Source organism: Xyrauchen texanus, chromosome 25 (genome assembly GCF_025860055.1).
Source record: "Xyrauchen texanus isolate HMW12.3.18 chromosome 25, RBS_HiC_50CHRs, whole genome shotgun sequence".
NCBI lineage: Eukaryota > Metazoa > Chordata > Actinopteri > Cypriniformes > Catostomidae > Xyrauchen > Xyrauchen texanus.
Window position 1 is genome coordinate 22,809,002 of NC_068300.1, and position 72,089 is coordinate 22,881,090.

The following is a 72,089-nucleotide window of genomic DNA, read 5'->3' on the forward strand; positions in this document are numbered from 1 at the left end:
TCTCACGGATCCACGAAAACGATTAAAAATGATGTATTATGCATGCCAGTCCAGTAGTTGGTGATGTCACTTTGTAAAGAAACACTGCGCACATAAGCATCCTTCAACAGATCGATGAATAGAAACAATGAAGTTGATGGAAGAATTGAGCAATTTTGTCTGGACGGACAATGAGGTTGCTTTATTACTACAATTACTTTGATATCAACTCAAAATGTTGAGCAGCACAAACACAGGTTTTTTTTTTTTTTTTTTGTTTAATTTTTTCATGCCAAACGTCTTACATGAAATTGTGTCAAAAATTACAGAACAAGAACAGTAAAAAAAAATATATATATATATATATATATATATATATATATATATATATATATATATATATATATATATATATATATATATATATATATATAACAATTATCAAATAAAAAAACAAAAGCCAGAGGGAGAAAAAAAAAAATCTATATAAGGTTAAACAATGAAAGCATTTTTTGACTTTTCAATGATTGTTTGTTTTTTATGCCCATCAAATACATAGTAGGCCTATAGAAGTTATAGTCAACCAGAAAAAGTGCAATAGCGGATTCTTACCCAAAAATTAGCATTTGTGTATAAAACATTTACCAAGTAGGCTATATAATAAAGAGATTAACAATGTACTTGATACGTGAATTTGCATTGTTATAAAGAAAAATAATATTATACAGGTGAAACTCGAAAAATTCGAATATCGTGCAAAAGTTCATTAATTTCAGTAATTCAACTTAAAAGGTGAAACTAATATATTATATAGACTCATTACAAGCAAAGTAAGATATTTCAATCCTTTATTTGATATAATTTTGATGATTATGGCTTACAGCTTATGAAAACCCCAAATTCAGAATCTCAGAAAATTAGAATATTACATGAAATCAATAAAAAAAAAAGGATTTTAAATGCAGAAATGTCAGCCCTCTGAAAAGTATAATCATGCATATGTACTCAGTACTTGGTTTGGGCCCCTTTTGCATTAATTACTGCCTCAATGCGGCGTGGCATGGATGCTATCAGCCTGTGGCACTGCTGAGGTGTTATGGAAGACCAAGATGCTTCAATAGCGGCCTTCAGCTCTTCTGGACTGTTTGGTCTCATGTCTCATCTTTCTCTTGGCAATGCCCCATAGATTCTCTATGGGGTTCAGGTCAGGCGAGTTTGCTGGCCAATCAAGCACAGTAATACCATGGTCATTGAACCAGGTTTTGGTACTTTTGGCAGTGTGGGCAGGTGCCAAGTCCTGCTGGAAAATGAAGTCAGCATCTCCATAAAGCTTGTCTGCTGAAGGAAGCATGAAGTGCTCTAAAATGTCCCGGTAGACGGCTGCGTTGACTCTGGACTTAATAAAGCACAGTGGACCAACACCAGCCGATGACATGGCTCCCCAAACCAACACAGACTGTGGAAACTTCACACTGGACTTCAAGCATCTTGGATTGTGTGCCTCTCCATTCTTCCTCCAGACTCTGGGACCTTGGTTTCCAAATGAGATGCAAAATTTGCTCTCATCAGAAAAGAGGACTTTGGACCACTGAGCAACAGACCAGTTCTTTTTTCTTTAGCCCAGGTAAGACGTTTGACATTTGAAGCCCATGTCCAGGACCCGTCTGTGTGTGGTGGCTCTTGATGCCGTAACTCCAGCCTCAGTCCACTCCTTGTGAAGCTCCCCACACATTTGAATGGCCTTTTCCTGACAATCCTCTCCAGGCTACGGTCATCCCTGCTGCTTGTGCACCTTTTTCTTCCACACTTTTCCATTCCACTTAACTTTCTATTAATGTGCTTTGATACAGCACTTTGAGAACATCCAACTTCTTTTGCAATTACCTTTTGAGGCTTTCCCTCCTTGTGGAGGGTGTCAATGATGGTTTTCTGCACAACTGTCAGGTCAGCAGTCTTCCCCATGATTGTGAATTCAACTGAACCAGACTGAGAGACCATTTAAAGGCTCAGGAACCCTTTGCAGGTGTTTAGCTGATTAGAGTGTGACACTTTGAGCCTACAATACTGAACCTTTTCACAATATTCAAATTTTTTGAGATTCTGAATTTGGGGTTTTCATAAGCTGTAAGCCATAATCATCAAAATTATATCAAATAAAGGCTTGAAATATCTTACTTTGCTTGTAATAAGTCTATATAATATATTAGTTTCACCTTTTAAGTTGAATTACTGAAATTAATGAACTTTTGCACTATATTCTAATTTTTCGAGTTTCACCTGTAAGTGTTTATACATATATTGAAATTAGTTTTTTCTGAGAGATAGCTCGTTACAAAAGGATTTAACACAAATACATTCACTTAGAAGAGATGATAGTTCATCTTCTATGTCACAAAGTGCATTTCTTCTTAATATTTTGAATATTAATATTTTGAATATACTTATGGAGTCTGCTATTACACAGATAGCAATAAGTCGGCGGGGTGCTCCAGCGGCAGAATGGCGATATCGCAAACACGTTTGACGGCGCACTGCCGGCGGCAGCCGCTTTTTAAAAGCGGCAGCCGCCTTCGTTCCGCGGCCGGCCCGCTGGCCATCGATCTGCCGCTGCTTATTGTATGTATGCGTGTGTGTGTGTGTGTGTGTGTATATATATATATATATATATATATATATATATATATATATATATATATATATATATATATATATATTTTTTTTTTTGTATATATATTTATAGCATGCAGTTTATCAAGAATAATGATTGATCAAACCAGACAAATTTCCATTTCAAAGTACAGTAACTGTCATTGAAACAAGATGTCAGATCACTGAAATATAAATAACAGAAAAATACAAACATTATATATATACACACACACACACACACTAAAGAACATGCAGGTTTCCAATAAAAAACATTTAAAAAAAAAAAAAAAAAACACTATTGTAACACTTACAATAATTGTTAATAATATAAAGAGGTCAGCTCTGGGATGAAAAGAATTACCAGTAAACATAAGCAATGAGGATATCTGGTACCAAAGAAAGTGCAGGATACCAAATAAATTGAGGTATAACAAGTCATTTCTAACAATAGGTTAAGTGGTAATAATTCAGAGTAAAGCTCTGGAGTAGAATATACCATTATAACTGCAATGCTGACCTGTGGCACAAGGATTTATAAGCTATATTTAACAATAGAATAACGGTTAAGCACTGTGACGGATTGGGTGAGTGTAGTCTGACACTTTTAGCAGGCTTTTTTAGGGGTCTTGATGTTACTGACTGCAGGATAAAGAAAGGGTTCCAGTTGTCAGTGATGCTGTCGGCTGTGGGTCCCTCTCAGCTGTGCGGCACCTTTTTCCACCTTCATGTTCAGGTGCTCCTTTCAGGCAACGCGTAACGTTAACCTGGATCGCCTCATCAGTGGCATCCTGGGTTGCCGGGTTCTTCCGGATGGCTCCTGTAGAAAATAAAGTTCTGTCATTCCATTTGATGGAAAGGTGATTAGAGAAGCTACTCTGAAGCATTCGCCACACAGTTGTCTTTAGGTCCCTCCCACATTTGATTGCCAAAAACCGAAGCTGAAAATACAAAAAAAACATGTTACAAATTACATTTCTCTGAAGCTTCTTATAAATTTTAAATGTGACAGGCTGTGGATTCAGACTGTAGAATATGCAGTGTACGATCTTAATTTTACTTTTTAGATTACCCTATGGCGTTATAAACGAAATCGGCACACTTACAAATCGTTGCTGGAGCTCTTTATCCTGCCTCAAACTGTTGTCAAGCAATGCCAAATCTTCCTGGGTGTCTAGGTGGGAGTAACAGATCCCCTGGCAGGGATAACTCTCCAACAGACACATTGGCACTGAAATGTTGCAGCATAGCATTTTGTTGTCCATGCTACGCACAACATCGCCAAACTCCAAGACGTCGCAGCATTAGGGTTTGATCTGCACCTACAGGGGTTCCCAGAATAAAAGAATAAAGTAGTCAGTCCTGGTCCTTCAAATACTAAACTATGACATTTATATCTAGGTCTACTACATGTACAGGTGGCAACCACAGGTGTTGTTTGCAAGTTGTACCTGATTGCCCAGTGCGAGCAAATGTCTTCAACATTGTCCCAACTTGCTTCACTTGCTCTTGAAGTGAGGCGCTGTCACTTGGGAAGTAACAATATATTGATTAGCAATACACTAAATATAATAGTAATATAACCACAATTATCATACCAGTAACTTTCCCTGTAATTTCTATCCACAGTATGTTATGCATGGCATACAAGTTCATAATGAAGAACCCTTATGATAACATCAATTTCTTTTTTTTTTCTTTGAAGCAGAATATTTGTTTGTAAAAGGGGAGGAAAAAGAAAATGAAATATTGGTATACAGATTTTGGTTGATATATCATACTGTACAGTGAAATTTGCTATAGTTATATCATTCCCTACTCACCTGAAGGACGGATAGATCAGGCAAATCTCCAGTCAGGCCTTTGTAGAGTGTGTGCTCCTTTAAATAACACTTTCATGAGTGGGAAGTGGCATATCCACAGGTATTTTAAATCAAACATGCAACATATTGTAATAAATCTACAATATTCAGCCTTTACCTTACACCCTCGGTTGTTGCTCTAAACTTTTATTATATTAAATACTTATTTATATAGCTTGCTCACTGTATAATCATGATAGCCTAATACTTATAACACAAGATTGCATCTTAAACGAATGACTGAGTTGAAAACTTGAATAAGAACGCATTTTACACAGAGGGGACCAGCTAGGAAACTTACCTGCCTACAATAACTGTTTTCATTTGATTTGAGTTACATTAAACATGAATAACCTTAGCCGAGTCCCCAGGAACATCGGGCTATTAAAGTAACAAGCCTATAACTGCGGTCTTATCAATTCTAGCTTCACCATACACTCAAACTGTGAGGTTTATCTGCTTTCCTCGTGGACCTGTAGCACAATGCCCTGACAGTGACTTCACCTGTGCCCTGATCTTTATTAGAAACTGAGAGGAGAGCAAGTTAATATAATTTATATTACAATTATCACAAAAATTAACAAACAGTCTGCTTTAAAACTAAGAAAAAACAAGCTTCTATACTAACCTTACATAAAAAATGAACACGTGGCGAACTAGCTTAGCCGCTATCTGCCGGCACACCACATTAAATTAAAATACTTACCCTTGTAGTTGCGCAGATAACTCGATATGTAGAGTTTAAAGCCCTTGTCCCTTGCTTGTCGGAGCAGGTAAACCGGAAACAGATATGGCGACAGCGGAACTTCACAGTTCAGTCTTTGTCATGTGTTTTAGCAATACATTTTTAACATTTATAATGCGTTTAGATTTTTTTTTATTGCCTTTACAGGGACTTTAACACTTTCTTAAACATTTGTACAGGTCATAATTGCAAAACCTGTAAAAGGTAAAATAACAAAAAAAAAATCGAGGTTGGAAAAAATGTGGACATAAACGAAATTTCTGCGCAACTGTGAAACCAGAGGATAATTTTGCTTTTTCATTGAGTTTATCCTTCACGTCAAAACAGGGATTTTTATGTTTATTATAGATATCACCATGGTTGCAAATTAATAAAAAAAAATAAAGTATACCCGAGATTTTGGCCATGTTGCAGATGTCTTTCACTGTTCACTGATAGTCAGGCATTCGTGAAAATTCTAACTTCATCAATTTATTCTGCTAAATTGTTCATACCACACTCTCAGAAAATAAAGTACATAATTGTACCTTTAGGGGTACAATGGCTTGTCACTGGGGCTGTACCCTCAAGGGTACAGCTTTTGTACCCTTGGCATAGGGTACATATTTGTACCCCTGTGTTTTGTACCTTAAGAGACCAGTCTTGTACCTGTGGTGACAATTTTGTACCTTTACAGTACAAAATGGACCCTTCAAAAAGGGTACAAAATTGGCTTTGACGGTACAATCGTTGACTATAATTTTATATATATATATATATATAAAAATGTACACACACTGAATTAAAATCAGAATTTATTAAATCTTAAAATTCTTAAAATGATTAAATTCATTTTAAACACAATGTCTAACTGTGACATATAAATGATCATCAACTGAGTAAGTGTCATTTGCCTGAAAGTCCATTTCATCTCCTGGTTTCAGTAAAGTCCATTCTTTATCAACCTTGACACTGCATGCATGAAAGTGACGGTCATAGGACAGAGGAATCAACATTTTTCCATAAAGGATCCACATGGTGTCTATGTTAAAGATGTACTTGATTTGCCAAAACAATGGAATATGCTCAGAATGCAGTACATCTATGACAAATACATCTCTGACAGCATACTTCACATTGTTGACTGTTACTTCAGACACACGTTGGATAGCTTTCTCTGTTAAATCTACATCACTGAGGTTGTGATTGACCATCAGGGCTCTCTGCAGCTCCACAGGTAAAGATAAAAAATGAGTGGTCACACTTTTTGCCGGCACTTTCTCAAATTCACCCAGCATACTCCCACAAAACTCCCAGCACTGTCTGAGCTGGTGTCAGTTGCTCAGTGTTGTAGCTATGTTTACAAAATTTCTGCAGTTATGGGCAACCATTTTAAAATATTGGTGCTTGGCCTCAAATCTCATGCACCATAACAAATGCAGCGGCCCATACATTTGTATCAGTCTTGAATAATGAATTAAGTAATGACACTTTGGAGTAATAACACCCCCAAACACATCTTTCATTTCTGTCAGGAACTCTTGAACAACTACATTTAACAAAAAAAGGTTCTCTCTCTTCACCTTCGTAGCCATAACGATCTCAGTAATCTCTCGACACAACAAAAAAACATAACAATATTTACAATCAGGTGGCACACGGTGTGCCATTACAAAAGGCAAAAGCCTGAAAAGGCACCACTTTGGTGAAGAAGATCCAGTAATACCAACATGCTGCAGTCTTTCTGATAACTGTACTGGTTTGTTTACCTTGTCATTTTAACCAATGGACAGTTTTTGTAGTTCTTCATTTATTTCTCTTATAGTTATATGTTTTTCTGTATGAGCTTTACCAATAACTAGCTTCATAACAAGTGGAATTACACCCTCTAACAAATCGTGCATTATGTCCGGTGGTAAAGCTTTTGTCACATCAAAATATTGCAACTCTTCAAAAGGTGAAGGACCATTCACACCATAAGTCACTTTGTCATCAGGATTTTGTTGAACGCGGGCAAGATGACACTGATGAACCTCAGATGTTCTTAAAACAAAGCTGTCTTCCTCAAACATGTGTTTTATATCTCCATAAGAAGCCATGCAATAACGACAAATTCTACCAGAGTTAAATGACATGGTAAATCCACCGATCATGTGAGCTGACAAGTTATCACCAGATAAAGTTGCAAGAGCAGCACGAAATGTGTGTTCAGTTTCATCAACAGTTACTGTAAAACCATCAGTTGCCAGTTTTTTAAGATCATTAAGCAAAGGTTTTAAGATGACATCCAAACCACACTGTTTAACATATGAATAACGCACCAACAACGCTAAATGAATATGTCTCTGCTGCGATCTATACTTGTAGTCCAAATTGCCTAAAGTATAATAGAATGCGCGCAGCTTGTGCTTGGTTCTTTTTGACCCCAATGGGTTAACTACTTCAAATTCGTCTTCATAGAAATGCAGCCGCAATGCAGTTGGGTGATCTTTAAAAAACATGTGTTGTTTGAAAATTTCTCCATCACAGTTGTCTGTTAAAAATTCGCTGTCTGTCTCTGGATTATTTTCATTCAGAATTTGATCCCAAATGTCCTCATGAGAACAGTAATTTTTCAGCACTTTATCAATGGGTACATATGAATAGGAGCCCACTGAGTGTCCTACAGAGTCCCTTAACTTAAAATGGACAGGTTCTGTCATGTTAAGCTTGGATTTACAATGGTCTTTTATCATATATGGCGATCGAATAGCTTTTGAGGCCTCATCAAAAAAATCATTAGACTGTATAACCCTTTTCAGTTCTGGACTTTGTGACATGTCAAAACCACTTTTCTGCAGGTGGTAAGCTATAAAAGAATCATAGTTCTCCTTAAAAAAAAACACAGCAAGAAATTAACATCATCAACCATTTCTTTTTGAACTGACAATGGTAGGCCATTTTTCTCTCTACATTTCAGAACGAACTTGAAAAGATTTTCTTTGAAATTCTTTAACAGCTCATCCATACATGGAGGATTTTCAGTGACAGTGTGTGTCCTAGGCTGATCAAAATCTTCATCGACTACCTCAGTATTTCCATCGTCGTCGTCATCATTGTCAGGATGTAAAACACAGTCTGTGTGTTTTCGATATACATGTCACCTAAAAGATTCATATTTTGTAAATGTTGACTGGCAGTCATTAAGTCCACATGTAATAGTGAAATTGGCTTCATGGGCATGAATGAGTCCTATGTGCTGAATTAGTTTCATCAAGGTGAATGTCCTCCTGGAGCATTTGGAGCACTGGTATGGACGAGGCATGGTCAGTAGAGGAGATTTATTTGCCTAGTGACAGTTATTGGCAGAGGCTGGTCACCATCCACAACTATTTTGGCAATGTACCTTTGGAGAAACATCAGTGTGTTCTTCAGATGTCTTGGATATGAAAGATTGAACACGAAGTATGTGCAGAACGCTGAGATGATTCCTTCATCGATTCCTGAGGTGCGACACACCTCGATGTGGTCCACTTTCAGAATGTTTGGAGCTCTCCTGGCAAAGGCCATTTTCCAGTCTTGGTCGGTCAACTGAATAGTTGGGTACGGGCTGTCAAGATCAGTCTATTCAAAGCCAAAAGGAAAAAAGCAAAATTAACCTGACAGTTTTACCATTTGGTGAAAAATATTAATACCTCACAAATTCTGGTAATGAACGAAAAGTTAATCCATTCTGACATATTGCACTTGCTCTTAAAGGAGGAATGTGAGGCTGTTGTGATGTTCATTGATAGGGTTGTTAAAATAGCAATAATTAGCATTGTGTTATTGGGTAGATACACTAGATTACTAAGCACATGCATCATCTACATTCTTTACACATTATATGCTCAAATAGTGGTTTATAATTAGAATGTGACTATTCTGATGTGGTGTGCAGGCTCAGCTAGTGAATTAGATTTTGTTTTGGGTGTTCATGCTACACAATTAAGAGTACAATTTTATTTTTTAGTCAATGTGCACAAATATTGTGCTTATGTACTCAAACTTCCGCCTTTTCCTTTCACACAAGAACAGATATGAATTGCTGTTAAAACTTGTTTGACTGAATTTAAGCAAGAATTGATGAATCTTAAGTAATTTAACAATGGTGGAAGACAAAAAGCAATAGGACCATCCAAGCAAGTCTTCAGCGTAGCAACCATGTTGAGGTGATCAGCCTCATTACCAGTTTACATACCACTTAAAAGTAATGAAATATTTAAAAGTGGATAAAGTATTCCATTAAGTGGAGATATGTGTGGGGTTAACAATGTGATTTACTTTCTATCAGTTTGTCAAGTGTATTTGGTGTTACGGAGGTGAACAAAAGAGATTTTAGCAAGCAAGACATACCTCTCCAAGTGTAATAAAGTGATCAATGTTCTCCTTGAAGATGTAAGGCAGAAAGATGAGGGCTGCCCTAAAGTCAATATCTGCAAGACATAAGATATATTTGATATTTAAACACCATTTTTCTAATTCAGAAGCAGTTCAGGTAAATATTAAGGTCATCACTATGCATTTGGTCCAGTGTAGATGTCAATTTCAGGTAAGCAATTTGAATATAAAAGATGACATCCCCACAGAACCTATGTTAATTAAGACCTTGCCAATTGAAGTACACTGTTTTATGACATAAGAATAATAACAAATCTAAAATAGAATTAAAGACATATTAAGGCCCACGACTTGGAAACACTGTGGTATAGGTATTAACATTTAATCAGTACCTGGAAGATCCTCAGTAAGAGCTTCTTCTTTTGTCTCCAGGTAAAACTGGAATAGTGGGGATTTCCTTTGAGCTAGGTGAAGCACCTTCAGTACAATACATTTGAAGCCTTCATTGAATCGCTGACACAAGTTCCCTGTTGCTGGATGGATACGTTCCAACTCATTAAACAACTACAGAAAAAAAAAAACATTAAGCTTTATTCCGTAACAGAGTTCATTCAGCTTGATACTAATCTAAGCAGCAGTGCTTAATGGCATATGGAAGATGTGTGACATTTGTGTGTAGATTACATGTTAGTTTTCATACTATAAAACCATTAAAATTTGCATCATTAATTTCCGCTGTCACATTTTTAATGATGATTAATAAACAAGCAAAAACCACTATGTAACTGAAATGTTATTAGAGTACAATACATTACCAAGTTTGACCCAATAACTCCTCCCCTGTAGTGAAAGCTTCACCAGGAATGTACTGCTCCAAAATAAATGAAGCACAGACTGGAAAACACAATTTTGAGTGGCAACACAAAGCTGAGAAATTATTTTGAAAGGTGCACACCACACCCTGGTTTTGGTTTCCTCCACAAACCAGCTGGCTAAAAAGTGTGCCCAAAATTAAACTAAATACAAACTTATTGTTGTGCATCCTTCATAACAATTTTCAGCTTAAAATCAAGTTATCCTCCTGTATGTACAGCATTTTGGAGCAGCACACTCCTGGTGAAGTTCTCATTTTCATGAAAGGGAATCAAACTTGGTGCATGTATTACACTCACACAGACCAGTAAATAAGACTAGATTAAAAAGTTTGAGTACAAACTTTAAGTTGGCTTGTGAAAGTTTGGACCAGAAAGTTTGAAGAAGTTTAAAGTAGTTTGAAGTTTAAATTAGTTTCAAGTAGTTTCTATTTTAAAGTAGTTTATAGTTTAAAGTAGTTTGAAGTTTATATTAGTTTAAATTAGTTTAAAGTAGCTTATAGTTTAAAGTAGTTTGAAGTTTAAAGTAGTTTATAGTTTAAATTAGTTTGAAGTTTAAATTAGTTTAAATTAGTTTGTAGTTTAAATTAAAGTAGTTTGAAGTTTATATTAGTTTAAATTAGTTTAAAGTAGCTTATAGTTTAAAGTAGTTAATTAGTTTGAAGTTTAAAGTAGTTTGAAGTTTATATTAGTTTAAATTAGTTTAAAGTAGTTTATAGTTTAAAGTAGTTTATAGTTTAAACTAGATTATAGTTTAAAGTAGTTTATAGTTTAAAGTAGTTTATAGTTTAAATTAGTTTAAAGTAGTTTGAAGTTTAAAGAAGTTTGAATTTTATATTAGTTTAAATTAGTTTAAAGTAGTTTATATTTTAAAGTAGTTTGAAGTTTAAAGTAGTTTATAGTTTAAATTAGTTTAGTTTAAATTAGTTTGTAGTTTAAAGTAGTTTCAAGTTTAACTTAGTTGCTAGATAGATAGATGGATAGACACGTTTTTAGCATGTTTTAGCACTTTGCTAGGCGATGCTAGCATGTGTTAGCATGATGCTTGCGCGTTTTTAGAATGTTTTAGCACTTTGCTAGGCAATGCAAGCATGTGTTAGCATGATGCTAGCACATTTTTAGCATGTTTTAGCACTTCGCTAGGCGATGCTAGCACTTTTTTAGCATGTTTTAGCACTTCGCTAGGCGATGCTAGCATGTTTTTAGCATTTTTTTAGCACTTCGCTAGGCGATGCTAGCACGTTTTAACATGTTTTAGCAGTTCGCTAGGCGATGCTAGCATGTGTTAGCATGATGCTAGCACGTTTTTAGCATGTTTTAGCACTTCGCTAGGCGATGCTAGCATGTGTTAGCATGATGCTAGCACGTTTTTAGCATGTTTTAGCACTTCGCTAGGCGATGCTAGCATATGTTAGCATGATGCTAGCACAGTGTAGTCTGATTACAACATTAATGACTCTAACCCAGATAGCAATAAGTCGGCGGTCCGCTGGCGGCAGTAGAAGCGGCAGAATGGCGATATCGCAAACACGTTTGACGGCGGTCCGCCGGCGGCAGCCGCCTTCGATACGCGGACGCTGGCCAGCCGCCGCCGTTATATCGAAGGCGGACCGTCGGAGGCAAACGCTTTTTTCGAGCGATCTGCCGCCGCTTATTGTGTGTATATATATATATATATTTATAGCATGCAGTTTATCAAGAATAATGATTGATCAAACCAGACAAATTTCCATTTGGCGTTTTAATTCCACATTTCAAAGTACAGTAACTGTCATTGAAACAAGATGTCAGATCACTGAAATATAAATAACAGAAAAATACAAACATATACACACACACACACACACACACACACACACACACACACACTAAAGAACATGCAGGTTTCCAATTTCTTTTTTTTAAAAAACACTATTGTAACACAATAATTGTTAATAATATAAAGAGATCAGCTCTGGGATGAAAAGAATTACCAGTAAACACAAGCAATGAGGATATTTGGTACCAAAGAAAGTGCAGGATACCAAATAAATTGAGGTATAACATCATATTTACAAGTCATTTCTAACAATAGGTTAAGTGGTAATAATTTAGAGTAAAGCTCTGGAGTAGAATATACCATTTTAACTGCAATGCTGACCTGTGGCACAAGGATTTACAAGCTATATGTAACAATAGAATAACAGTTAAGCACTGTGATGGAATGAAAGTATAATTTTTGGTACTAGTTAATGTGCAATATCAAGTATCAGAGGTATGAAATAGGATTTACAAACTATAATAGAATTGTTAAGCACTGACGGAATGAAATAAGCCAATACTAAAGTCACGGTAAGTAGAATATTTGATACCAGATAATGTGCAAATATCAAGTATTAGATGTATAATCTAGGATTTACAAGCTATATTTAAAAATAGAATAGTTAAGCACTGTAACAATGAAATAAGCAGCAAATTGTATATGAAATAATTGAGATCTTTGGTATCAAGGAATGTGCAGGATAACAGGTATAATATACATTTTGACATTCAACTTACACATGACAACAAGTGGGAATAACAGCATGGATGTTATTAACAGGATGAATTAACAGCATAAAATCTGGCTGTAGAGAACACAGCCAATCAGAATGTCTGGAGAGGCTGGGGACTGTGTGGCGTAGTGGGCTAAGAATCACCGGTTTTCCCCGACCTCCAGAATGAGGCAGTGCAAATTGGCATATCTTCAGTGAATCCTCGTGCGCCTGTATAAAAGGACAAACCATCCCATATTCATCCAAGGAGCAGCCCTCAAAGCAGGGTCACGAGAAAAAAAAAGAAAAAAAAAGAGCAATTTCCACAGTGAACAGCGTGGATTGGGTGAGTGTAGTCTGACACTTTTAGCAGGCTTTTTTAGGGGTCTTGATGTTACTGACTGCAGGATAAAGAAAGGGTTCCAGTTGTCAGTGATGCTGGGGTGTCAGTAGTCAGCCTAGGTTTAAGGGGTCGGCTGTGGGTCCCTCTCAGCTGTGCGGCGCCTTTTTCCACCTTCATGTTCAGATGCTCCTTTCAGGTAACGTTAACCTGGATCGCCTCATCAGTGGCATCCTGTGTTGCCGGGTTCTTCCGGATGGCTCCTGTAGAAAATAAAGATCTGTCATTCCATTTGAATGGCATAAGGTCATACACATCTACTTAAATATAAAAAAAAATATCCAACTTACTTTGAACAATGGTCTTCAGGAACATGTCTCTAAAACATGCTTTATCCCCTACACCAGTCCAGGTTGTATTGATGGAAAGGTGATTAGAGAAGATACTCTGAAGCATTCGCCACACGATTGTCTTTAGGTCCCTCCCACATTTGATTGCCAAAAACCGAAGCTGAAAATACAAAAAAAAACATGTTACAAATGACATTTCTCTGAAGCTTCTCAGAAATTTAAAATGTGACAGGCTGTGGATTCAGACTGTAGAATATGCAGTGTACGATCTTAATTTTACTTTTTAGATTACCCTATACCGTTATAAATGAAATCGGCACACTTACAAATCGTTGCTGGAGCTCTTTATCCTGCCTCAAACTGTTGTCAAGCAATGCCAAATCTTCCTGGGTGTCTAGGTGGGAGTAACAGATCTCCTGGCAGGGATAACTCTCCAACAGACACATTGGCACTGAAACGTTGCAGCATAGCATTTTGTCGTCCATGCTACGCACAACATCGCCAAATTCCAAGACGTCGCAGCATTAGGGTTTGATCTGCACCTACAGGGGTTCCCAGAATAAAAGAATAAAGTAGTCAGTCCTGGTCCTTCAACTACTAAACTATGACATTTATATCTAGGTCTACTACATGTACAGGTGGCCCCAGTGGGAATTAAACCAACAACCACAGGTGTTGTTTGCAAGTTGTACCTGATTGCCCAGTGCGAGCAAATGTCTTCAACATTGTCCCAACTTGCTTCACCTGCTCTTGAAGCGAGCAGCTGTCATCTGGGAAGTAACAATATATTGATTAGCAATACACTAAATATAATAGTAATATAATATAACCACAATTATCATACCAGTAACTTTCCCTGTAATTTCTATCCACAGTATGTTATGCATGGCATACAAGTTCATAATGAAGAACCCTTATGATAACATCAATTTCATTTTTTTTCTTTGAAGCAGAATATTTGTTTGTAAAAGGGGAGGAAAAAGAAAATGAAATATTGGTATACAGATTTTGGTTGATATATCATACTGTACAGTGAAATTTGCTATAGTTATATCATTCCCTACTCACCTGAAGGACGGATAGATCAGGCAAATCTCCAGTCAGGCCTTTGTAGAGTGTGTGCTCCTTTTGAATAAAACTTTCATTAGTGGGAAGTTGCATATCCACAGGTATTTTAATTCAAACATGCAACATATTGTAATAAATCTACAATATTCAGCCTTTACCTTACACCCTCGGTTGTTGCTCTACACTTTTATTATATTAAATACTTATTTATATAGCTTGCTCACTGTTTAATCATGATAGCCTAATACTTATAACACAAGATTGCATCTTAAACGAATGACTGAGTTGAAAACTTGAATAAGAACGCATTTTACACAGAGGGGACCAGCTAGGGAAACTTACCTGCCTACAATAACTGTTTTCATTTGATTTGAGTTACATTAAACATGAATAACCTTAGCCGAGTCCCCAGGAACATCGGGCTATTAAAGTAACAAGCCTATAACTGCGGTCTTATTCATTCTAGCTTCACCATACACTCAAACTGTGAGGTTTATCTGCTTTTACTTACATTGCTTTGCACATAATATACTGTTTTTTGTTCTTTATATACAGATTGTATTAGATTTGCACTACGTGTGTGTATGTGGGTATGTATGAAGGTGAGTGTATGTACGTATATGTATAATTATTTATTTTGTGTTCTTTTTTGTTTTTAATTACCTATGTCTTGCTGCTGTTTTTTGGTATTGTTTGTATTGTTGTTGACTGGTAGCTCCTGTCACCTAGACAAATTCCTTGTATGTGTAAGCATACTTGGCAATAAAGCTGATTCTGATTCTGATTTTCTCATGGACCTGTAACACAATGCCCTGACAGTGACTTCACCGGTGTCCTGATCTTTATTAGAAACTGAGAGGAGACCAAGTTAATATAATTGATATCACAATTATCACAAAAATTAACAAACAGTCTGCTTTAAAACTAAGAAAAAACAAGCTTCTATACTAACGTTACATTAAAAATGAACACGTGGCGAACTAGCTTAGCCGCTATCTGCCGGCACACCACATTAGATTAAAATACTTACCCTTGTAGTTGCGCAGATAACTTCGATATGTAGAGTTTAAAGCCCTTGTCCCTCTTGCTTGTCGGAGCAGGGGACCAGGCATCAACAATGCGATGAACATCGCTGACGCGTATTTTCGGAAGATTCTGGAGACATCGAGTAAAAAGACATTTTGGGCTGACGCGCAAGTAAACCGGAAACAGATATGGCGACAGCGGAACTTCACAGTTCAGTCTTTGTCATGTGTTTTAGCAATACATTTTTAACATTTATAATGCGTTTAGATTTTTTTTATTGCCTTTACAGGGACTTTAACACTTTCTTAAACATTTGTACAGGTCATAATTGCAAAACCTGTAAAAGGTAAAATAACAAAAAAAATCGAGGTTGGAAAAAATGTAGACATAAACGAAATTTCTGCGCAACTGTGAAACCAGAGGATAATTTTGCTTTTTCATTGAGTTTAACCTTCACGTCAAAACAGGGATTTTCATGTTTATGATAGATATCACCATGGTTGCAAATTAATACAAAATAATTAAAGTATACCCGATATTTTGGCCATGTTGCAGATGTCTTTCACTGTTCACTGATACAGGCATTGGTGAAAAGTCTAACTTCATCAATTTATTCCGCTAAATTGTTCATACCCTGTATTAAATATCTATTTTAAAACCTAATCAGAAAGATATTTATTGCCAAGTAAGTTTTACAAAAAGGAATTATTTTTGGTTTATTCCATGTCTCAATGTGCATCAATCAAAGAAATGTAAACAATTTTCACTGGTGCATAAATAATTCAATATATTTTACATATATTACTGTATAATCGCTTCAGAGTTTCAAAGTAATTTAAATGTCATTTCCTAAACCTTACCTTATCATGGAATCAGGAGTCAAGAATCTGTTATAAACCCTAATGGCTTTGGAGCAAAAAATAATAATAGCCAACATGGCTGGTCGATTTTGAGAGTCTAAGCTGTCCTTGTAGGCTATTTCAAAGCGGCTTGCCGCCGGCCGGCCGCGGTCGATTGCCGCGAGGCAACCGCCAGAGAAAATGAAGCGGGCGGCCCGCCGTCTGACCGCCGGCGGCATCTCGCAAGAAATGGGAGTGACGAATTCGGCGGCAAACGCTTCATCCCCGCCAGTGGGACGCACCTATAGCCGACAGCTTGGGGACGGCGGCAAAAAGAAGCCGTGCGGACATTTTTTGCTATCTGGGAATGAGCCAGTTCTTTTGAATCCACAGTGTGAAACATACAGTGTGACCAGTGTAATCTGTTTACAACATTAATGACTCTAATGAGCCGGTTCTTTTGAATCTACAGTGTGAAACATACAGTGTGACCAGTGTAGTCTGATTACAACATTAATGACTCTAATGAGCCAGTTCTTTTGAATCTACAGTGTGAAACATACAGTGTGACCAGTGTAGTCTGATTCCCAAATTAATGACTCTAATGAGCCAGTTCTTTTGAATCTACAGTGTGAAACATACAGTGTGACCAGTGTAATCTGATTACAACATTAATGACTCTAATGACCCGGTTCTTTTGAATCTACAGTGTGAAACATACAGTGTGACCAGTGTAATCTGATTACAACATTAATGACTCTAATGAGCCAGTTCTTTTGAATCTAAAATGTGAAACATACAGTGTGACCAGTGTAGTCTGATTCCCAAATTAATGACTCTAATGAGCCAGTTCTTTTGAATCTAAAATGTGAAACTTACAGTGTGACCAGTTTAGTCTGATTCCCAAATGAATGACTCTAATGAGCCAGTTCTACAGTGTAGTGTTAAAGTTTAACTTAGTTGCTAGATAGATAGATAGACACTCAGATAGATAGATATTTACCCTTAGACATATAGAGAGATAGATATTTACTGTCAGATAGATAGACAGAGAGAGAGAGATATTTTTTATATAATTATGGTCATAAATAAATCAACCCAGAAATCTGTACGATTTTCTGGTGCAGAAATATTTGATTTGTTACTCGGTTGCTAGGGTAAGCCCATGTGGTTGCTATGCAGTTACCAAGGTAATACAATACATGGCTCCTTTCCATCCTGAGTGAAATAAGTCAACCCAGAAATCTCTACTATTTTCTGGTGCAGAGATATGTGATTTGTTACTTGGTTGCTAGGGTAACCCCATCTGGTTGCTAGGCAGTTACCATAGTGATACTAATGAAGTCTCCTTGACATCCTGATTGAAATAAGTCAACCCAGAAATCTGTACTATTTTCTGGTGCAGAGATATGTGATTTGTTACTCGGTTGCTAGGGTAACCCCATCTGGTTGCTAGGCAGTTACCATAGTGATACTAATCAAGTGTCCTTGCCATCCTGAGTGAAACAAATCAACCCAGAAGTCTGTACTATTTTCTGGTGCAGAGATATGTGATTTGTTACTTGGTTGCTAGGGTAACCCCATCTGGTTGCTAGGCAGTTACCATAGTGATACTAATCAAGTGTCCTTGCCATCCTGAGTGAAATAAGTCAAACCGGAATTCTCTACTAATTTCTGGTGCAAAGATATGTGATTTGTTACTCGGTTGCTAGGGTAACCCAATCTGGTTGCTAGGCAGTTACCATAGTGATACTAATCAAGTGTCCTTGCCATCCTGAGTGAAATAAGTCAACCCAAAAGTCTCTACAATTTTCTGGTGCAGAGTTATGTGATTTGTAACTCGGTTGCTAGGGTAACCCCATCTGGTTGCTAGGCAGTTACCATAGTGATAGTAATGAAGTCTCCTTGCCATCCTGATTGAAATAAGTCAACCCGGAAGTCTCTACTATTTTCTGGTGCAGAGATATGTGATTGTTACTCGGTTGCTAGGGTAACTCCATCTGGTTGCTAGGCAGTTACCATAGTGATACTAATCAAGTCTCCTTGCCATCCTGATTGAAATAAGTCAACCCGGAAGTCTCTACTATTTTCTGGGGCAGAGATATGTGATTTGTTACTCGGTTGCTAGGGTAACCCCATCTGGTTGCTAGGCAGTTACCATAGTGATACTAATGAAGTCAACTTGCCATCCTGATTGAAATAAATCAACCCAGAAATCTCTTTGATTTTCTGGTGCAGAGATATGTGATTTGTTACTCGGTTGCTAGGGTAACCCCATGTGGTGAGCTAGGCAGTTACCATAGTGATACTTATCAAGTCTCCTTGCCATCCTGATTGAAATAAATGAACCCGGAAGTCTCTCTGATTTTCTGGTGCAGAGATATTGTTATTGCTAAACGGTTGCTAGGGTACTCTGTTTAGTTGCTAGGGAGTGGCTTGACAGCTGCCAATCATGAAACCCCAAAGGCTGCTTGTCAGTATGAATGATATAAACCAACTCCCATGCCTCTGTGACATTCAGAATGGAATTTTAGTACCATAATTTTTGTACCATATTGTTACTAATGAAGTGTCCTTGCCATCCTGGTTGAAATAAATCAACCCAGAAGTCTGTACTCTTTTCTGGGGCAGAGATATGTTATTTGTTGCTCGGTTGCTAGGGTAACCCCCATCTGGTTGCTAGGCAGTTACCATAGTGATACTTATCAAGTCTCCTTGCCATCCAGAGCAAAATCAGTCAACCAGGAAGTCTCTACGATGTTCTGATCCAGAGATATGTGATTTGTTACTTGGTTGCTAGGGTAACCCCATATGGTTGCTAGGCAGTTACCATAGTGATACTAATCAAGTGTCCTTGCCATCCTGAGTAAAATAAGTCAACCCGAAGTCTGTACTAATTTCTGGTGCAAAGATATGTGATTTGTTACTCGGTTGCTAGGGTAACCCAATCTGGTTGCTAGGCAGTTACCATAGTGATACTAATCAAGTGTCCTTGCCATCCTGAGTGAAATAAGTCAACCCAAAAGTCTCTACAATTTTCTGGTGCAGAGTTATGTGATTTGTAACTCGGTTGCTAGGGTAACCCCATCTGGTTGCTAGGCAGTTACCATAGTGATAGTAATGAAGTCTCCTTGCCATCCTGATTGAAATAAGTCAACCCGGAAGTCTCTACTATTTTCTGGTGCAGAGATATGTGATTTGTTACTCGGTTGCTAGGGTAACTCCATCTGGTTGCTAGGCAGTTACCATAGTGATACTAATCAAGTCTCCTTGCCATCCTGATTGAAATAAGTCAACCCGGAAGTCTCTACTATTTTCTGGGGCAGAGATATGTGATTTGTTACTCGGTTGCTAGGGTAACCCCATGTGGTGAGCTAGGCAGTTACCATAGTGATACTTATCAAGTCTCCTTGCCATCCTGATTGAAATAAATGAACCCGGAAGTCTCTCTGATTTTCTGGTGCAGAGATATTGTTATTGCTAAGCGGTTGCTAGGGTACTCTGTTTAGTTGCTAGGGAGTGGCTTGACAGCTGCCAATCATGAAACCCCAAAGGCTGCTTGTCAGTATGAATGATATAAACCAACTCCCATGCCTCTGTGACATTCAGAATGGAATTTTAGTACCATAATTTTTGTACCATATTGATACTAATGAAGTGTCCTTGCCATCCTGGTTGAAATAAATCAACCCGGAAGTCTGTACTCTTTTCTGGGGCAGAGATATGTTATTTGTTGCTCGGTTGCTAGGGTAACCCCCATCTGGTTGCTAGGCAGTTACCATAGTGATACTTATCAAGTCTCCTTGCCATCCAGAGCAAAATCAGTCAACCAGGAAGTCTCTATGATGTTCTGATCCAGAGATATGTGATTTGTTACTTGGTTGCTAGGGTAACCCCATATGGTTGCTAGGCAGTTACCATAGTGATACTAATCAAGTGTCCTTGCCATCCTGAGTAAAATAAGTCAACCCGGAAGTCTGTACTAATTTCTGGTGCAAAGATATGTGATTTGTTACTCGGTTGCTAGGGTAACCCAATCTGGTTGCTAGGCAGTTACCATAGTGATACTAATCAAGTGTCCTTGCCATCCTGAGTGAAATAAGTCAACCCAAAAGTCTCTACAATTTTCTGGTGCAGAGTTATGTGATTTGTAACTCGGTTGCTAGGGTAACCCCATCTGGTTGCTAGGCAGTTACCATAGTGATAGTAATGAAGTCTCCTTGCCATCCTGATTGAAATAAGTCAACCCGGAAGTCTCTACTATTTTCTGGTGCAGAGATATGTGATTTGTTACTCGGTTGCTAGGGTAACTCCATCTGGTTGCTAGGCAGTTACCATAGTGATACTAATCAAGTCTCCTTGCCATCCTGATTGAAATAAGTCAACCCGGAAGTCTCTACTATTTTCTGGGGCAGAGATATGTGATTTGTTACTCGGTTGCTAGGGTAACCCCATCTGGTTGCTAGGCAGTTACCATAGTGATACTAATGAAGTCAACTTGCCATCCTGATTGAAATAAATCAACCCAGAAATCTCTCTGATTTTCTGGTGCAGAGATATTGTTATTGCTAAACGGTTGCTAGGGTACTCTGTTTAGTTGCTAGGGAGTGGCTTGACAGCTGCCAATCATGAAACCCCAAAGGCTGCTTGTCAGTATGAATGATATAAACCAACTCCCATGCCTCTGTGACATTCAGAATGGAATTTTAGTACCATAATTTTTGTACCATATTGTTACTAATGAAGTGTCCTTGCCATCCTGGTTGAAATAAATCAACCCGGAAGTCTGTACTCTTTTCTGGGGCAGAGATATGTTATTTGTTGCTTTCGGTTGCTAGGGTAACCCCCATCTGGTTGCTAGGCAGTTACCATAGTGATACTTATCAAGTCTCCTTGCCATCCAGAGCAAAATCAGTCAACCAGGAAGTCTCTACGATGTTCTGATCCAGAGATATGTGATTTGTTACTTGGTTGCTAGGGTAACCCCATATGGTTGCTAGGCAGTTACCATAGTGATACTAATCAAGTGTCCTTGCCATCCTGAGTAAAATAAGTCAACCCGGAAGTCTGTACTAATTTCTGGTGCAAAGATATGTGATTTGTTACTCGGTTGCTAGGGTAACCCAATCTGGTTGCTAGGCAGTTACCATAGTGATACTAATCAAGTGTCCTTGCCATCCTGAGTGAAATAAGTCAACCCAAATGTCTCTACAATTTTCTGGTGCAGAGTTATGTGATTTGTAACTTCGGTTGCTAGGGTAACCCCATCTGGTTGCTAGGCAGTTACCATAGTGATAGTAATGAAGTCTCCTTGCCATCCTGATTGAAATAAGTCAACCCGGAAGTCTCTACTATTTTCTGGTGCAGAGATATGTGATTTGTTACTCGGTTGCTAGGGTAACTCCATCTGGTTGCTAGGCAGTTACCATAGTGATACTAATCAAGTCTCCTTGCCATCCTGATTGAAATAAGTCAACCCGGAAGTCTCTACTATTTTCTGGGGCAGAGATATGTGATTTGTTACTCGGTTGCTAGGGTAACCCCATGTGGTGAGCTAGGCAGTTACCATAGTGATACTTATCAAGTCTCCTTGCCATCCTGATTGAAATAAATGAACCCGGAAGTCTCTCTGATTTTCTGGTGCAGAGATATTGTTATTGCTAAACGGTTGCTAGGGTACTCTGTTTAGTTGCTAGGGAGTGGCTTGACAGCTGCCAATCATGAAACCCCAAAGGCTGCTTGTCAGTATGAATGATATAAACCAACTCCCATGCCTCTGTGACATTCAGAATGGAATTTTAGTACCATAATTTTTGTACCATATTGATACTAATGAAGTGTCCTTGCCATCCTGGTTGAAATAAATCAACCCGGAAGTCTGTACTCTTTTCTGGGGCAGAGATATGTTATTTGTTGCTCGGTTGCTAGGGTAACCCCCATCTGGTTGCTAGGCAGTTACCATAGTGATACTTATCAAGTCTCCTTGCCATCCAGAGCAAAATCAGTCAACCAGGAAGTCTCTATGATGTTCTGATCCAGAGATATGTGATTTGTTACTTGGTTGCTAGGGTAACCCCATATGGTTGCTAGGCAGTTACCATAGTGATACTAATCAAGTGTCCTTGCCATCCTGAGTAAAATAAGTCAACCCGGAAGTCTGTACTAATTTCTGGTGCAAAGATATGTGATTTGTTACTCGGTTGCTAGGGTAACCCCATCTGGTTGCTAGGCAGTTACCATAGTGATAGTAATGAAGTCTCCTTGCCATCCTGATTGAAATAAGTCAACCCGGAAGTCTCTACTATTTTCTGGTGCAGAGATATGTGATGTTACTCGGTTGCTAGGGTAACTCCATCTGGTTGCTAGGCAGTTACCATAGTGATACTAATCAAGTCTCCTTGCCATCCTGATTGAAATAAGTCAACCCGGAAGTCTCTACTATTTTCTGGGGCAGAGATATGTGATTTCTTACTCGGTTGCTAGGGTAACCCCATCTGGTTGCTAGGCAGTTACCATAGTGATACTAATGAAGTCAACTTGCCATCCTGATTGAAATAAATCAACCCAGAAATCTCTTTGATTTTCTGGTGCAGAGATATGTGATTTGTTACTCGGTTGCTAGGGTAACCCCATGTGGTGAGCTAGGCAGTTACCATAGTGATACTTATCAAGTCTCCTTGCCATCCTGATTGAAATAAATGAACCCGAAGTCTCTCTGATTTTCTGGTGCAGAGATATTGTTATTGCTAAACGGTTGCTAGGGTACTCTGTTTAGTTGCTAGGGAGTGGCTTGACAGCTGCCAATCATGAAACCCCAAAGGCTGCTTGTTAGTATGAATGATATAAACCAACTCCCATGCCTCTGTGACATTCAGAATGGAATTTTAGTACCATAATTTTTGTACCATATTGATACTAATGAAGTGTCCTTGCCATCCTGGTTGAAATAAATCAACCCGGAAGTCTGTACTCTTTTCTGGGGCAGAGATATGTTATTTGTTGCTCGGTTGCTAGGGTAACCCCCATCTGGTTGCTAGGCAGTTACCATAGTGATACTTATCAAGTCTCCTTGCCATCCAGAGCAAAATCAGTCAACCAGGAAGTCTCTATGATGTTCTGATCCAGAGATATGTGATTTGTTACTTGGTTGCTAGGGTAACCCCATATGGTTGCTAGGCAGTTACCATAGTGATACTAATGAAGTGTCCTTGCCATCCTGGTTGAAATAAATCAACCCGGAAGTCTGTACTCTTTTCTGGGGCAGAGATATGTTATTTGTTACTCAGTTGCTAGGGTAACCCCATCTGGTTGCTATGCAGTTACCAAGGTAATACAATACGCGGCTCCTTTCCATCCCGAGCGAAATAAGTCAACCCGGAAGTCTCTACGTTTTTCCGATGCAGAGATATGTGATTTGTTACTCTTGTTGCTAGGGTAACCCCATATGGTTGCTAGGCAGTTACCATAGTGATACTAATCAAGTGTCCTTGCCATCCTGAGTAAAATAAGTCAACCCGGAAGTCTGTACTAATTTCTGGTGCAAAGATATGTGATTTGTTACTCGGTTGCTAGGGTAACCCAATCTGGTTGCTAGGCAGTTACCATAGTGATACTAATCAAGTGTCCTTGCCATCCTGAGTGAAATAAGTCAACCCAAAAGTCTCTACAATTTTCTGGTGCAGAGTTATGTGATTTGTAACTCGGTTGCTAGGGTAACCCCATCTGGTTGCTAGGCAGTTACCATAGTGATAGTAATGAAGTCTCCTTGCCATCCTGATTGAAATAAGTCAACCCGGAAGTCTCTACTATTTTCTGGTGCAGAGATATGTGATTTGTTACTCGGTTGCTAGGGTAACTCCATCTGGTTGCTAGGCAGTTACCATAGTGATACTAATCAAGTCTCCTTGCCATCCTGATTGAAATAAGTCAACCCGGAAGTCTCTACTATTTTCTGGGGCAGAGATATGTGATTTGTTACTCGGTTGCTAGGGTAACCCCATGTGGTGAGCTAGGCAGTTACCATAGTGATACTTATCAAGTCTCCTTGCCATCCTGATTGAAATAAATGAACCCGAAGTCTCTCTGATTTTCTGGTGCAGAGATATTGTTATTGCTAAGCGGTTGCTAGGGTACTCTGTTTAGTTGCTAGGGAGTGGCTTGACAGCTGCCAATCATGAAACCCCAAAGGCTGCTTGTCAGTATGAATGATATAAACCAACTCCCATGCCTCTGTGACATTCAGAATGGAATTTTAGTACCATAATTTTTGTACCATATTGATACTAATGAAGTGTCCTTGCCATCCTGGTTGAAATAAATCAACCCGGAAGTCTGTACTCTTTTCTGGGGCAGAGATATGTTATTTGTTGCTCGGTTGCTAGGGTAACCCCCATCTGGTTGCTAGGCAGTTACCATAGTGATACTTATCAAGTCTCCTTGCCATCCAGAGCAAAATCAGTCAACCAGGAAGTCTCTATGATGTTCTGATCCAGAGATATGTGATTTGTTACTTGGTTGCTAGGGTAACCCCATATGGTTGCTAGGCAGTTACCATAGTGATACTAATCAAGTGTCCTTGCCATCCTGAGTAAAATAAGTCAACCCGAAGTCTGTACTAATTTCTGGTGCAAAGATATGTGATTTGTTACTCGGTTGCTAGGGTAACCCCATCTGGTTGCTAGGCAGTTACCATAGTGATAGTAATGAAGTCTCCTTGCCATCCTGATTGAAATAAGTCAACCCGGAAGTCTCTACTATTTTCTGGTGCAGAGATATGTGATGTTACTTCGGTTGCTAGGGTAACTCCATCTGGTTGCTAGGCAGTTACCATAGTGATACTAATCAAGTCTCCTTGCCATCCTGATTGAAATAAGTCAACCCGAAGTCTCTACTATTTTCTGGGGCAGAGATATGTGATTTGTTACTCGGTTGCTAGGGTAACCCCATCTGGTTGCTAGGCAGTTACCATAGTGATACTAATGAAGTCAACTTGCCATCCTGATTGAAATAAATCAACCCAGAAATCTCTTTGATTTTCTGGTGCAGAGATATGTGATTTGTTACTCGGTTGCTAGGGTAACCCCATGTGGTGAGCTAGGCAGTTACCATAGTGATACTTATCAAGTCTCCTTGCCATCCTGATTGAAATAAATGAACCCGGAAGTCTCTCTGATTTTCTGGTGCAGAGATATTGTTATTGCTAAGCGGTTGCTAGGGTACTCTGTTTAGTTGCTAGGGAGTGGCTTGACAGCTGCCAATCATGAAACCCCAAAGGCTGCTTGTTAGTATGAATGATATAAACCAACTCCCATGCCTCTGTGACATTCAGAATGGAATTTTAGTACCATAATTTTTGTACCATATTGATACTAATGAAGTGTCCTTGCCATCCTGGTTGAAATAAATCAACCCGAAGTCTGTACTCTTTTCTGGGGCAGAGATATGTTATTTGTTGCTCGGTTGCTAGGGTAACCCCCATCTGGTTGCTAGGCAGTTACCATAGTGATACTTATCAAGTCTCCTTGCCATCCAGAGCAAAATCAGTCAACCAGGAAGTCTCTATGATGTTCTGATCCAGAGATATGTGATTTGTTACTTGGTTGCTAGGGTAACCCCATATGGTTGCTAGGCAGTTACCATAGTGATACTAATGAAGTCTCCTTGCCATCCTGAGTAAAATAAGTCAACCCGGAAGTCTGTACTGTTTTGTGGGGCAGAGATATGTGATTTGTTACTCGGTTGCTAGAGTAACCCCATCTGGTTGCTAGGCAGTTACCATAGTGATACTAATGAAGTCTCCTTGCCATCCTGGTTGAAATAAATCCACCCGGAAGTCTGTACGCTTTTCTGGGGCAGAGATATGTGATTTGTTACTCTGTTGCTAGGGTAACCCCATCTGGTTGCTAAGTTGTTACCATAGTGATACTTATGAAGTCTCTTTGCCATCCTGATTGAAATAAATCAAGCCAGAAGTCTCTCTGATTTCCTGGTGCAGAGATATAGTTACTGCTAAACGGTTGCTAAGGTACTCTGTTTAGTTGCTAGGGAGTGGCTTGGCAGCTGCCAATCATGAAACTCCAAAGGCTGCTTGTCAGTATGAATGACATAAACCAACTCCCATGCCTCTGTGACATTCAGAATGGAAGATATCCCTCTATGGATTTTGGTTGTTAAGGTGCTCGACAGTGGTTGCTAGGGAGGGGCTAGGAAGTGTTGACATGATTCATGATTGGCTGTTTGCTGCCCCGAGTCAAACGAGACCACCCTTGTGTTTCTATGACACTTTTATCCGGAGATATCCCTTTGATCTGTTTCAATAGAAGTCTATGGGACTTGTTGCTAAGGTGCTCTAAATGGTTGCTAGGGCGTGGCTTGATAGCTTTGCAATGATCCTGAGAGACTGATTGGTCATCTGAGTAAAATGAGGCAGGCCCCTTGTCTCTATGACACTGTGATCCAGAGCTATGTTTAATAAAAAATCCCTATTTCATGGGCCGTCCTACACCATTGTAAGTCAATGGGGGCTACTTTGGGCAGCTCCTGCCCCCCAGGGGTGCAACTTTTACCCCATATTGAGGTATGCTCTTACAGAGCCTGCCAGCCTCTTCAAATGTGGCAAATCACACGTTTCTGCGAAATCCTCGCTCGGAGCTGTGACGCGTCAAAATTTGTCTCAATGTTAAGTTTATGGGATTTTACGGCCGCTTTTTGCCCCTGGGGCAAATACCGTACCCCCGATCACTTATAAAAGTCATAGCACATGTGTCCTCAATAGGCCGTTCGATTTGACACCTCATTCGTGGGTCTACGCCAAACGGTGCGGGACGAGTTAGGTGCCGAAGTTTTGTTAAGAGATATAAAAATAAAAACTAGATAGGTACATTTCCTGAAGAAAATGTGAGTGGTGCTTGCCGTGGCAAAACTTGTCAAACAGCATGTTGTAACTTGAAAAGAAGATAAATTATGGTCATAAATAAATCAACCCAGAAGTCTGTACGATTTTCTGGTGCAGAAATATGTGATTTGTTACTCGGTTGCTAGGGTAAGCCCATGTGGTTGCTATGCAGTTACCAAGGTAATACAGCACATGGCTCCTTTCCATCCTGAGTGAAATAAGTCAACCCGGAAGTCTGTACTGTTTTCTGGTGCAGAGATATGTGATTTGTTGCTCGGTTGCTAGGGTAACCCCATCTGGTTGCTAGGCAGTTACCATAGTGATACTAATGAAGTCTCTTTGCCATCCTGGTTGAAATAAATCAACCCAGAAGTCTGTACTATTTTCTGGTGCAGAAATATTTGATTTGTTACTCGGTTGCTAGGGTACTCTGTTAAGTTGGTAGGGTGTGGCTTGGCAGCTGCCAATCATGAATCTCCAAAGGCTGCTTGTCAGTATGAATGATATAAACCAACTCCCATGCCTCTGTGACATTCAGAATGGAAGATATCCCTCTATGGATTTTGGTTGCTAAGGTGCTCGACAATGGTTGCTAGGGAGGGGCTAGGAAGTGTTCAGGTGATTCATGATTGGCTGTTTGCTGCCCCGAGTCAAACGAGACCACCCTGGTGTTTCTATGACACTTCTATCCGGACATATCCCTTTGAAGTCTTTCATTAGAAGTCTATGGGACTTGTTGCTAAGGTGCTTTAAATTGTTGCTAGGGCGTGGCTTGATAGCTTCACAATGATCCTGAGAGACTGATTGGTCGTCTGAGTGAAATGAGCCTCCCCCTTGTCTCTATGACACTGTGATCCAGAGCTATGATCAATATAAAATCCCTATGAAATTTAATTTCATGGGCCGTCCTACACCATTGTAAGTCAATGGGGGCAAATTTGGGCAGCTCCTGCCCCCCAGGGGTGCAACATTTACCCAATATTGAGGTATGCTCTTACAGAGCCTGCCAGCCTCTTCAAATGTGGCAAATCACACGTTTCTGCGAAATCCTCACTCGGAGCTGTGACGCGTCATAGTTTGACGCAATGTTAAGTCTATGGGATTTTTCGGCCGTTTTTTGCCCCTGGGGCAAACACCGTACCCCCGATAGCTTATAAAAGTCATAGCACACGTGTCCTCAATAGGCCGTTCGATTTGACACCTCATTCGTGGGTCTACGCCAAACGGTGCGGGACGAGTTAGGTGCCGAAATTTTGTACGGAGATATAATAATAAGAAGAAAAATATGTGAGATTACAATAGTGATGCTTTGCAAGCACCACTAATAATAATAATAACTAGAATGTACATTTCCTGAAGAAAATGTGAGTGGTGCTTGCCGTGGCAAAACTAGTCAAATAGCATTTTATAACTGCTGATATGTTTTTTTTACTCGGTTGCTAGGGTACCCCATCTGGTTGCTAGGCAGTTACCATAGTGATATTTATCAAGTCTCCTTGCTATCCTGAGTAAAATCAGTCAACCAGGAAGTCTCTACGATGTTCTGATCCAGAGATATGTGATTTGTTATTTGGTTGCTAGGGTAACCCCTCCTTGTTGCTAGGCAGTTACCATAGTGATTATAATCAAGTGTCTTTGCCATCCTGATTGAAATAAACCAACCCAGAAGTCTGTACGATTTTCTGGTGCAGAAATATGTGATTTGTTACTCGGTTGCTAGGGTAACCCCATCTGGTTGCTAGGCAGTTACCATAGTGATACTAATGAAGTCTCCTTGCCATCCTGGTTGAAATAAATCAACCCAGAAGTCTGTACGATTTTCTGGTGCAGAAATATGTGATTTGTTACTCGGTTGCTAGGGTAAGCCCGTGTGGTTGCTATGCAGTTACCAAGGTAATACAATACGTGCTCCTTTCCATCCCGAGCTGAAATAAGTCAACCCGGAAGTCTCTACGTTTTCCGATGCAGAGATATGTGATTTGTTACTCTTGTTGCTAGGGTAACCCCATGTGGTTGATAGGCAGTTACCGTAGTGATACTTATGAAGTGTCCTTGCCATCCTGATTGGAATAAATCAACCCAGAAGTCTCTCTGATTTTCTGGTGCAGAGATATAGTTGTAGCTAAACGGTTGCTAGGGTACTCTGTTTAGTTGCTAGGGAGTGGCTTGGCAGCTGCCAATCATGAAACTTCAAAGGCTGCTTGTCAGTATGAGTGATATAAACCAACTCCCATGCCTCTGTGACATTCAGAATCGAAGATATGCCTGTATGGATTTTGGTTGCTAAGGTGCTCGACAATGGTTGCTAGGGAGGGGCTAGGAAGTGTTGAGGTGATTCATGATTGGCTGTTTGCTGCCCCGAGTCAAACGAGACCACCCTTGTGTTTCTATGACACTTCTATCCGGAGATATCCCTTTGATGTCTTTCATTAGAAGTCTATGGGACTTGTTGCTAAGGTGCTTTAAATTGTTGTTAGGGCGTGGCTTGATAGCTTCACAATGATCCTGAGAGACTGATTGGTCGTCTGAGTAAAATGAGCCCAGCCCCTTGTCTCTACGACACTGTGATCCAGAGCTATGTTCAATACAAAATCCCTATTTCATGGTCCGTCCTACACCATTGTAAGTCAATTGGGGCAACTTTGGGCTGCTCCTGCCCCCCAGGGGTGCAACTTTTACCCCATATTGAGGTATGCTCTTACAGAGCCTGCCAGCCTCTTCAAATGTTGCAAATCACACATTTCTGCGAAATTCTCGCTCGGAGCTGTGACTCGTCAAAGTTTCTCGCAATGTTAAGTCTATGGGATTTTGCGGCCACTTTTTTGCCCCTGGGGCAAATACCGTACTCCGATCAGCTTATAAAAGTCATAGCACACGTGTCCTCAATAGGCCGTTCGATTTGATACCTCATTCGTGGGTCTACGCCAAACGGTGCGGGACGAGTTAGGTGCCGAACTTTTGTACGGAGATATAAAAATAAAAACTAGATAGGTACATTTCCTGAAGAAAATGTGAGTGGTGCTTGTCGGTGGCAAAAGCTACGATCAAACAGCATGCTATAACTTGAAAAGAACAGAAAATTAGTGGTCATAAATAAATCAAACCAGAAGTCTGTACTGATTTTCTGGTGCAGAAATATGTGATTTGTTACTCGGTTGCTAGGGTAAGCCCAAGTGGTTGCTATGCAGTTACCAAGGTAATACAACACATGGCTCCTTTCCATCCTGAGTGAAATAAGTCAACCCGGAAGTCTGTAGTGTTTTCTGGTGCAGAGATATGTGATTTCTTACTCGGTTGCTAGGGTAACCCCATCTGGTTGCTAGGCAGTTACCATAGTGATACTAATCAAGTGTCCTTGCCATCCTGATTGAAATAAATCAACCCAGAAGTCTCTCTGATTTTCTGGTGCAGAGATATAGTTACTGCTAAGCGGTTGCTAGGGTACTCTGTTTAGTTGCTAGGGAGTGGCTTGGCAGCTGCCAATCATGAATCTCCAAAGGCTGCTTGTCAGTATGAATGATATAAACCAACTCCCATGCCTCTGTGACATTCAGAATGGAAGATATCCCTCTATGGATTTTGGTTGTTAAGGTGCTCGACAATGGTTGCTAGGGAGGGGCTAGGAAGTGTTGATTTGATGCATGATTGGCTGTTTGCTGTCCCGAGTCAAACGAGACCACCCTTGTGTTTCTATGACACTTCTATCCGGAGATATCCCTTTGATCTGTTTCAATAGAAGTCTATGGGACTTGTTGCTAAGGTGCTCTTAATGGTTGCTAGGGCGTGGCTTGATAGCTTCACAATGATCCTGAGAGACTGATTGGTCGTCTGAGTAAAATGAGCCCACCCCCTCGTCTCTATGACACTGTGATCCAGAGCTATGTTCAATACAAATCCCTATGCCTTTTCATTTCATGGGCCGTCCTACACCATTATAAGTCAATTGGGGCATTTTTGGGCAGCTCCTGCCCCCAGGGGTGCAACTTTTACCCCATATTGAGGTATGCTCTTACAGAGCCTGCCAGCCTCTTCAAATGTGGCAAATGACACGTTTCTACTGAAATCCTCGCTTGGAGCTGTGACGCGTCAAAGTTTGTCTCAATGTTAAGTCTATGGGATTTTTCGGCCGCTTTTTTGCCCCTGGGGCAAATACCGGACCCCGATCGCTTATAAAAGTCATAGCACACGTGTCCTCAATAGGCCGTTCGATTTGACACCTCATTCGTGGGTCTACGCCAAGCGGTGCGGGACGAGTTAGGTGCCGAAGTTTTGTTAAAAGATATAAAAATAAAAATAAAAATAAAAACTAGATAGGTACATTTCCTGAAGAAAATGTGAGTGGTGCTTGCCGTGGCAAAACTCGATCAAATAGCATGCTTGAAAAGAACAAAAATTATGGTCATAAATAAATCAACCCAGAAGTCTCTACGATTTTCTGATGCAGAGATATGTGATTTGTTACTCGGTTGCTAGGGTAAGCCCATCTGGTTGCTAGGCAGTTACCATAGTGATAGTAATGAAGTGTCCTTGCCATCCTTATTGAAATAAGTCAACCCGTAAGTCTCTACTATTTTCTGGTGCAGAGATATGTGATTTGTTACTCGGTTGCTAGGGTAACCCCATCTGGTTGCTAGGCAGTTTCCATAGTGATAGTAATCAAGTTTCCTTGCCATCCTGAGTGAAATAAATCAACCCAGAAGTCTGTACTATTTTCTGGTGTAGAGATATGTGATTTGTTACTCGGTTGCTAGGGTAACCCCATCTGGTTGCTAGGCAGTTAACATAGTGATACTTATCAAGTCTCCTTGCCATCCTGATTGAAATAAGTCAACCCGGAAGTCTCTATGTTTTTGTCATGCAGAGATATGTGATTTGTTACTCGGTTGCTAGGGTAAGCCCATCTGGTTGCTAGGCAGTTACCATAGTGATACTAATGAAGTGTCCTTGCCATCCTGATTGAAATAAGTCAACCCGGAAGTCTCTACGTTTTTCTGATGCAGAGATATGTGATTTGTTACTCGGTTGCTAGGGTAACCCCATCTGGTTGCTAGGCAGTTAACATAGTGATACTTATGAAGTGTCCTTGCCATCCTGATTGAAATAAATCAACCCAGAAGTCTCTCTGATTTTCTGGTGCAGAGATATAGTTACTGCTAAACGGTTGCTAGGGTACTCTGTGTAGTTGCTAGGGAGTGGCTTGGTAGCTGCCAATCATGAATCTCGAAAGGCTGCTTGTCAGTATGAATGATATAAAGCAACTCCCATGCCTCTGTGACATTCAGAATGGAAGATATCCCTCTATGGATTTTGGTTGTTAAGGTGCTCGACAATGGTTGCTAGGGAGGGGCTAGGAAGTGTTGAAGTGATGCATGATTGGCTGTTTGCTGTCCCGAGTGAAACGAGACCACCCTTGTGTTTCTATGACACTTCTATCCGGAGATATCCCTTTGATCTTTTTCAATAGAAGTCTATGGGACTTGTTGCTAAGGTGCTCTTAATGGTTGCTAGGGCGTGGCTTGATAGCTTCACAATGATCCAGAGAGACTGATTGGTTGTCTGAGTAAAATGAGCCCACCCCTCGTCTCTATGACACTGTGATCCAGAGGTATGTTCAATACAAATCCCTATGCCTTTTCATTTCATGGGCCGTCCTACACCATTATAAGTCAATTGGGGCATTTTGGGCAGCTCCTGCCCCCAGAGGTGCAACTTTTACCCCATATTGAGGTATGCTCTTACAGAGCCTGCCAGCCTCTTCAAATGTGGCAAATCACACGTTTCTACTGAAATCCTCGCTTGGAGCTGTGACGCGTCAAAGTTTGTCTCAATGTTAAGTCTATGGGATTTTTCGGCCGCTTTTTGCCCCTGGGGCAAATACCGTACCCCGATCGCTTATAAAAGTCATAGCACATGTGTCCTCAATAGGTCGTTCGATTTGACACCTCATTAGTGGGTCTACGCCAAACGGTGTGGGACGAGTTAGGTGCCGAAGTTTTGTTAAGAGATATAAAAATAAAAATAAAAATAAAAATAAAAAGTATTATAATAAGTATGTGAGATTACAATAGTGATGCTTTGCAAGCACCACTAATAATAAGTATGTGAGATTACAATAGTGATGCTTTGCAAGCACCACTAATAATAAGTATGTGAGATTACAATAGTGATGCTTTGCAAGCACCACTAATAATAAGTATGTGAGATTACAATAGTGATGCTTTGCAAGCACCACTAATAAGTATGTGAGATTACAATAGTGATGCTTTGCAAGCACCACTAATAAGTATGTGAGATTACAATAGTGATGCTTTGCAAGCACCACTAATAAGTATGTGAGATTACAATAGTGATGCTTTGCAAGCACCACTAATAAAAATAAAGATTACAATAGTGATGCTTTGCAAGCACCACTAATAAGTATGTGAGATTACAATAGTGATGCTTTGCAAGCACCACTAATAATAAGTATGTGAGATTACAATAGTTATGCTTTGCAAGCACCACTAAAAGGAAAAATAAGTATGTGAGATTACAATAGTGATGCTTTGCAAGCACCACTAATAAAAATAATAAGTATGTGAGATTACAATAGTGATGCTTTGCAAGCACCACTAATAATAAGTATGTGAGATTACAATAGTGATGCTTTGCAAGCACCACTAATAATAAGTATGTGAGATTACAATAGTGATGCTTTGCAAGCACCACTAAAAAGAAAAATAAGTATGTGAGATTACAATAGTGATGCTTTGCAAGCACCACTAATAAGTTTAAATAGGATTTCAGTAAGTTGGCTCTCACAAGCCAACTTAATAATAATAAGTTTAAATAGGATTTCAGTAAGTTGGCTTTCACAAGCCAACTTAATAAGTTTAAGTAGGATTTCAGTAAGTTGGCTCTCACAAGCCAACTTAAATATACCATCAAGAATTTGAACTATGACCGTAGGATATTTTTTTACTTACCCCGGTGGGTGTCCTTAAGAAAGGGTACTTCTTAACTGTGTCCTCTACAGTCATGCCATCAGCAATCTCCTTTTGCCACCATGCAAATGTCTGCTGCATTCGGTTCCGTACAATCCTGAAGTCAGGTTGCATCTTCTGGTACTGGCTATGCAAGACATTCACATGAGCCTCAATGGAGGATGGGTCCTCACCCAGAACACTTGATGCCTTTATGGGAATTAAGATAAAGAGAGATACACTTACAAACACATCTGACATAAAACTAAACACTAAATTGTCTTGTGTAGTTCCATTGAGTGAACCAATCTTCTATCAATCTGATTTAACTGACTTGACCAACCGTATAACTGATAACTACAAAACTGTGAAAAAGAAAATACGACAGAGACATTAACCAACTAACAGTGACTACAACTTAACTAAGCCTCATTTATTACCAATGCACCAAGCTGGGCATCACTGACCGTGGACACATTTCTTTGACTGGTCCTCACTGTTTCTACAAGTTGCTTTGATTTTTTGTGGCCAAACTTCTCCTTACTACCTCTCACTTCACTGTTGTCAACCAGAGGTGCACGCTCCCACTTGAATTTACGCCTCAGAGACATGTGCCATGTGTGCTAATTGAAACAGAAATATCGATTACCAAAGACAGCTCTATACCATAGTTGTTTGCGCTAAATAACAAACAGATCAAGTGTTATTCCTATTTAGATTGAAGATAATACTAAATGTTGCTTAGTTTCTTTTATGACAGACCTGCACATAACATTGGGAAGATGTAATACCTCATGTTAAAAATACTGTGTATAGTTATTTGCAAATGCACTTACATAACCATTTCCCTCGAGATCCTTCAGGAAAGGATATTTCGCAATCAGTATCTTTACAACTTGCACATATTCTGAAGTTGTGGGATACCTACAAGAGAAGAAATGTAAATCAATTGAAGGCCACCTATTTGAAATAATCATGCACCAGCACAAACACCATCCATTTATTTTTGTCAGCATGAATTTTGTTTCATGGGCCAAATATGCTCTACAAAGACTTAACTATTTCTGGTGGTTTCCTAGAATCAGATGAAATATTAAATGGAAGCATAGATTAGCCTTAGCTCAACTGCTCAATACACTTACGTACATTGTGTATAGTGCCACAGCCTCATAGAGAACCCGGATCATTATGTGTCTATCCTTTGGATTTCTCTGGCATGGTTCTTTGTTGTCCAGCTTCGTTTGTAGGTGTCTGGGGAATGCTGGAATGTCAAAACTAGCAGGCAGTCTCACATTAGTTCCATTCCTGTAATATAGCAATTTTTGTCTTTTAATTTTAGGTGTAAATCAATTTAACAAACAATTTACATTGCTAAGACCCTTCCAATTAATAGGTTACCAAACAATACATAAAGTGCAGGCCTGCAGTCTTTGATAACATATCTTAAATCCTTGCAACAGGTCAGGTAAAAGCAATGTCTGCCCAAAATATTTACTGCTTTGAGGACAATAATTACTAGAACAAAATTTATGGTACTAGTGTTCTTAAGCTTCAAGTTGGTCACTACAGCTAAGATGAAACTTAGAAGATGCTTTGAAAACATCATACATTCACTAACCTTGGTATAGCTGAACTAGATTGCTGGCATTCCTCTGGAGGAACAGGCTCTAATGTCAGAGTTACTACTGGCTCTTTCAGCTTGCATACAAACTGGTTGAATTTGGCCTGCTTCTTAAAAGATCCTTGAAACAGGTATGCAACCATAGTCTCTGTGAGGCCACAGTCAACTGTTTCACCATCCACATCATTATCTGAGAGAAAGTAAACAGAGGGATATGAAACAGCTGTGCACTTGACTAAAAAGTAATCCAAACAAACTGAAATAATCTGACCAGCATATAATAGCAACAACATTAGCTTTAGTGGCCAATGCCCAAGCTAGGGTCCCATAATATGTTAAACTAAAATGTGACATACAAAAAGCGAATTCATTTAATAATAATTTAGGTGCAGACACAGTAAGAGAAACAGAGAGAGAGAGAGAGAGAGAGAGACTGAGGACAGAAGCAGATAGTAGAGGCTAGCAGTAAAGTTAAGACCGTGAACACAGCGTATGGCGAGTGTATAGTGCCGTGGATAACCTACCGAAGGTGACAGTGGTGTACTTTTACGTGAGAGAAGGGGTACGTCGCACCACAGACGCGTGAAACTAATGTGTGACTCCAACGTCGTCGCACCACAGACGCGTGAAACTAACGTGTGACTCCAACGTCGTCGCACCACAGACGCGTGAAACTAACGTGTGACTCCAACGTCGTCGCACCACAGACGCGTGAAACTAACGTGTGACTCCAACGTCGCACCACAGACGCGTGAAACTAACGTGTGACTCCAACGTCGTCGCACCACCTGCAAAAGCAGAGTTGAAAAGCATTTGTTTGTGAATAGTAAAACATATCTGCAACATTTATCAAGTTCACGGATAATTGTGCGTGCATTTATTAATCATTATGATACTAAAATCATAATAATTATAGTAGCCTATTAGGCTATTATATACACACAAAAAAAATCAGATGAGCCCAGAATATGAACGTAACGTGTTTAATTAAACGTTTAGCATTTTCTTCCCATAGAAAACTATTATAAGGCTTTATGCATAGAATGTCTCCTTATTATGTCGAAATAACAATTATGTCGAAATAACGAGATATTGTGTAGAAATAACAGATAGTATGTCGATATAACGACTTATTATGCCGAAATAACAGATATGTCGTAATAAGTCGTCTATGGCCTATGATGCCACCAACTGGAGCATATGCACAAGCCTCGGTCATAGTTCAAAGTTCTGAAAAGTCCTCTGACTGCAATTCTAATATTTTATAATATTCATATTAAAAAACATGACCTGACCAGGAAAAATTCAGTAACATTCCACGTTTCATCCACTTTATAATCCTCTAACTTAAGTTAGCAGAGGACATATACAATTTGACGGGGGTGGCGGGAGGGGCAAACATTAGCCCGTTAACATTAGCTACCACAAACATTTGGTCAACTAAAATGGCATTTAAATACAAACTTACCTCTGAATCTCTGGGCTTCGACGTCGGTCACTTCTATGCCTGCTTCTGATATTTTTTGAAGGACCTCCTCGGTTGAAAGCCCTGTAAGAACCATGAGTAACCGTCCGTGCTATGATATCTCCACCGATGGCCGCCCAAAAGGAAAAAAGACCGCGAACTGGACGATTCGGTTCTTTGGGGGAAGGGCGCGCGCGCGATCAGTCTAGTGCTGTGGGGGAAGGGCGCGCGCGATCAGTCTCAGTGCTGTGGGGGAAGGGCGCGCGCGTGATCAGTCTCAGTGCTGTGGGGGAAGGGCGGCTGATGAGTCAGAATGACAGTCAGAGGCAGAGCTAGATTTAAGCAGCCAATCAGGGCTGGCTCTACATATTTGACACATCTTTCCATCAATCAAAAGTAGTGAGCTGATAGTCTCCGTTCCAGCTCTCCAGTAAATTAGGGATAATGTATTTAGGCTATGCAATGGAAAAAAAATTCTGATGAAATACACTATAACAGTGAGAATCTGCCATTTGTGTGTTTATGTGTAGTGTTTTGTATTATAATGATTTAATATCAGCAAATTGACTTACAAAACTTTTATTTCCTTTATTTCAAGGCTACTCAAATATAGTGATACGTTAAAATCTACCTTAATTAAGGTATCATTAAAACCTTTAAACAACAACTTTAAAAAAAAAAATTGGCTTAGCAGAGGCTGTCTCTTGATATTGTACCTTAACCTTTAAAAGAAACGGTACATATATGTACCTTTTAATGCTTGGGAACATATATGTACCTTTTTGACCCTCAAAAAGGTACATATATGTATCTTGAGGTCCAATAATAAGCCCTATGGGGTACGTTAGTGTAGATTGTACCTTGGGGGACAGAAATGGACTCCTACTGTACCCCTATTTCTGACAGTGCATGAATTAACTATCTATTTTAAAACCTAATCAGAATCATAAAGATATTCTTTTTGGTTTATTGGTGCATGTCTCAAATGCGCAGCAATCAAAGAAATGTAAACAATTTTCAAGTGCATAAAATAATTCAATATATTTTACAAATATTACTGTATAATCGCTTCAGAGTTTCAAAGTGATTTAAATGTAATTTCCTAAACCTTACCTTATCATGGAATCAAGAGTCAACCTCTGTTATAAACCCTAATGGCTTTGGAGCAAAAAATAATAATAGCCAACATGGCTGGTCGATTTTGAGAGTAGAAATCCTTATATTTCAAAGCGGCTTGCCGCCAGCCGCCCGCGGTCGATCAGCCCGAGGCAAACGCCAGAGAAATCTCGCAAGAAATGGGAGTGACGAATTCGGCGGCAAACGTTTCATCCCCGCCAGTGGGACGCACCTATAGCCGACAGCTTAGGGACGGCGGCAAAAAGAAGCCGTGCGGATATTTTTTGCTATCTGGGTATATGGCTTGGAATTATATTATACACAAGGGTGGCATGTAATATTTTAAACGTAACTTCTTTTATCTTATTTCTTAATAGATATGGGGAAGAGACCAGACCCAATTCCAATTAACACTGTATAGTTTTAAATGTCTCGCGCGTTGTTTTGAAATACACACGCGCATAATATAGACTGAACACTATGGCGTTAGAAGTTGGACAAAATAGCGCAAGCGCATAAACACACCGCGCAAGTGAATTTCAACAGTGTGAGCACCATGACACAGCTCGCACGTAAAATTTAAACTTGCAGAACTTGCAAATCACAAACTCGAGCACAAAAAATATGATTGTGCACACAAATTAACAAGTCCCACACAGGCGTGAGTTAACGTGTGCGCATGACGTCATCTTTTTTTTCACAAATTCGCGTTTTTGTGTGTTTACACGGAGACGATAATGGCATCCTTTTCAAAAACTTGCACTTTGAAACCCGTTTTCAAAGGTTTTCTTTTTCAGGCCAAAACGCATAAAAAGTTTTTAGTTAAAAACTTTGTCGTGTAGCCTAAACGGCCCCTAAGATGAAAAGAGCGATCAAGCATGCAGTTCTATGGCTAAAAATTGGTTAGCGTTTGAGAAGAAAAAAATTTCTGAGCCAAAAGCACTTTATTAGTGTATAAAAATGTGTTCTTGTTTTTCCGAAGCTTTTTTTTTTTTTTTTTTTAAGCTTTGTAATGCTTTTTAACGTAGCTACTGTATATAAAGTGCAATAACATATTTTTAGTTCGAAGAGAGCATGCAAATGACCACAGTTCTGACATTTGTGAGTATAATTTGTTTTGATCGAGATTCTGACCTCGTTCACTTTAAGCTGTCCTTTCAGATGACAAATTTAAAATTGTATTTTAACATGCGCCTAGCGTCAAAGACAACATGTATTGCTTGTTACATAATGGTAATAAAAGTAGGCTTATTCATAATAGAAAGAAAGTGAAGTCCCGTTATCAAAATGTAAGTAGCCTATGTAATTAATGGGTATAGAGATAGCACAAAATACAGTAGGAATACATTCTAATATTCGTGACTAATTTAAAGTCTGCAGGAGGATTTTAATCTGAAAACATCACTGTGGTAGGTCGGATCGGGACTGTCACATGTATATATTTCAGACCACTGTGCGTCGATTTAAGGAGTGCAGCTGTGTTAGAGGGAGCTGGAGCTCTGAACATCATTGCATCACTAAAGCTTCCAACGGCACACATGTTTTACACTATATCCAGGTCTCCATCGTTGACCATAGATTGTGTAGTTTAAGTGCGCATTGTAGTTTACTGTTACGAGGGTGCGCCCAACATCATGGACTTCACATCTTGAAGTGCGCAAGAATAAGGTGAGACGACAGCTTCTACACGGTGCTGAATTTTTCATTTTAGCTTTTGTATGATTTGGTGAAGTGAGAAATGGTGTGAGAGAAATAGGCATGCTTGTAGCGCGTACAATTAGAGCTTCTCGCCACACTTTATCTGTAATAAGATAAACGGACAAATTAAATTGCTCCGTTTTCTGACTGCTACATAATTTTGTTTGTTTTTTTATTATTCCGCAACCTTGCTGCCTGCCTATACAGTAGTCAATTGACGCGTAGTAATTAAAATGAGCGCCTACAATGCCAAAATTACGCACGCAAATAATGCCCAAAATGCTTTCTAGGTAGGTCAATATGTTTTCAGATCACTCATTTCAGAGCGCGCTTTTATTTGATGGACGCACTTTGTGGATGCCACTCGTGGAAGAGTTAGTCGAATAGGGATTCATGTTATTTATTGTCTCATTTTACTTTGTTGATATGACACAAACATTGGGTTTCAGATGGAGTTTGCAGATATGCTGCGACAAAGACTAACGCTTGAATGAGTCCACACAAAATAATGGACTGTAGTGTACACTGTAAAATGTCACGTGGCAGTATCTACATTTACTGGTTTTATTTTAGTCAAAACTATTACCTATTATGACTGCCTAGATTATTTTACAGATCAGTAGTTCTTTTTTTAACTGTGTAAGGAAATTCATTATCTCTCAGTCAACTGTTTACTGGGTGAAAGGACATGGCTAAAGGCATAAAATGTATGTTTATGTATATGTATACGTTTATAAGACTTTTATGGAGAGATTGAGTTCTTGGTGTTTGGCCATCTGTGAGCGACTCTGTTTGATATTCTTCTCATCTTAGCCATTACACACACATCAGAGCTGTCTCTTGCTTGCAAACTCAAATATCTTTCTTTTCCATTCTCAAAATCACCTCAGTAGAAAGAATGAGGGGAAATTATAGGGTTTTCCCCCTATCTGCATGTGTATCTGGACGTAAGTACACTGTGCAGAATTTAAATTGTTACTGGTTGTACAGCTGCTTTTCTTTCTAATCAGTTAAAGGGACCCCCCCCAAAATTAAAAATGTCTCATCATTTTCTCACTTTCGTACCATCCCAGATGTGTATGAATTTCTTTTCTTCTGCAGAACCCAAATATTTTCAGAAGAATATTTCAGCTCTGTAGGTTCATGCAATGCTAGTGAATAGAGACCAGAGCTTTCAAGCTCCAAAATCACATAAAAGCAGCATAAAAGTAATTCTTACAAGTTAAAAAGGATTTAAATATTGATCTGTTGCTCACTCACGCATATATCACATTTAAATAGATTTAACTGCTGGAGTCATATGGATTACATTTATGCTGCCTTTGTGATTTTTGGAGCTTCAAATGTGTGGTCACCATTCACCTGAAATATTTTTCAAAAATCTTTGTTTGTGGTCAGCAGAGGAAAATCATAAACATCTGGGTTGGCATGAGAGTAAGTCAATGATGAGAGAATTTTAATTTTTGGATGAACTGTCCCTTTAATGGCTTAACCGACAGTGTTTATTAATGAATGAAAGTCATAAGGAATTTTAAAATTTCTATTTTCATCCTTCCTAAATTAACAGCCTCCCAATGCAACATTTTCCAGTTTTTGGATGAAGCCGCTGTGTTAGGCTGCTCGAGGTACTCAAACAAACAAACAAACAAACAGCATATTGTAATAGTGCCACAGAGCCGCAGTGTTTATACTTTTTGGGGGAATCAAACTACAATTCGATTATTTATAGTTATCTCTCCATATTAAGCAAAAAAAAAAAAAAAAGTATCAGCACAAACAAAAATCACACAAATGACATGTAAGGATTGTGAGATAGAACACTGGCAAAAAACAAAAAAACAAAAAATGATACTGAGATATGTTGTTTTATGGCTTCTGGATCAGAAGAGTGCAATAGGAATCTTTGTAAATAATTTAAGACAAGGACATACACACACATCATGCACTTGTGTGTGTGTGTGTGTGGAGCAAAGGATGTTGAGGGCAAGAGTCATGCACTCTTGATGATTATAGCTGTAGCCTTGGGCTTTGCCGGTTTTCCATGGGCCACTCTTGTGTCTTTACCAGGGTCAAATGTACTTCTCCTGTGCTGAAGTCTCTGGCAAAGAGACTTAGTCCAGAGGAATTTGTTGTGTCGATGCAATGTCAGTTCTGTAGTTTTCAAAGTTAAATTACTTTTAACATTTGATTAGTCGCATTCACACACAGCCTTTTCCAGAAAATTACCTACAATTTCCAGTTTAGAGGTAATTTATGAACATGACCCTTTTGAAAATAATGGTAAATTTTGCTCTGGCAATTTTCCTTAAAGTACAGTTGTATCATCACCTATAAATGTCCTTATTGATGATATGTGTGAACAGCACATTTGGTACATTAACCAGTAAGTGCAACCCAATTATTTTCCCGTAATTTATCTGTTTGCATTTGTGAACATGTAATGTTTGTCATTTTGGGCCATTATTTTATATAATTTGTTATTCTTTGTAAGGGCATTTGGTTGGAAAGTGTTTGCCAAACAATTTATGAACTGTATGAGACTTTTGTAGACAAAGTGCCCTATTTTTTGCAATAAAGTTGTGCATGCTGATATCATCTGTATATTTTTGTCTTAGCAAGCATGATTTCACTGGACTCTTCTCTGGAGTCCCTTAGCATGTCTCCCAGTTTAGAATTAATCATGTATTTCATTTTGTAACTTTTGGAGAGTCTTTAATTAGCTCAATGAGTTCCACTGGGAAGAAAGGAATTTCACTCAGGGTCAGAGTAGATTATATTTCTACTGATCTCTTGAAAATAATGACACAAAAATATTGAAATGTGTTATGTATTCCTTGTCTTGTCTCACTGTTGCCCTTTGTTTGTCATTTTTGTCACTTGGAGTTCCTTAGTTTTCACTTTTGTCACCCTTGTAGCTCCATAGTCTCCTTGTTAGCTTTCGTGTTCCCTGCTCATTGTTTTCACCTGCCCTCGTTAGTTTGCCATTGGTTTCTGTTTATTGCCCTGTCATCTCGTTTGAGTTCTGTTTGTTCATTGGCTCCCATTTTCCCATGTCCATGTATTGTAACCCGGTTGTTTTCACTCCCCTCTGTCAATCATTGAATGTTGTTAAGCCTGGTATGTGTTCCCTGCCCGAGTTCTCAGTTTTGTTTTCATCGTGTTTAAGTTGCCTGTTTTCCCATTGTGGGTTTTTCCTTTGTGTTTATTTGTTTGTTTGTTTAATAAAGTTAAGCTGCATTTAGATCCACTCTCCTCGTCTGCCTTCGCTGCCTCCATTCGTAACAGAATGTTTGACCAACACACATGGATCTAGCAGCCTATTCGGCAAATTACCTGCTCCTTTTCCTCAAGCAGGAGGACCGCCCTTTGGAGGACCACGTCCAGGATTTTCTGGAGCTGGCACACCTCTCTGACTTCCCCGACCACGCCCTGGTGGCATTCTTCCGGGGTAACTTGAACGAGTCTCTGAGGGAGCAGTTGCCACCGGCGAGTCGTTGCTGGACGCTCCTCGGTTTCGTGGAGGAGACCCTGCGGGTCAGCGCATCGCCGCTCACTGTGGGCGTTCTGGAGGATGACGCTCCTCCCACGAAGACACTCCCCCTGTCCGCCACGATTTGTCTCTCCACGCCCGTCCTGACCTACACGCTGCCAACTTCGTCCGCTTCAGAGCCGGTGTGCCCCGCATCCGCGATCCTCGAGCCGGCGCGCTCAACTTCGTCTGCCCGGAGGAGGAGGAGAAGACGGCTTCCGTCTCCCGGCCCACGCCTGCCCCGGTCTGCGAGCCTGCGCCCACGCCTGTCCCTGTGAGCGAGCCTGAGCCCTCGTCAGCCACGGTCAGCGAGCTTGAGCCCTCGTCAGCCATGGTCAGCGAGCCTGAGCCCTCGTCAGCCACGGTCAGCGAGCCTGAGCCCTCGTCAGCCATGGTCAGCGAGCCTGAGCCCTCGTCAGCCACGGTCAGCGAGCCTGAACCCTCGTCAGCCACGGTCAACGAGCCTGAGCCCTCTTCAGTCCCGGTCAGCGAGCCAGAGCCCTCGTCAGTCCCGTCAGTGAGCCAGCGCCTGTAGCCTCGACCGTCCCTGAGCCAGCGCCTGTAGCCTCGACCGCCCCTGAGCCAGCACCTGTAGCCTCGACCGTCCCTGAGCCAGCACCTGTAGCCTCGACCGTCCCTGAGCCAGCGCCTGTAGCCTCAACTGTCCCTGAGCCAGCACCTGTAGCCTCGACTGTCCCTGAGCCAGCGCCTGTAGCCTCGACCATCCCTGAGCCAGCGCCAGTAGCCATGACCGTCCAAGAGCCTGCGCCAGTAGCCTCGACCGTCCAAGAGTCAGTGCCTCTCAAGCCTCCCCGGGCTCCACCTCCCGAGCGTAATTTTTGTCACTTGGAGTTCCTTAGTTTTCACTTTTGTCACCCTTGTAGCTCCATAGTCTCCTTGTTAGCTTTCGTGTTCCCTGCTCATTGTTTTCACCTGCCCTCGTTAGTTTGCCATTGGTTTCTGTTTATTGCCCTGTCATCTCATTTGAGTTCTGTTTGTTCATTGGCTCCCATTTTCCCATGTCCATGTATTTTAACCCGGTTGTTTTCACTCCCCTCTGTCAATCATTGAATGTTGTTAAGCCTGGTATGTGTTCCCTGCCCGAGTTCTCAGTTTTGTTTTCATCGTGTTTAAGTTGCCTGTTTTCCCATTGTGGGTTTTTCCTTTGTGTTTATTTGTTTGTTTGTTTAATAAAGTTAAGCTGCATTTAGATCCACTCTCCTCGTCTGCCTTCGCTGCCTCCATTCGTAACAGAATGTTTGACCAACACACATGGATCTAGCAGCCTATTCGGCAAATTACCTGCTCCTTTGCCTCAAGCAGGAGGACCGCCCTTTGGAGGACCACGTCCAGGATTTTCTGGAGCTGGCACACCTCTCTGACTTCCCCGACCACGCCCTGGTGGCATTCTTCCGGGGTAACTTGAACTAGTCTCTGAGGGAGCAGTTGCCGCCGGCGAGTCGTTGCTGGACGCTCCTCGGTTTCGTGGAGGAGACCCTGTGGGTCAGCGCATCGCCGCTCACTGTGGGCGTTCTGGAGGATGACGCTCCTCCCACGAAGACACTCCCCCTGTCCGCCACGATTTGTCTCTCCACGCCCGTCCTGACCTACACGCTGCCAAGTTCGTCCGCTTCGGAGTCGGTGTGCCCCACATCCGCGATCCTCGAGCCGGCGCGCTCAACTTCGTCTGCCCGGAGGAGGAGGAGAAGACGGCTTCCATCTCCCGGCCCACGCCTGCCCCGGTCTGCGAGCCTGCGCCCACGCCTGTCCCTGTGAGCGAGCCTGAGCCCTCGTCAGCCATGGTCAGCGAGCCTGAGCCTGTAGCCTCGACCGTCCCTGAGCCAGCGCCTGTAGCCTCAACTGTCCCTGAGCCAGTGCCTGTAGCCTCGACTGTCCCTGAGCCAGCGCCTGTAGCCTCGACCGTCCCTGAGCCAGCGCCAGTAGCCATGACCGTCCCTGAGCCAGCGCCAGTAGCCATGACCGTCCAAGAGCCTGCGCCAGTAGCCTCGACCGTCCAAGAGTCAGCGCCTCTCGAGCCTCCCCGGGCTCCACCTCCCGAGCCTTCCAGGGCTCCGCCTTCCGAGCTTACTAGAACTCTGCCTTCCGAGCTTCCTGAGCTTTCCAGAGCTCCGCCTCCCGAGGCTTCCAGAGCTCCACCTCTCAAGCCTCTCGAGTCTTCCAGGGCTCCCCCTCTCGAGTCTTCCAGGGCTCCTCCTCCCGAGCCTCCCAGGGCTCCTCCTCTCGAGTCTTCCAGGGCTCCTCCTCTCGAGTCTTCCAGGGCTCCTCCTCCCGAGCCTCCTAGGGCTCCGCCTCTCCAGTCTCTCGAGTCTTCCAGGGCTCCCCCTCCCGAGCCTCCTAGGGCTCCGCCTCTCCAGTCTCTCGAGTCTTCCAGGGCTCCCCCTCTCGAGCCTCCTAGGGCTCCGCCTCTCAAGTCTCTCGAGTTTTCTAGGGCTCCTCCTCCTGAGCCTCCCAGGGCTCCACCTCTCAAGCCTCTCAAGCCTTCCAGGGCTCTGCCCCCAAGCCTCCTACGGCTCTGCTCCCAGAGACTCCAGAGCCTTCTAGAGCTCCGCCTCCCAAACCTCCTAGAGCTCCGCCTCCCGAGCCTCCTACGGCTCCGCCTCCCGAGCCTCCTACGGCTCCTCTCCCCGAGCCTCCTTCAGCTCCGCCTCCAGAGCCCCCTTCGGCTCCGCTCCCAGAGACACCAGAGCCTTCTAGGGCTCCGCCACTAGAGCGTCCTACGGCTCTTCTCCCCGAGCCTCCTACGGCCCCACCTCTCGATCCTCCTACGGCCCCGCCTCCCGAGCCTCCTTCGGCTCCGCCTCCAGAGCCTCCTACGGCTCTGCTCCCAGAGACCCCAGAGCCTTCTAGGGCTCCGCCTCTAGAACATCCTACGGCTCTGCCCCCAGAGACTCCAGAGCCTACCAGGTCTTCGCCTCGGAAACCTCCCACGGCGCCACCTCCCTCGGCTCCGCCTCCAGAGCCTTCCAGGGCTTCGCCTCTAGAGCCTCCTACGGTGCCACCTTCCTCGGCTCCACCTCCCGAGCCTCCCACGGCTCTGCCTCCTGAGCCTCCCATGGCTCTGCCTCCTGAGCATCCCACGGCTCCGCCTCCTGAGCCCCTGAACCTTCCTCGGCTCTGCCTCCTGAGCCTTCCTCCGCTCCGCCTCCAGGACCTGTCCCTGTACTGAGGCTGCCTCCCAGGCCTCCAGGACCGGCCCCTGTCCTTCGACTGCCTCCGAGGCCCCCCAAACCTGTCCTTGCCCTGTGGCCAGCTCCCAGGCCTCCTGAACCTATCCTTGCCCTGTGGCCAGCTCCCAGGCCCCCTGAACCGGTCCCTGTCCTGTGGCCACCTCCCAGGCCCCCTGACCCAGTCCCCTCTGTACCCCCCCTTGGACTTCCTGCCTGCCCTCTGTGCCCCCTTGGACTGCCTTCTTTTTGTGTCTTCAGAAACTTTCTTGCATTAAATTTTTTCTAGTGTACATGTGAATGAGCCATTATAATTAAAATTTACAGAAGTTATAACTTCATAAATTACAGTTCTATGTTGTTGAACCAACATGGTTCGAACTATGGATGTGCACCATAGTTACTAAGGTTTCAGGAAACGGTCTCTAGCTAGTTAATTTCTCCAATGATGCATCGTATGGTGGTTAAGCAGTGGTTTACTTTGTTTTACAGGAAATGCACCCCTGATTGGAATTGTCATCTGAGTCTGAAATAGGTGCGGGCATTGTTGTATGATGAGGACACTTATGACAGTGTTTATTATCTGTTTAATTCCTTTTTTACTTATTGTCCCTGAGCGAAAAGATGGCGTTTGGGGCAGGTTGTGTCCCTTGGTCTGCAGCCACTGGACTCCATGCTGAAGCTCAGAGTAAATGATCACTGTGTCCATGCTGTGTATTTCACTAGCTCTGGGGTTTCTAATATGGAATACGGACCTAAAATGACATGTTGGTCGAAGGGTTCTTCGAATGTAGGAAAACAATTTTATGTAGTCTCTTCTTTCTCTGTCTTCTCACTGTGCTGTATTCATGCTGGGGTTGTTGGGATATGGACTTTAGATCAAGTTCCCTGATATGGGGGAAAAAGATTTAATTATGCTGAACAGATATCAGGAAGTAAATGTTGACCTGTCCTTTTGAAGAGAGATTTGTTGCTAAAAGTTGTTGCTATGAGAGAAAAAGTAATTTGACACATTTTAGTGAAAGGTCAAAGCTTATTGGCACCCACTTCTCGAAATTGTGATTAGTTGTATGCATAAGTCTAATTTAGAAATCACTTTCAACATTAAAATAAATAGACACTGATAAAGAGTCTCAGTTGTATGAAGTTTCCTGTCCATGAAATATGCAAGAAAAATACATTTTAAATATATGTGTATTCATGGGAGATTATTAACACAAATCCATAGATGGTCTCTCCAGTTGTAGCCAAAGTCAATGCTTTCTCAGTACCAAGTTTTTTTGCTGCACCCAATTACAGATGCACAAAAAAATGTAATCTCACTGAAATGGAAAGTTTAATTTGAATTGCCTCAAAGTGGCACCAGTAATACATTGATTGGACTTTTTCAAATACTCAGAATTTATTTACTGATGAAGAAAATTGAGTCGAAACTCTTTAAATGCATTAAAACCGAGAAGTAAAGACATAAATTGAGAGTTAAATGGCGACAGAGATGATGTTATAACGAAATGAAAATATTTTACAGTGTGACTTTTTTTATCTACAGAAGAAAGATTGGCTAATCAGGATTTAAAAATTGGTCTTAGATTATGTGCAAAATCCATACATTTTTAGCTGTTTTATTTGAACGCAATGTATTTGTGAGCATATTAGGAATTATTTTAGCCTCTGTCATGTACCTGAAGATCTGATCCTGTAATATTTGCATGAGATGAGAGTGAGACCTTGTCAGTCTCCCTTTTGACTGCTCATCAATTTGTTGCATTCTATCTCAGCATGTCATTAGATAAAAGCCCTGTCTGCCATGCAGTGCACTCAGCACTCTGCCATGTTAGCATGCACTACAGAAATTAGACATTTCTCAGATTCACACACTCTGTTAGGACAACTGGATGAATGGTGCTGCTGCTGTATGTGACATATGAGTTCTTAACAGCACAGCTCTTCATCAGCACTGACTCAGATTCGAGCTGTAAGCAGGAGTGGATCTGTCACCCTGGATCCTGGATGAGATGCATCAGGCTGCCTGAGGGCTGCAAATTATTGGCTGCTGGATCTCTCCAGAGAAAGATCCGGCAAAAAGTGGTATGCTGGGACCTGGAAAGACCTCTTTTGAATGTAAGAACAGTGCACAGCTTAAACCTAATCTTATTTATTATTCAGGATGTGCAAGTTAATTAAAAATACTGTCTCTTGTGGTTATGTAGGTGATACATTTTATGAAAATTATGTTGGAGCCTTGAACAGTCTCTACGTCTTTCAGTCTGCAGCATGAATACTGTATGTTGTGTACTTAGTAGTATCTGGCAGACTGATGCTTTGTACCACTACAATGATTAATTTAGGCTAAGCTAGAACACTTACTGTGCATTCAGACCAGAGGCGTCAAGAGCGTCAAATCGACCGGAAGTCATTCATTTTCTATGACTGCCAGCGTCTCTCGGCAGCGAGAAGAGGCGCGGCGAGTCTTAGGCGGTATGGGCGTCAGAGGAAAGTTCAAGTGCAGCCAACATTATGGTAATGAGCTTTGACGCGGTTCAGCGGCAACCTATTGGAATATACAACCGTGTAAACTTTGGTTCCCACCAAACATTAGTTCCGAAGACAAAATGGAGGATAAATTGATTATTGCCATGGTGGGTTTTCCCGTAATATTTGATCTGTACCCGTTTGCTTACAGTGATATAAATAAAATTAAAAAACGATGAGTGGACAAAGGTGTCTGAAATTGTTGGATAGTATGGATAGTATGGTTTATATAATATTATATAATAATATATTTATTAGGATATACGCTACTTGTGATATGTCGTCAAAAAGATACCGGTCTACATGTCTGGATGTTTTGTGGCCCCTTTAAATATAGTTCACAAAACCAAGCATTCTCAACGAATGTTGCCGCCTATTTAAAATATGTCCGAGCGTCCACGAATTTTCAATAGCGTTGTTGGCAGGGCAGCCAGAGCGAATTTTTACACTCTCGCCGCCTCTGGTCTGAACGCACGGTTAGGCCTAGTCCACACTAATAAGTTTTCGTTTGAAAACACATCTTTTTCTCTCCGTTTTGGCCTTCCGTACAAACTGAGACAGTGTTTTTGTCCGAGCTTTTTGAAAACCTCCGTTTGAAAACCCAGTTTCCGCATTGTAGTGTGGACTGTGAAAACGGATGCTTTGGAAACGATGATGCATTTTTAGTCATGTGATCTATCCAACCAAAACAATCAAGATGGCGGCCTGTGTTATTGCGGCACTGTTGTGCCTGATAGTCACTTTTGATAGCGTTGTTAAAAAATAAATGTCACTTTGTACAACCTTCACATTGCATTCATTCAAAGGCGAAGGGAAGTTTACTCGGAATACAAGGACAATTGCATTTCAGATCGTACATGCAGCAGGGATCTTCGGCATGCGCAGTGACATGATTTAAGCATTTTCATACGTTTCAGTGTGGACGAGCAACTTTTGGAAAACGCTTGAAAATGTTAGTGTGGACGGAGAGCGGTTTGAAATGAAAACGCCATTTTCAAATGTATCCTGATTAATGTAGACGTAGCCTTATTCTCCCTTTGGTAAATGGTGCTAGTGTTCAAAGTACCTGACCATCTTTTGTTAGGTACTTAACATCTGGAATGAGGTCCATAAATCAGTTCTTGATAAGACCTACTTTAAACCCTTCAGGGATTTGGTAATCCGATTGCTTTTCTCCACATTGACAGCAGCGAAAATGTGCACGAAAAGCTTGAAGCAGTCAAGACATATGCAACTGCATAACTGCCATTCACCTCCAAACAGACCTATTAAGCATATCCTCCTCATCTTTTCCTTTGTGTCGCTGTGTCATTAATCCAGCATGTTTGAACCCACAATGACCAAAACATTTGCCATTACATGTATGTTAAAATGAAACCGGAACATATTATATTCACTAGCAAAACCATTGTCTAAATTTTTAAATGGTGTGCGTATAACACAACTAGCATTTAATCTTCACACGCTCTTTTGGAGCTGCTCTAAATGGTCCGACTCCATGGTATGGGTTGGTGACAGCCTCAGTTCCTCTGGAGTGCTCACATGATGTACTGATGCATCGGAAAATGAGCCTCAAAAACACGTTCATGATTGGCATTTCTATATTTGCTTAAAATCCCTTATTTGGACTGCAGTAACATTGCTTTGTTTAGTCAGTGTGAATTTGTTTGTTCATTAAATGCAAAAATTCTTGTTTAGAGAACTACTGATTTCTTGTTCAGCCATCTATCAATTTTCAACATGAGAACTTAAATTTTGTCACCATTTCAATTACTTTTATATGAAGTTAACTTGCCTCTGAAGAAAGATATGTCTTGTGAGTACATTCAATTGTTTGACACAGACACACAATAGACCTCAACCCTTATCACACAAACATCAATTAGTTAAATTAAGTTAAAAGATGAGCAAACAGCAAAACATAAGCCTAGAACACTAACCACTAACTGTGACTCAAAAACCCCTATAAGCAGGATAAAATGCAACTTCTATTTGTATTTCTATTTCAAACTATCTGCCACTGTCATGGTATTAAAGGACACATAACACATGCTTACATTTTATCCTGATAGATGTCCAAGAATAAATTATATCTGGAAAAATAAAGCATGTGGAGTGTGACTCAGGTACAGTATAAACATTGCTTTTCACTTCTAGTGTGAACAGGAAATGGTTGTTTGTTTTTGAAGAATAGATTTTATGGTAGTATTTGTAATAGATATTTTAAAGGATATTGGGTCAATAAAGCTTAGAATTAAAACTACAGCCATGGCTTAATTTAGCATGCTGTCATTTTTACTAATCTTAATCGTAATCTTTTATTCTGAAAGAAAAAAAAATTATTGATATTTTAATTCCATAATCATTTTTTACATACTCTGAATTGCGTTACTTAGTAGCATCTTAATAAGATCTGTTTTTACATTCATTTTCCACAATTTCCCAGTTTCAGCACATTTATCTTTTATATCTTAACCTAAAAACTATCGCTTTTTTTTTTAATCAATTTAGATTAGAAACCCTTACAAAATCAACTAAAGTAATTTACTGTTTTGATTTGGATGCCAACACAATCTATTAAGATTGTGTTTATGGCGTTCTTGATTATGAAGTGTGTGGTTCTGAGGCATCTTCATCTGTATTCATGAATTCCTGCAGTGATATTCTGCCAATCTCAGTTAGCGGCTTGGCTCATTGCAGATCCCAACTAATGCCATTAGTGTAAGCAATGCCATTTTCACTTCAATTCTTCTGCTCCTTCCCAAAAATTAAGTTGGCATTCATGTCATCTCTGTCTGCAGCATTAGTAGAGAGAGTGAACGGGATTGCCAACTATCGTATTATTATTGGTAGTATTTAATTTTCACTTTGCAAATCATATGTGATCTGTGTTCAGTCTGAATTCAGATTCCACATTTTGATTTAAATGTGATTGTTTTCAAGCTCTTTGATGTGGCTGCATAGTGTGAGCCTGGGCTGTGATTTAAAATGAGCTCTATTGAGCTGAGAGTCTTTGATAAAGAAATTAGGAGGTTTGATCAAAGTCCCTTTTAAGGCAAGTCTGTTTACTCAGCTTCCATATTGGTAATACCCCTGGGCAGCTAATTCTAGTCTACTTGAATTGGGAAAGTCGAAAATGGTAAAGAATCAAGATTATGTTCCAATAAAATATTTCAAATCAGGCATAAAATTTGACAACAAAGGCATAATAAATATGCATCATTAGCTCAAATCAGTCAATAAACTCTATTTTTTTGTCCATATTCTTGCATGCCCATTCTCAAGTAAACGAACAGGCAAAAAAAGCCGATTGGCTCTTTTAACTGTGAGGCTTCCATTCCTACAGCTGTCATATGTAGTATTGTGATTTCTTCCATTCATTTTTATATGCGTGGTGCATCTCCACCCTTTATAATATATCTGGTTTGATGCAGAGCCAGTGAAGCAATTATGTTGTCCATCCCTCCTGAAGCATTAACACCTTTAGCCAGACAGATGCTTCTCTTTTAGTGGAAGATTTAATTTGACATTTTACTCTGGCAAGCTGGCAAACAAGCTGTTTTTCTTTTAGGGGATTGCCATTTTAAGAAATTAAATGTCCTATCTAATTGCCAACAAAGCACTCTGCTCTGCTGTTTGGGTTGTATTGTTGGCCTTACGGTTAAGCGTGCCAAAGGCTTCATAAATTGAATTGGTTTGTTGGCAGCAGGAAGCGTGTTGAAATGGATTCCTCTAAGAAAAGTGCACAATACTGCTATATGAGTCCATTATTCAGCACTGATGTCATCCACATAGTTTAAAAAAAAAATAAATTATATATGTAACTATTATTATGTTTGCTTTGAAGAATATGAAAAGGTTTTGTTTTCACTGCTTAGCTGCTATCTTATGTTATAGGGAAACTGATGTTTAAAAATGAAGGAAAGGACATAATTTTTTGATTGGATAATGAAAAGTGGACTTTATATGACAAGTTTTTGGAGATGTAGGGGATGAAAAATAAAAGGGCTTGTTGACATCAGCGAAAAGGTAAGTAATTTCAGAGGCGGTAATTACTGGGGGTGCCAGTGCTGATCGTACAGGTGCTGGAAGTGAATTTCCCCAGTCTCACTAGCTGCTACCTGTCCATCAGAAAGCTGGTGTTCCACTGAAAAACGTTGGTTTAATTTAGTCCGGAGAATAGCTGGGATGATGATGTTGAAAGCCGAACAGTTCTCTGTCAGAACAGTATTAGATCTAATACTCATTTCACGAGTTCGCAAGTACATTCTTACAGCATATTAAGGTAAGTATGTTTGGCGTGCTGTCCGAAGTTGAGGGGCTCGAGTGCGGAACTGGACTTGAGGTCTGAGATTCCCTCCCCACCCCCTCCTCAGACAAAAAGCAAAAAAGGAAAGACAATTTGAAATAATTGGTACAGGCATTAGAAAATATAGAGGTGGAGAGATGCTGGAAAAATAATCACCAGAGCGAGGGAAGCAGGCCATTAATGTCATGACAATAGAGAGAGAGAGGCAGGACCCAAATGCAAGGTGGCATTTGCACATAAGGGCTTTCTTTGCAAAAACAAAATTACAAACCAAAACTCCCACAAGCGGCTCACTCAATGTGGTACCTGCAAGACACAAGGCGTAAGAGACAAGGAAAATACAGGAAAAATACTCAAACAGATGAGGCAGACAGTCAGAGGAGGCACAGTCAGGCCAGACTGACAGTTATACTGTATATCCTTGGGATATGATTGGCAGGACTAGATGAACAAGCTCCTCCCGATCTTACATGTGGAACTTCATTTGTTTAGTCATTTTGGATAAAAGTGTCAGCTAAATGAATAATTGTAAATGTACAGCAGTGACATACAGGAGCAGTCATAAAATGAACGGGTTGCAAAACTCTTATTTTTATTTATTAAGAATTGAAATATAATTACATTACAGAGGAACAATAAACAAAAAATAAACATTTCAAATCACCAACAGCCATAGGATAAAATTTTTATTAAATAAGTAAATAATAAACATTTAAAAAATACATAGAGTATTTCAATGTATTTTGGAAAATGTTCCCAGGCAGAGAAGTCACAGTAGGTGAGAGGAAGCTTGGCAATCCAACTGGCCTTCGCAGAGTGATGGCCTGACAGAAAATAGGATGGACAAACACTGTCTACAGCTGACAGATAGCTCCGAGTTAAAAAGCCCTGTCCTCTTGCTCTGCTGAAAAGCTTGCATTTGCTGAATGATTTATTGAGGTTACGGTTTGATTAGAGCCAAAGTCTACTGGCAGGTGTCACCGGCAGGCATCAGTGATAGACAGTCAAGCTTGCTGTGTTCTCCTTAAGATATACTCTCCTTGCTCCCTGCATACTCACTTTTTCTGGTTTCTCCACATGTCTGGCTTCTTCTTTATGCTCTTTCTCTTCCTGTAGACTTATTTCATGACTCTCTTTATTCAGGTTATGCACATTTAAAAAGCTAGAGGAATTTTGTGATCTTTTAAAAAAGCAAATAGAGAGCTACAGGAAGATATCACCTTAACCTCCTTAAATTGTGGAGAGAGATGGTCCCCATGTCTATGGAACTTTAGTTCCACAGAGGGACCACTCTCACCGTCCCAGCTTGCGGATGAGGCCAAGTTGCAAAAGGAGTTTGCAGATGTGTTCTCCCCTCTCTCCAGCCATACGAACTTCATAAAACACCCTTTGAAGACTCCGCCAGGAGTTGTCATACATATTCGGCCGTAATGCATGCCCGAACACAAGAAAAAAGTTATTTGGAATGAATTAGAGTCAATGCTCGAGATGGTAGTAATAGAAGAATCACACAGTGATTGGGCCAGCTCGGTTGTTCAAGACTAAGGTGCCCAAGGGTTGGTCCAGTTCTGTGTAGATTATCGAAAAGTCAATGCAGTGTCTAAATTTGACGCATACCCACTGCTCGATCCGTTGGGTGCGTCTCAATTTTATTCGACACTGGATTTAACAAAAAGGTACTGGTAGATTAACTCAATTATCACGAGAAAAAACAGCTTTTTCCAAACTGTTCGGATTACACCAATTCTTCCATTCGGTTTGTTCGAGGCTCCCGCCACGTTCCAGCTCCTCATGGATAAGATTCTCCGGCTGCACGCTGCCTATTCAGACTATATTATTATTTAGAGTAATGACTGGCAGCAACATATGCAGCATCTAAGAGACTTCCTGAGGTCGCTGAGGTAGGCAAGTGTGCAATTGGATAGGTGGAAATATGGTATCTGGGCTTCCACTTGGCCCATGACCAAAAAGGAGGTGAGACAGTTTATGGGGCTGGCAGGCTACTACTGAAGGTTTGTGCCTAGTTTAGCATGATCAGACTGATGTCACCAGCCCCTTGACTGATCTCACTAAAAAGGGGGCACCCGATCTGGTCCAGTGGATGGAGATGTGCCAACAGGCCTTCACGAGAGTGAAATCTGTACTCTGTGGCGGGCCGTTTTACATGCTCCTAACTTCTATCTCCCCTTCATTTTGCAGACAGATGCAACGGAGGGTGTGGAGTGACAAAGAGTGTCTGGCCATCAAATTGGCCCTCCTAACCCTCCACTATTACCTACTGGTGCATGCATTCATGCTCTGCTCGGACCACAGCCCGCTTCAGTGGCTCCACCACATGAAGTATACCAACGTGCGGATCACTCGTTGGTACCTGGCACTTCATCCGTTCAAGTTAAAGGTTATCATTTGGGGGTGGGTTAGCAGGCCGGATGGGGCCAGTGGCTGCGTCGGGCAGTGGGGGTATGTGGAGATAGGAATGTGGATGTGTGTCTGTCAGTGGGGAGAGAGGAAGCGGAGAGACCCATCACCTGGTGATTTCAGTGATGACGGAGAAAGGCCAGCGGAATGACAGACTGGGAGAGAGAGGCCGAGTCGCGCACACACCCAAGACTGGAGCTGAACACTGAAAAGATGCTTATATTTTTGCATCTCTTGAGTTTATGTTGACAGTTATCATTGAAGCTGATGTGTATAACTGAATTTCTTGCTGAAAAGCATATTTTGAGTAACAATCTCTTGAGTTAAAACACTCACGAGGACTGCACGCTGGACAAGCCTATAAAATCTCTTTAACGTGATCTGAGCAATTTACAAAACCAATGTTGTCATTGTCAATTTTCAATGTTGTCATTGTCATTGTCAATGTTAATTTAATGCTGATTTGAAAATATGTTTTTGATCATAATCTTGACCCAACATTCTGTATTTTCTTGTGGCTTGTATACATAACTGCCCAGGAGGGTTCCCTAGATGGCGGCTGAGTGGACCGACTTACTTTATAGGAACTTCGGATTTACACAAAAATATGTTTAAAATATTCATGTTTATGTATTTGTTACGATTCACTTTTTTCTGTCCTGTGTTTTGCCTCTGTCATCTGTTCCCCCTGGACTATACTTCCCATAATCCCCTGCTCTGATCACGTCCAGCTGTTCTCCATTGCTTCTCACCTGTGTTTCATTTACCTTGTTATCTGTGTGTATATATTGCCCTGATGTCTGTTTTACCTTTGTCAGTTGTTATGTGTTTGACCTCTCGTGTATTACCTGAGCCCGTTGTTTCCTGTGTTCCTGTGTTTTTCCCATTGTGGATGTTTTCTTTGTTCCTGTGTTTACTCCATTATTTTGTACGTTATTTTATTTAATGCTATTTTGCCACACCTAGATCCAGCTCTTGTGTTTCCCTTTGCATGTTACAGAACAACTGACCGCAAAAATGGATCTACCTGCATTCTTCACTCAGCCGATCCAAGTGGATTTATCTATAAGGGAGTTCTCCCATTTCTTCTCCACCATTGCCGTCTACACAGGATTTGAAGATGAAACCCTGAAATTCCTTTACAGAATCGGACTCCCAACATGCCGGTGGAGGCAACTGCCGGAGACCTGAGACTAAACGTGGGAGTATGTAAGGCTAAGCTTCAGAGGATCCTCCTCTCACACTCCCGGTTCCGGTTCCCGAGTTTTCCACGCCCGAGTCCGCTCCACACCACGTCACAGTCACGTCTGAGTCTGCTCCATGCCATGTCACAGCCACGTCTGAGTCTGCTCCATGCCATGTCACAGCATGCCTCAGACTGCTCCTTGCCATGTCACAGCCACGCCTCAGGCTGCTCCATGCCATGTCACAGCCACGTCTGAGTCTGCTCCATGCCATGTCACAGCCACACCTCAGCCTGCTCCATGTCACAGCCACATCTCTGCCTGCTCCATGCCATTTCACAGCCAAACCTCAGTCTTCTCCATGCCATGTCACAGCCATGCCTCAGCCTGCTCCATGCCATGTCACAGGCAAACCTCAATCTGCTCCGTGTCATGTCACAGCCATGTCTCAGCCTGCTCCATACCATGTCACAGTCAAACCTTAGTCTGCTCAATGCCATGTCACAGCCATGAATGAGTTTGCTCCATGCCATGCCATGCCACATTCCCACCTTCCGTGACTCATTGCTCGAAGGCCTTTCCGGCCCTTGTCTCCAAGTTGAATTATCCGCCAACGAGCCGATGCCCACACCTGCCATGGCCAACGAGCCAATGCCCACACCTGCCACGGTCAACGAGCTGGAAGCCTCATCCATCCCCGAGCCTGCGTTGTCAGCCTCGTCCGCCCCACAGCCAGCGTTGCCAGCCTCATCCGTCCCACAGCCAGCGTTGCCAGCCTCGTCTGCCCCACAGCCAGCGTTGCCAGCCTTGTCTGCCCCAGAGCCAGCGTTACTAGCATTGTCTGCCCCAGAGCCAGCGTTGCCTACTTCTGCTGTCCGGAGGAGGAGAGGAAAGGCTTCTGTTTCCAAGTCTCTGCCAGTGTTCATGACCACAGAGGTCATTTCCAAGTCTCTGCCAGTGTTCACGACCACAGAGGTCGTTCCCGAGACTATGCCCTTGCCTATGACCACAGAGGTCGTTACCGAGATTATGCCTATGCTCATGACCACAGAGGTTGTCTCCGAGTCTCTGTCCCTATACATGACCACAGAGGTCGTTTCCAAGTCTCTGCCAGTATTCACGGCCACCGAGGTCGTTCCCGAGACTATGTCCATTCCTACGACCACAGAGGTCGTTCCCAAGACTATGCCCATGTTCACGACCATAGAGGTCGTCTCCAAGTCTCTGCCTATGCCCACGACCACAAAGGTCGTTGCCGAGTCTCTGTCTATGCCCACAACCACAGAGGTTGCTCCCGAGTCTCTGTCTACGCCCACGACCACAGAGGTCGTTCCCAAGCTCTGTTCATGAACACTGAGGTCAGTTCCAAGTCATCCTGGACTCTTGGCCTCGAGCCTGCCATGGCTCTGCCTTCTACAACTTTGCCCCTCGAGTCTGTCATGGCTCTGCCTTTCTACTGCTTCGCCCCTCAAGCCTCCCATGGCTCCACCTACCATGGCTCCACCCCTCGAGCCTGCAACGGCTCTGCCTTCCACAGCTCCAGTCTCTAGCCTGTGATCACCACCCAGGCCTCCTGACCCTGTTTCAGCTCTGTGGTCATCAACCAGGTCTTCTGATCCAGTCCCTACCCTTAGATAGACTTCTGGGTCTCCTGATCGTCCACCTGATCTGATCTGCTCTGGTCTTCTGGGTCTCCTGACTGTCTGCCTGATCTGCTCTGGTCTCCTGGGACTCCTGGCCATCCGCCTGACCTGCTCTGTTATCCCTGGTCTCATGGCTTTTCACCTTATCTGCTCTGCTCTGGTCTTTTGGGTATCCTGACCATCCGCCTGATCTGCTCTTGTCTCCTTGCTCTTATGGCAGTCTGCCTGATCTGCTCTGCTCTCCTTGGTCTCTCTGTCATCCACCCGATCTGCTCTGGTCTCCCTGGTCTCATGACTGTCTGCCTGATCTGCTCTGGTCGCCTTGGTCTCAAGCCTCCCTTTCTTTGCCCTGTTCCTCTGATCCCCTTGCCTCTTGTGCCCCCTTGAACTGCTTCTTTCCCCTTTTTCCCCCCACACCCAAAGGAATTTTTTTTTTGGGAGTGTCAAGAAGATGATTCTTAGAGGTGGGGGCAATGTTACGATTCACTGTTGTCTGCCCTGTGTTTTGCCTCTGTCATCTGTTCCCCCTGGAATACATTTCCCATAATCCCCTGCTTTGATCACTTCCAGCTGTTCCCCATTTCATCTCTCCTGTGTTTCATTTACCTTGTTATCTGTGTGTATATATTGCCCTGATGTCTTTTTTACCTTTCTCAGTTGTTATGTGTTTGACCTCCCGTGTATTACCTGAGCCCATCGTAGATGTTTCCAGTGTTTCTGTGTTTTGCCCATTGTTGATGTTTCCTTTGTTCCTGAGTTTTTCCCATCATGGATGTTTTCTTTGTTCCTATGTTTACTCCGCTAAAATGTACTTTGTTTATTTTATTAAATACTATTTTCGCCACGCCTAGACCCAGCTCTTGTTTTTCCCTTCGCACTTTACAGTATTATAGGTCTCAAATGTTGTGACATTTGCTATGAACAGTGAAATTTGAAGGTGAAATGTTAATGTTATGGGTTCAATACAAGTTAAGAATTATTAACAGCATTTGTTGCTTAATGTTGGTTTCCACAAAAAAGCTGGGATTTGCTTGAAGCACCTGTAGATTGGGCAAGCAGACTCCATTTGAAAATGTGACATTTTCCAACAACAATCACATGGTAAGAGCAGATCTCCAGATCAGTGCAGCCGATGCTTTAGCAAGAAACACATAAATGGCCATTTATCTTGAAACAGCATTCTTCCTACTCTGTACATTCAGCTATCAGTACAATATACAGTACACAACACTGATGCTAGATAATAACTAAATGCTAAACAGCCAACTGATCCAAATAATTTTTTATTTTTATGTGCAAAGAATGTGTTCTTGTAACTCAGCTGGCAGAGGATGGTGCTAGCAATGCCAAGGTCAGGTCGGTGGTTTGAAATAAAATGAATAGCTTGAATTAATTAATGTTGCTTAAAGCATCTGCCAAAATGCATATATATATATATATATATATATATATAAATAAGGTTTAAGTCTTACCACTTAACAAAACCATTGATGCTCTTAATCCTCATTGCTGTATTATAAATCCATTATCTTTATCCACATGCTATCGAAGAAGAATGTTAAGTTCATCTATATCATAGAATCCATCCACACACTTTGTAGCCACACACAAACAGTACAGCACATGTGCAGTCACAACAGTGTGAGTCTGTACAATGTGCTCTGAATCAGTGAGCACCAATATGCTGAATTTTATAGGATATCACTGAATGTGCAGGTGTACTTCTGCATCATACAGATAAGAAAGTAATTTAGCTCTGCTCTGATGCATACATCTCTCTCTCAGCTAGATTTTCTATAATATACTGCACAGATGACTTTCCAAAGGGCTTCGTTGGGCAGGAAAAATTATGTTTTTGCAGTTTACTTGATATATACAGCTTAATTATGTAAATCTTGAGACACACTGTAAAAAGTGGTAAGTGCAAGATGACAAATTCTGTGTGCACCTTTAAGGAGCTATTTCTACCTGATCTAAGCCTTGTTGTAAATGTAGTTTTATGTACCTCATTCACAAGCTAAAGTTTTTTTTAAAGTGTAGGCATTTAATGTGTTGATGTTTAAACAGTGATTTGTTAATTCTGGTAAGATATGAATGATAATATTATTTTATGTTTTTTTTTTATGTCTTTATTAAATGCAAAAGAAGACATGGTACTGTGATATGAAGACTGGGCTTGAACCATGTCCCAAGGAGCACCGCAGCTCACACTACTGCTGTGCTACGGCACTGATGAATTAAATACTCTTTATATTTGTCTATAACACCAGGTGTTAGAAAATATCCACTATGTGTACTTGTTACAACATTTTGGATACTGTCTGGGATTCTGAAAACCATGTACCACAATCTTGTTTTGTTGTAACTCAAATGTAGTTCAGAAGGTACACACACAAATGTCCTACTGCTGTGATAATGTTCTTTTTTAATGCAGAATAGTCCCATTGCAGCGGCCTTCCTCTCCACCAGAATTATGCAGCAATAAAACAGAATGTATAATGGCCTGTGTATTAGTATTGCAATTTTTGTAGAGATTCAAACAGATTGCTTCAATTATCAAACAGCTTCCTGAAACTTTAGCTATAAAAAGGATGCAAAGTGCACCTTCTTTCTGTTAGAACTCTCAAAAGGTAATGTATATAATTGTAATTTGCTAAATATTTTCTCTTATCTCTTATGGGCCTAGTGTCTTGAAAATAATAAATAGCTGCATTGTATCAGGGTCTGTGCCAACCATTTTTAAACATGCTGTGGTGCAGCCTTTAATTAAAAACACTAATTTAAATCCAAATGTAAAGGTTTTGGATGTTATGGAGGACACAAAGACGAGTTACTCTTCTCAGGTAAGGGCTTTAATAGCCACACAGCAGTGCTCACAGCTTACAATTGACAGGAATCGCTCAGCTAACATAAACTTCCTAACAACATACAGTTCTCGTATTTCACAGCATACGTCAACACTGGACTGACGTGTGACACTCTCTCTCCGGACGGGTACTTGACCACACCCCCGCTGCCACATACCCCCACCGCCGACTCAGGCCAGGGCCTGCCTACCACAACCCCCCCCTGCCCCCATTTCTGGAGAGGAAGTCAGCGGCAGCCATCTGCACTTCATGCGGTGAAGCCATTGGAGTGGGGTGTGATCCGAGCAGAGGGTGAAGGCCCGCCCCAGCAGGTACTATCGGAGAGTGATGGCTAGACACTCCTTTTCCCCGGTCTTCCGGGCGCTCTTCCCCCTCCACCACCTGCAAGAGCATGGCCCCCAGCCCTCTGTCTGAAGCGTCCGTCTGTAACAGGAAAGGGAGAGAGAAATTAGGTGCATGTAAAAGCGGCCCCCCACAATGTGCGGCTTTAACCTGCGTGAACGCCTGTTGGCACTGCTCCGACCACTGGACCGGGTCTGGAGCCCCCTTTTTAGTGAGGTCAGTCAGCGGGCTGGTGACATCCGAATAATTAGGTCAAATTTTACAGGAATTACCTCCTGTAATAGCCAGCCAGCCCCAGGAACTGCCTCACCCCCTTTTTGGTCTTGGGTCTCGGGCAGGTCGCAATCACTGCAGTCTTGTCAATATAGGGACACACCTGGCCATGGCCCAAGTAGAACCCCAGATACCGTACCTCCACATGCTCAATCGCGCACTTCTTGGGGTTTGCTGTGAGCCCCGCTCGCCGCAGTGATCTCAGAACCGCCCTCAGATGTTGCATGTGTCGCTGCCAATCATTACTATAAATGAGGATGTCATCTAAATAAGCAGTGGCATAAGCTGTATGCGGTCTGAGGATTCGGTCCATAAGACGCTGAAACGTAGCCGGAGCTCCAAACAAGCCAGACGGAAGCGTCATGAATTGGGGCAATCCGAACGCCGTGGAGAAGGGAAATTGGTGTCAAGGGGATCTGCCAATAACCCTTTGTCAAATCTAATGTCAAATAAAATCGAGCAGTACCTAACCGATCGACCAACTCATCAACCCGGGGCATCGGGTACGCATCAAACTTTTCTATAATCCACACAGAACTGCACCGACCCATTGCTCTTAGGCACTAGAAGAACAGGGCTGGACCAATTGCTGTGGGATTCCTCTATTACCCCCATATCGAGCATCGCATCTAATTCCTCCTGAACTATTTTCTTCCGGTGTTCGGGAAAGCGATAGGGATGGCTACGTACCACACTCCACCTCTGCGAGCTGAAACGTTGAGAGGTGGTCTCCAAAAAGTGACTGGAGTGTTATGAATAGGTTTTGTGTTTACCTCCGGCCCAAGCTCCACCTTCTCCGGAACTGCCATCGGCAACATTACAGTGACCGCCTCCCTCCATAATTTCAGGAGGCTGAGGTGATATATTTGACGTGCGCCCCCTCTATCGGTTCGTTTTACCTCATAATAGAGTTCCCCTAAATTTAATCACCACGGTCACTACAGGGTATTTGTGAATGTCCCAATGCACACACCTCACCATTTTAGCTGTGCCCAATGCCTAGGGTTGAACCAAGCGTTGGAGGATCGTGGTTTGATTGCAACCTGTGTCCAGTACCACCTGGTAGATCACTCCCCCGATGTCAAGGTTCCCTGACAGCAGCCATATCGTCAGGAGAAAGCAAACGGACGGTCATTTTTCCCCAGCTTCAAAGACCGGAACAGCTGGCCATGCTGTTCCGCGCTGCGACCCACCCGCTGCAGGATAGCCTTCTTCAGGTCTACGTAGGTCAGGAGATTAGCTGCCGGAAACTGTTGGACAGCAAGTTGGGCTTCCCCGGACAGTAATGGAAAGAGCCTGGCCGCCCATTGTTCACGTGGCCAGCCCCAGATCTCCGCCGTTCTTTCAAAGAGATTGATGAATGCCTCAGCATTGTCTTCCACCCCCATTTTCAGAAGCGTGGAGGGGGCAGCTGGGTGCAGATGTCGGGGGTCGTAGCCGGGGCTCTCTCCTGGGCAAGAGGCTCCGGATCGCGTACCGGTCCTCTGCTTGAGCCCGCAGAACTTCAAAGAACCATCGGTCCTGATCTTGGCGCAGCTCAACCAGGGACTGTTGGTGTGTCTGATGCATCCCGGCAAGGGACTGGAGGATCTCTGCCAACTGGGAGGGCTCCATGGGGCGTTCTTCGAGTTTCTCGGAAAATGCTGCACTTAGACCAAGTATCATCAAAACTGCAGGATTTTCCTGGTAATGCTGCAGTTTTTATGATACTTGATCTAAGTGAGGCATTTGACACCATAGATCGCAAAATTCTTATTGCACGGCTTGAGCATTTGGTAGGGATGCGAGGTGCTACCTAAGTAACAGAAGTTTTTCAGTTGTCATGGGTGAATTTACATCATCGTCGGCACCTTTTACAAGTGGGATTCCTCAAGGATCCATTTTGGGCCCATCCTGTTTTTGTTATATATGCTTCCAATTGGTGCTATTTTTAAAAACACAAAGTATCATTCCATTGTCATGCGGATGACACACAAATATATATGACTGTAAAAAAGGAGGATCATTTGTTAGGGCCTCTTCTGGCATGTCTGAATGATTTAAAAACTTGGTTGGCTGTCAATATCCTGCATTTAAATGAATGCAAAACAGAGATTAGTGTGTTTGCACCCCCTAATGTATCTGGGTCCCCCTGCATTGATTTAGGCCCTTTATATATTTATGGAAAACACATGGTAAAAATCCCTAAAATTTGACAAATTAATGCAGTTGTCCAATCAAGCTTTTTCCAATTAAGAACTTGGGCAAAAGTCAAGCCACTTTTGTCATTTTATGATTTAGATAGCGTGATGCATTTGTGTCATCATGTTTGGACTACTGTAATTTCTAAATTGTTCAGAATGCTGCAGCAAGATTGTTGACAGGTTCTCGAAAGCAGGAGAAAATTGGAAAGCACGTCCATCATTTCTGCGTCAGCTTGTGACCGGCGACCTCACCTGAAGGGGGAAACACGGGCGAGGCTTTCGTGTCCGACTGGACAAGCCCACTCTCTGATACTGCGCTCGAGAGCTCATCACCGTCGCAGGCACTGAACAAGAGGTCAACTCACCCTGGGACAAGCCTGCGCACTCATCCGAGCGCCTAATTGGAGCAAACGAACGTGCTGGGGAATGGAAGGTCCGTGGGAATTTACTCGCCGGAGGTGGTCTCATTGTGGTCCCTGAATTGTCCCCAGTGCTCGCTGCGCTGGCCTTATACCCGTAGATAGGAAGACCAAGGCAGCGAGTCATTGGGGTGGCTTCCTTTCTTACGATAGCGAGCCGCGACCGCAACGTTGCCATGGTCATGTCCTCACAATAAGGACATGACGCATCCATGAAAGATGTCTTGCTGTGGGCAGTGACCAGGCACGAAAGACCTGATCATGGCCTTCTGAAGGCATGAGATACTGACCGCATCCAGGAATAACACACAATCGGAAGGGCATCTTTAAAAAGATGCGTCTTTAAAAAGACGTTCCGATGTGTGCCACTCTTTTAGAATATACTCTTTTAGAAAGGTAAATACTCTTTTAGAATACACTCTAAATGATCTGCCGAATTGCCCAGGGGAGATCTCTGCAGTTCACCCATGCAGAGAGGGGAGAAAGCCATTGTAATACGCTGTCAGGATCCGGCAGAGGTGAATGGAAGCCATGGGAATTCAGCTTATTTCTCAATGAAATAGCAACCGCTTGGCTCCAAAGAGAAAATCTGAATGAGCGGTATGCATGCCCCCTCCTTTTTACCTGTATGTCCGGGAGAGTAGCATGCAAATACCACTCGCCAATTCCCATTGGCATTTCCCATATCTGTTAAAGGGGTATACCTAAAATATGTAAAAAGGGTAGACACAATAAGCAAAGGCTTCAGCCTACACCTTTTTCGGTTATTACGTATATTTTAATTTATTATGAAAAATTGCTGGACTAGAAGTGTTGAACAATGTCAACAATGCAGGGTTGTGCAAAATTCAGAATTCACTCTTTCTTGAGTTGGAATTTGAATATAATTTTTTACCAAGTATACCTATTCCTATACATATTACATAAATTATAAATAAATAATATAAAATTATATATATAAAAATTAAATATAAAAATATAATATTACATATGTATACATATTATTCCCTAATATATAGATCTATAGACCTAACATTTTACACTAAATATGAATAAATAAACCTAGTCATCAAAAGATCTTGTTTTTTCCACCAAATTGTTTTCAGAAAAATAAATATACATTTCTATAGGTGGCATTTTAAACATTATTACATTTTATTATATTTTTCATTCCTTATTAATACTGTAAAAAGTGTTGTTTGTAGAACTTAAATTAAGTTTGTATTGCTTTTTATTATGTTGAATTAATCTACTTTTTAATTTACTGAACTTAAAATGTCAACCTGCCATAACTTTTACATATTAGCTGAATATATTACATATTCATTTGACATATTTAATGAATAATTTAATAAATAAGAAAAAGATTTCTTAAACTCTGTCAACTTACAGTACTCCAATGAAAATTGCTTCCTTTATTTACATGGTTTTTAACTGTCCAATATTCTGAGCATCTCATGTACATTTCTAGAAACATATATTTAATGGAAAGCAATGTGCTTGCTATCTTAAAACAATTATATTAAAGTTTTACTCATCACATTAACACTTATAAGAAAAACAAACAAACATATAAAGTATTTTAAAATGACACGCACTGACCTTGATACTTGGTACAAGACTAAAGTTACCTACCGTGACAACAAAATCAACAACAATGTAAGTAAACCCATGCAAAATGCAACCATTTAATTCATGCCCAGGTGCATGCTGGGAAGAATGTAAATCGGACTGACCACATAAACATTTTGTGTATGCCAATTTAAACTCAAATAAATTAATTAATCCAACTCCCTGCTATGAGATCCTGAAAGCTGCCATGCAAAAAAAAAAAAAAAAATACAATATTCAAGACATATTTCAATGTTTTTTCAGCATTATTTACTTGATATAACAATTTATTTTAACATTGTGATGTTTCTGAAAACACCCCATATGCTATGAATATGATATTGTTTCATGTTGTATTGAAATATCAAATGTATTATTAAAAAAATACTTAAAAACTCTATATTAATTTATTTGAATTTCATTCCATTTTAATTCTACTTCCTTAAATGCAAATTCGAATTGCAGTTCTACATCATTTTAGCTACCTCAATTCAAATTCAGGAATTGAATTGGCATTCTTCATTCAATTCTGAATGGTGCACAACCCTGCAGCAATGCTCCTTTTTGCATACAGTGAAAGTAAATGGTGATTGAGGGTGTCAGTCTCTAATATTCTGCTTGTGTGTTCCACAAAATAAATTAAGTTATATGGGTTTGGAACAACATGAGAGTGAGTAAATGATGACGGTGTTCACACGGCACATATCCATGCAGTTTTACAATAAACCAGTAGGTGTCAGTGTTGCCCAGAATTGTGTCCAGCTGACTGCACTTCATTCGTTTACACATTTACAAATTGTAAATACATTTGTATTGGGTCTACCTATATATCTGTATGAGAGGGAGGTTTGAGCTATCAGCCTAAATAAGAGAGAGATGAACATGGTTTTATTTCATCCTAGAACTGTAGGTTTGTTCTACCTGGCACAGGAGTAGCAGAGCACTGAATATTCATTATTGCGACAAAAGATCTTCTCATGGTACAGTGATCGATCGGCACAGAAGCCCCATAAACTGATTCAAGCCATTGAGCAAGCACTGAGTTTCCCCAGAGAAGAGAAACACTGTGTCTGCTGAACAAGGGAATTAGATAGTTTTCTATTAATGCATTGTCAACAGAGATTCAATCATGTCATTTATATAGCTGCACAGAAACAATATGCAAACTATCCGTCATATGTAGAATGCAAGATTAAAATGATTAGTGCATCCCATATCATAGCATTTACAGTAGGTCCCAACACTGCAAATATATTTTTCTTAATCTGTATTTTTGTCTTTCTTTCTGTACAATATCTGAACTTCCTTAAAACGTGATACATTTATTTATGTGTTTAACATATAAGAGGTCATTGTAACTATATAAAAAAAAAAACATTCTGTACGTTTCAGAACTCAAAACTTCCTTCTTACTGGAAAAAGAGCATTTGTTGAAACCAAGCTGCCAAAGCGACTCATTCTCCACTTCCTCCACATTGTGATGTCACACTGTGGTAAACATTTGCATCTTACTGCCTCCAGAACAACTCATCAATGCCTACTTTACCTCATCACTTCTGTAGCCCAACCAGAAGAGGTGAGCATTGAGATGGCAAGGAGAGAGGTCAGGTCAGTCAAGAGCAGAGAATAAGTGTGGAAAATTATGATGTTTACAAATATAGGACTTTCCTAATGTTACAAGTAAAACTAAAGGAACATATTAAAATAAAAAAATAAAAAGGTATTCAGGGTTCCCACGTGTCCTGGAAAACCTGGAATTTTCCAATGCAGTTTTCCAGTCATGGAAAATTAGAAAAATACCTAAATGTCCTGGAGAAATAATGATTTATCCTGGAAAATATTAACATAACCAATTGACTGTGTTGCTATCAAGGTTTACATTACAACCACAAAAACATGGTAATGATCTGACTCGGAATAGGAGTCAAATTGTACACAAATTTGTAGGCCTATAGTTTTTTCACTGCTGGCGGCTGGGCATAGTGAAACCTAGTTAAGGGCGCTTACACCCTCATGATTGATTACAGAAGCTGCCAGTCATGAGCTTGGAAAGCGTGGCGCAACCGAATCAGATCTCTTGATTGTTTACAGCTACGACCAATTACGTGGCTTGCTTCGGCGGAGCATGCAAAGTAAGAAGCGGCATTCTTGAAACTTCTCATTCATAAACATACTGAATGACCAGTTAGTTGTACCGACCGACTGAATGAGAGGGGCATGTTGTTCGTTTACTTCAGCATCGGCATATAAGTCTACCTTGTCCATTATGGAGAGAAAAGGGCGGAAGAGCTAATAATGTGTAAAAGTGACTGATGTTTCTGCACGTTGAGGGGATGTCACATGACTTGTGTCAGTGCTGCCGAATACATTGAAGTCTATAAAGTGACGCGTCAGCACAACCTTGGCTCCAACTTCACATCAAAGTGTTTTTCACACACGTTTTGCCTCACATATGATGTCTTCTAGAGTACAAAGCTACTTTAAATATTTTAAAATGGTTGAAATTTATGAAGAGATGTTGAAAGTCTCATAATTTCCTTCTTCGTCCTTCCGACGTACCATCCCCTTTGAAATCAGTGCATTCGCAGCATTCTCTGATGCAGCATAAACTCGACTCGACTCAACTCATGTGCAATTTACAATGAAGAAGGGACATCTTTGAAAGTCAAAATTATTGTTATTATGCTATTATTGTTGTCTTTTCTGATAAAAGTCATGTTCAGCATTTTAAATACTGTAAGAAAATGATACAGTACATCTGCTTTGTTTTAATAATGCTTAAACATTCTACTGAAGTCCTAATGTGGGAGGTAAGGACATTATTATTACTCATTATTATTATTATTATTATTATTATTATTATTATTATTAGACTATTATTGCTGTCTTTTTGGATGAAAAGTCTTGCTTGGCCATTCACAAACTGAATGGAAATTATAGATCTGCTTTGTTCTTATAATGCTTAAATAATATAAAGTCAATTAGCAGATTTCGGTCATGAATATTTCAAATGATTCAATTACTCGCTCATAGTACATTAGACTTTCCTTCTTTGCCTCCTAGTGGTATCTCCAGAAAGGGTCACTAAACTAATCAATTACACTATGTAACACAATTTTTTTCCTGGGTAGTAAGTATTATTTCCTAATTTCTTATTCCTCAAAAGTATAGAACATGGCTATTATCCACCACAAACTTTGCATTTGTGACCTATTTCCAATGAGAAAACGGGCGAATTTGTGACTTTTCGTTCAGATAAATTCAGAAAAACAACATGTGAATCCAAATAAACCTGTATTTATAATAAAGTAGTAAAAACTACAAAACATTTAGAAATGAGTAGATGTCAAGATTTACGATTATACTGTGAATCACTTTTACGAATCAGCCCCCAAATGTAGTCTCCAATCATGTTCTCATTATCCTCCTTGGTAGCGGCATTCAAAGTCTAGTATATTCTGAAGGAAGCGCTCGCCTTTCTCCTCTGAGTACGGTCCCATGTTCTCCTTGAATTCATCAAGGTGAGCATCAAGGATATTTACTTATAGGGACAGCCTATTGTGCCGTAGTTCTTCACCAGATTCTCAACCAGCTCCACATAGTTTTCGGCCTTGTGATTGCCCAGGAAGCCCCGAACCACTGCAACAAATCTGTTCCAAGCCGCTTTCTCCTTACTAGTGAGCTTCTTGGGGAATTCACTTCACTCAGGATCTTCTTTATCTGGTGTCCGACAAAGACACCGGCTTTGACCTTTACCACAGACATCTTAGGGAAGAAGTCTTGAAGGTACTTGAAGGCTGCCAACTCCTTATCTAGAGCTCTTACAAATTGTTTCATAAGGCCCAATTTGATGTGCAGTGGTGGCATCGGCACCTTCCGGGGGTCCACCAGTGGCTCCCACTTGACATTGTTCCTCCCCACAGAGAACTTGGTCCATTGTGGCCAATCCCAACTGTGGTAGTGCGCCTTGGTGTCCCTGCTGTCTCTAAGGCAAACTTGGTAAAACCTCCTTGGAGACCCATCAGGAATGCCACCATTTTGAAGTCTCCTATGACCTCCCAGCCATTGTTCGAAGTAAATAATATGATTGCTTGGAAGTACATAATATAAGTGAAACATTTGATGGGTTTGACAGTACTTGGGAACTATTCAGGTTGGATAAGGAAGAGGAAGTGAAGTTTGACTGCATGCTGCGGTGCACAATCAGTCATGGGGGTTCAAAGTTTCACACTTAATTTGGGGAAGTGGTGGGAGTGGTAGTGGGGGTGGACAGAACACATTTTAATAATTTAATTTTGGGGCTGTTTAGAGATAATTTCTTAAGATGCCTCTAGATGCAAATAGAATGACTAATCTATAGTTAATGTCAAGTACACTGAATTATAAATATGTTACTTGGGTTAAATCAAAGACTTAAAAGGAAAAAAGTCATTCTATACTTTAGAAAAATTAATATTGGAATCACTTTGCTACATGAACATCATTTGACTGATTCTGAACATCAAAATCTTAAAAAGCAGTGGCCTGGACAGGTTTTCTTTTCTTCCTTTACATCACAATCCTGAGGGGTGGTAGTAATTTTTGACAAAAATATATCCTTTCAAATGCAATCTTTTGATAAAGACAAATTCGGTAGATTTATTATTTAAAGAGGAATAATTGCTATGCAAAGAATAACCTTTGTAAATGTAAACTGTCCTGAAATGGAGGGTGCTGATTTTATTCATAGTCTATTTTTCAAATTTGCATGTCCTATTGCAGAACTACTAATTGGAAGGGACTTTAATGTAGTCATGGACCCAGTACTAGACAGGTCATCTACCAAAGTGTCAGCATTAAGTCAAGCTGCCATAGCTTTGAAATATGAACTTTCAAGTTTTAATTTAATCGATATATAGAGATTTAAGTATACAACAAAAAAAGAATATTCTGTCTACCACATAGGCATAATAATTACTCCAGAATTTACTATTTTTTTGTTTCAAAAGGGAAGGACTATTTGATTGAATTATGTGACTATCTACCAAGAATATTGACAGATCATGCCCCTTTACTTATTTCAGTGAAACATTCTTCGGAATTGCCGAATTGTAAGCTTTGGCGATTTTAGCAACCATTTATTGAACAGTTTTGAAGCGTTGAGATTTTGATCAACTTTATGATTGCAAACAGGAATTCAGCTTCTTCAAGTTTAATTTGGGAGGCTATGAAAGCATTCTTATAGGGCCAAATCATCAATTATTCCTCCAGTAAGAAAAAA

General features: G+C 41.0%; 1 protein-coding gene across 3 annotated transcripts; it reads right to left on the minus strand.

Annotated features, from left to right (window-relative positions):
* Nucleotides 1-8,512: 8,512 nt before the first annotated feature.
* Nucleotides 8,513-37,720, minus strand: LOC127618364 (sterile alpha motif domain-containing protein 3-like). 3 transcript variants are annotated; one of them, XM_052090750.1, is made up of 9 exons: nt 37,524-37,720; nt 36,053-36,245; nt 35,581-35,739; nt 35,271-35,358; nt 34,902-35,057; nt 34,438-34,644; nt 9,963-10,134; nt 9,586-9,665; nt 8,513-8,814 (listed from the first exon to the last, which is right to left on the minus strand). In XM_052090750.1, exons 1-9 carry the CDS (start codon nt 37,615-37,617, stop codon nt 8,518-8,520), a joined length of 1,446 nt encoding a protein of 481 aa, XP_051946710.1. In that variant the 5' UTR covers nt 37,618-37,720; the 3' UTR covers nt 8,513-8,517. The 3 variants fall into 3 exon arrangements, with proteins under 3 accessions (XP_051946710.1, XP_051946711.1, XP_051946713.1); XM_052090751.1 differs by lacking the exon at nt 37,524-37,720 and adding an exon at nt 36,580-36,615; XM_052090753.1 differs by lacking the exon at nt 34,902-35,057.
* Nucleotides 37,721-72,089: the final 34,369 nt, after the last annotated feature.

What these genes read in the sequence shown, in the direction of transcription:
- LOC127618364 (XM_052090750.1), bottom strand. Translation starts at nt 37,617, where the DNA reads ATGGTTCTTACAGGGCTTTCAACCGAGGAGGTCCTTCAAAAAATATCA. An exon ending in TCTTACTGAGGATCTTCCAG is followed by an intron (nt 9,666 to 9,962) that starts GTACTGATTAAA and finishes TATGTCTTGCAG; the next exon opens with ATATTGACTTTAGGGCAGCC. An exon ending in ACTTTATTACACTTGGAGAG is followed by an intron (nt 8,815 to 9,585) that starts GTATGTCTTGCT and finishes GGCTTTGAATAG; the next exon opens with ACTGATCTTGACAGCCCGTA.